At 35.5% G+C, this 72,089-nt stretch overlaps 1 long non-coding RNA gene across 1 annotated transcript; it reads right to left on the reverse strand.

Moving 5' to 3' along the window:
- Positions 1–36,054: 36,054 nt before the first annotated feature.
- LOC135289693 (uncharacterized) lies at positions 36,055–41,750 on the reverse strand. The gene is made up of 3 exons (XR_010352429.1): positions 41,622–41,750; positions 38,455–38,558; positions 36,055–36,082 (listed from the first exon to the last, which is right to left on the reverse strand). It is a non-coding gene; the product is annotated as an uncharacterized LOC135289693 (long non-coding RNA).
- Positions 41,751–72,089: the final 30,339 nt, after the last annotated feature.

Genomic DNA, 72,089 nt, shown 5'->3' on the forward strand with positions numbered 1-72,089 from the left:
TCACTTCTGCTGCCTACTTGGGAATGTTCACATTTGACATTGTGCTAATAGCTGTCAAGTATGGTACATGGACACCAGGCACCAGGAATTTTCTGGTCTTAGCATGGAAAGAATTTTTTTAGAAAAGAGCATTTTTGTCCCTCCTTGACATATTTTAGACCCAACTCAGCACTGTTGCTCCAGCTACACTCCTTTTCTGCCCTGTTCTTCATAAATGGAACACACAAATCTTAATTTTTGGTGGTTTTGCTAGCTATTCAGCTGGTAAAGGTACCACGTGCTCTCTTTCCATGGGGAGCTGGGATTCATCTCAGATTAGTGAGCTTTTTTCAGAATGAAATCTGAAATGAAGCCAATTTATAGTTAGACCTTAAGCTAATTCCTTCAAGATGTGGGTGTAAATTATGTTCTGTTAATCTGGAAAATATTTCATTTTAGCCCCATGTTACAGGCAGCAAATCTTTGTTTCAGCAACGTCATGAGATATAAATGCAATCTCCTGATTTGCTCCAGATAAGAGATATAAATTTTTCTGCTTTCTTCTTCAGAGTTCTTGTGCTTACAGGTTTTAGGGGTTGTTTTGTTTTTTGCCTTTGTAAAAATTCTTTTTATGACTTTTTAATTCTTTACTGCTACTGTTCAAAATATTGCAAGGAGTTGTAGAAACATTTCTTCTATTAAAATGATTTTGCATTGTTTACATGAAAAGCTAAACTTTCACAAGTACTGTATCAGTAGTGTGTTATCCAAGGTAGTGCTGACCTTAATGCAGAGATTGAATATTGGGACCTGAACCCTGAGCCCTGGATTATTTTTTCATATATCTATATTTATCATAATTATATCTGTTGACTGGTTATCATTCCCATAACTGGCTAAAGAATTATACCAATAGCTTTAAGTAGTTACTATCAACAAGCAGCCTTCAAGGCAGGATTTGTTAAAACTGCTTAAGATGATGAGAAAATAATTTTCACCTCCCTGTGCTTCAGTTATCTCCTCTGAAAACATTGGATATAAAAAGACATCTTTTGAAATTCACTGCAGTGCTATGTAAGATTTAGTCAACAGATTTTCTAATTTTGGAAGACTGAAAAGTATATAATGGAAAGGTATAAACAAAACAATTCAGATATTAGTATTCATTTATATATATTTTTTAAACTTGCATTACACCTATATTAGCTACACATTTTTGTGTTCTTGCATGAACTGTACAAATACTGGTATTAAAAGTCTACAGGAACAGATGAGTACTGAAAAACTTCAAAATAGTACAGAATTATGCAGGAGATCTGTATAAAACTCATGTATGTGTGTATATATATGTGTGCATATAGATGTATATATATATGAACGTCTCTTTGAATTAGTAGTGAAGTTCTACATATCACAGCTGGAGCTGTTTTGTGATGAAGCAATATAATAAAAAAACCCAACTTTATAAGTCGGGCTAGAAATGGTAGGAGAGAAACACTCCAGCAGTGTACGGAAACACGAGTGCACTAACAGGCTCGTAGCCTCTTCCCTGCTTTTTTGGGCTTTAATGGATTGGATATGGTGAAACTGTGCAACCTGGGTTGGGTAACCATGGAAAAACATCTTGGAGAAATCTGTGAGAAGTATCATCGGGGGATTTCCCCATTACCCATTTCAAGAATAACATTTTAACCTCTCCTTCTCTTGCTGCTCTTGACACTTCATGAAAAAAACAAATCAAGTATTGTAACTTCATTTTCTGCTCTAGGATGTGTAGCAATGGTTTAATGAATAGATTTCAAAGACAGGCTTATGGTCTCCATCTCTGGCTGTGATCCAGTAAAGACATTTTTAAACTGTATACAGATGTTCAGATATTTTCATACTGGATTTATACATCCAGCCAATCTATTTCCATTACAATGTATCAAAAATGTCTCCATGGATATAATCTCTACATAAACAGGTTTCCAAGGATTTCTGCTAATCTGAGGTGTTGAAAAATCCTCAAGTGACAAATTTAGGTTTCTGAGTAGCATGAAAAATGGTGTTCAGAATTGCTTTCCCTAATCAAAGATTGGATACTGGGACTTCAATTGCAGATAGAATTTATTTTTTTAAAGAACCTAATTTATTTTGTTAAATCTGTTTTTTAATAGATGTTCTCACTGTGCATAAAAGCAAAAGCAGTATTGAAACTATTACAGCTGGGCTTCTAAAGTGCTTTGGCATGGAAAGTAAAGTGGCTAGTTGTTTTCTGCTACATTTAAAATTGCCCAAATTATTTAGGTCAAAAATATTTCCAAATATCAAGGAGCTCTTTTGCTTCTCAGCTGTCTGCCTGAGCCTTCTTCTACTAGGCTGTTTTTAAGCTAGCAAATATGAGAGCCTGAAAGATAAGGAAAAAAACCCCAAACACAAAAATATAAAGACTATTTTAAGATATGGGAAAATATATTTGAAGTCATTATGAACAAAATGTGATGTTCTTCCTTAACTGTAAGTTTTCCAAATTACAAAAGAATAACAGTGAGAATAGACAAATATAAAATAATGCATGGGCTTAAATGTCCAGCTGTTGCAAAGTTTCAGACATTAATATATGTGGCTTATGTTATATAATTGAGGAAAACAGCAGCTATGTGTTGGGGAAAAAAATCCTATTCACAACTGAACCTCTCATATCTCATAAATTTGAATTTGAATTCTTTTCAGTGTAAAGGATGCTGAAGTTTAAGTCTGTTGAAGATAGAAATGTTGTGTTTAAGGTAAAGAAGAAGACAAGAAATTTGCAAAAGGAAAACAGTTGTAACTGCAGAATATGAATTTACACACTTGAAAGTTCAGTACTTTGGTTTCATGGGTAATAGTTTTAAATAGGAACATATTCACAGACTAGAAAAATCATAAAGAGAAGATAAATCCTTTATTAACTTCTTTTCTAATAAAGTAGGACAGTTTGAAGGTCTTTTCTTACCGAAATATCATTGTAAAACTTAAATAGAGTTTGCCTCTAGTCCAGACTCCTGATCAGAGCTGGGGCAGCTCTCAGGTCAGACTCCTTTGTCCAGGGCTTTACTTGGCTGGGACTTGAAAACCTCCAAGGAGCCAACTTCTCTGGGTAACTTCTTCCACTGCCTGGCTCTCCCTGTGGGGAAAAGGGATGCCTTATATCTGGACTGAATCCTCTGTGCTTTTGTTTCTTCTCTCATAGCTTAAACTCCTGCAAAGAGCCTCAATGACCTTGCTGTAAGTGTGGGACAACACTGGTGAGGCTCCCTGAAGCCATCCCTTCCTCCAGGCAGAGCAAGTCCTAGTTTCTCAGCCTCTCCCAGAAGGCTGAGTGTTCCAGCCCCAACCATGGGTGGATTGACTTTGGCTGGATGCCAGATGCCCACCCCTGCTACTCTCTTGCTCCCTTTCCTCAACAGGAAATATGATTAAAAACTACAGATTGAGATATAGACATGAAGATCATTTACCAATTACCATCACAGACAAAACACATTTGCCTTGAAAATTAATTTATCACTAATTAATTAGTTTTGAACCATAAGAAACAAAGACAAAATTGAAAACCCACCTTCCCCTCAGTCCCCTTTTCACCCAGACAACTTCACTGCTCTCGCCCCTCCTCTGCCTTGTCAGCCCTTAACAACACAGGGATGGTGGGGATTGGGGGATTATGGTCAACCCATAACTGTACCTCCTTACATTTGCTCCCTGCTTCAGCAAGGGTTCTCTCCATGGGCTGCAGTTCTTCAGGATGATCCTGTTCCAATCTGGACTCCCATATGAGCTGCAGGAAAATTACTCCTCCACCTTAGTCTCCATGGGCTGTAGGGGCTGTCCCCAGTACCTGAGTATCTCTTTCATCTTCTTTGAAACTTGCACTCGTGGGATTATTTCTCACTTTTTTTCCCCCTGCATTCCTCACTGCCTGTGCAGTTTTCACTCTTCCTTAAATAGATTTCCCAGAGCTGCCAACAGTTTGGCTGGTGGATGCAGTGTGTTCTATCTGGTGTCAGCTGGAACCAGCTGTATCCAGCACGAGGTGGCCACTGGCATCTCCTCACCAGGGTTACCCTGCAGTGCCCTCATTGCCAGCATCTAGATGTGGGTGGACACAGGCACCATGTACATCAGCCTTCCACTATACATGTAAATATCTCATCCCTCACTACTTTCCAGTAATATCTTATTTTGCTTTTCTCTGATTTTTTTTACACATTTTTATTTTTGTGTGGTAATGATCAAACTGAATGAATATGCTGAAAACCAGGCACAGGAACATTTTGGGTAGTAAGTGGGACTTTGGCCAGCCTCTCTAGACCCAGGTGGCTCACGTGCCTGCACCACAGGACATGGTGGCCAACAGGCTGTGGAGCCCTCAGCTGGGTTGGCAGCTGAAGAATACTTGAAATACAAGGAACTATTTTGTCCCCACTGATGAATACAAAATAACTAGAATCTCAACTATCATGTCTGATGTAGTAGATATGTGACAGCCTGTTCAATTAGTCTTGTGTCAGATCTAGAAGTCATACTTCATCTCCATAGCTTGAGCCCCAATTTGATCAAATATTGATACTAATAAAACAACCTACAGTATGCCAGCAAATTGTTCACTTGAATGTGAAACATGCAGGAAGAAATTATCTTAAGCCTTGATTAAACACCCTGTTCATGTTTACAGGTGTTAACCAGGACTGCATGCAAACAATTCTTCTAATATCACGAGCAATCCTATAGCATTTTGACAGTGTTTATTTACCCAGTAAAACAACATCATTTTGACTGCAGTGGAAGTTTTTCTGGGGTGAAGATTAAGGAATGTGAAACTTCATACTATCATGGAAACAGACATACAGTGCCAATTTCTGAGTCTAATGACACAGCAGGGAAGGTCTCAATAATCTTGAATGTATTAATAAACTGCTTTTCAAAAGGCCATTTTCTCACAGGGACCAAAAAGATCATTCTGAGCTATTTTACTGAGATCGAGCTATTTAAAACCACAAGACAAAAATCTATCACCTTCTTTTATTTTATAAAACTGGCAAAAATGCAACATTTCAGCTATGAGCTTATTTTTTCCACCTCGTCATTCTACTTCACAGTGCTGACAATCAAGATGTTTATAGTGCTATTATTACCAAACCTGCATATGTAGAGTGACTTGGGAGTGGTTTTGATCCAAATTCTGCAGAAATAAGTGTGCTGAGGACTGAAAATGAAACTGGAGATAAAATGTAACCTTTATTGCCCTTAGAACGCTATATTAAAGCAAGTAATCTATCCTACAACAGTAGGAACATTTGGTTTAAGAATAAATTTATTTTTAAAAGTAGTTTAAAGATCAGTCATATTATTCAGCTTGATAATGTTCATTTACAAACAAGGACATAATAATTATTTTCACCTCAGAAATTGCCAGGTGAAAATATATGGCTTATGTTATAGTGGTGAGTAGATATAAAAACATTTATTTCTCTCTTCAAGGGGTCAAAGCATTCCACTCCTTTCTGAACAAAGAGCCACCGATAGCTACAATTAAAACAGCTGCAGGTGACTAACTGTAGGTAACTACCAACCTTTTGGTAATGTTAATGAGGACAGCTGGAATGATAAACATGTCTTAATCATATAACTAATTATTGTTACTATTGTTGTTGCTACCTATAATTTGAACCTCTGTGTTGAGCTTTACCCTGTCCTAGACACGGGGAAACAAATAAAGACAAATTCTTTTCCCTTGGGAGTCAATGATCCAAAAATAACACAATCACATAAAATGTTTCTGCCAGGTGCAGGTGCCTGCATTGGTGGGTGGTGGCAAAGAATTATTCTCTGCTAATTCTAAAATGGATCAATAGATAATAAATATATTTCACTCTACCAGATTGATGAGCACATTTCATGAGCATTAAAATCACTTGTGGATACTGCTAATATTAAAAGCAGAAAATCAACTTGGTTTAAAAAATCTATAATGGTCCTTTCTGAAATGTTATTTTGAAAGACTTTTACAATGAAAAATATCAGAAATTTAAAGGACACTGTTATGACTTTTATATTGAGAACGTAAAAAATTAATTCTTTGTCTTTTGCTTTTGACTTTGCGTGCTACACTATTAAAGGATACAAGATTTTTCCTGTGAGATTTTACTTTCCTTTAACATCCTCTTTGTTTTTCTCTTTATTTATTCCCTCAGATTTTACAGATTCACATAGAGATTTTCCGTGGAGTTCTTTTGCAGAAGTTTGTTCTGAAGAGGCAGAGGTATAACCATAGGAGAAATCAAGCAATACAGAGAGAAGGGAAATGTTTTCATAAGAAAACTTGAAATTTCACAAAATAAGAATTTTTATATTTAACTTGGCTGTGGTTTTATTTCTATTTTCTTTATCTTTCTCATTCTACCTAAAACCAAACCTCAGCTAGATGTAAAAAATTAAATACAAATAGCACTTGTTATAGGTCAGAGAGGACTCTAGATGTGTGCACATTTAAATACTGATTTTAAATGATGTAAGATGTCTTGAATTATTTTCAATTATTATTCAACAACTGCTTGCCAGTCACGCAGAAATTTTGGTGTCATTTCTCTCTTAGTAGTAATAAAGAAGGAAAAAAACTTCCAATCATAATATAACCCTCTTTTTTTTTAACAAATAAGCATATCCTATGAGAATTATTCTCTTTGCTTTTATCCCTTATCAAACACAATTATATAATTACACTGTGCAGCAAAAAAATAAAAACTCCTCCAGTTTCATGTGGTATGATTTTTTTCCAGTGAAAGACAAAAAAGATTGGTCTTTATTTTTGTTAGTAATATCCAAGTAACCAAATAGAGGGATTATGATGGTGCTGAGGGAATTACTAGATTTTAGAACCCATTTTTCCTTCTTTGTCCTTCATACTGCTGTCAGAATAAATCAAGAAGACTTTAATATTCAAAAAGCAGGGTAAGAGTCAAAAATTAACATCTTTTTTCAGTTCAATTATTTGTCCATTTACTATAAAGAATGAAAGAGTCCTTGAACAAGTGGTTTTTTCTTTTGAGTAAGTTTTCTATGGAATGAAAGTGGAGTTCTTAATGATGCATTATAGCACAGCAATGTCTTAGAAGCAAGGCAGTATTAGTTTGTAATCTACAGAGTATGGTATATTTAATTGTGCAGCAAAAGACTGCATTCCTAGTGGTCCTTTCTCTTATTATTGTCCCCTTGGCACAAATGTTTAAAGGTTGTTGAGATGAAGTTTGTACAGATCACATGGTGAATTAGGCAGTAATGTAAACAGGGTTTGTGTTGATTTTGTGAGCAACTGTGAAATAAAATGCAGTATCCACTAGCATGAGTATACTGCTATGCATTTCAGTGATGCAAGACCCAAAATTACATGATGGGAAGATTTTCAGAACATGAAATTTTATATAAAGGTGCATTAGCAGATCAGAAGGGAGTCAAAGAAGCCCTAGAATGACCCACAAACATAAAGAAGAACACATCATTGTTACCTGCCTTTCTGCCTTTATTGATGAAATTAGTTCAGACAGTGCTTGACTTTGCTTATAAAAGCCTTTATCCTGAGCTTACAGCACCCTTTACAAAAAGTGAGAAATACAGTAAAATCAGACTGAAATGCAATAATGTCTTTACACAACCAAGCCAAAAAAAGTAATCAGCTGTAAAGAAACCAAATCCAAGAACTATCTCTTTCCTCCACAGACACAAGCTCTAAGCATATTTTTATCATTCACAATGTGTGAGTATTTCAGCATCTCCTGCAGACCAGGAAATATTAGGAAGCAATTTGCTCATATTGGAAGTGAATGCAAATCATTCTGCTCGAGTAAAATGACTTTGTAGAGGTGGGGTGGGACAGGATTTGCCTTTATCTAGGAAAAGAAGCAAGATGTGGATCCTTAATTGTGGGCTGCTTTGCTTCTGACTGCTCGAGTTTGCTGCTCAGAAGGGGTGGCACTGCATCCCACACTGCCTCTCCTGCAATCTGTTCATGCAAGGACCGTCCATCTGCTGGGTTTAAACAGACCCCCAGTTGCTTCTGTGTTTGTTCACAGATGTAGGTAGGAGGTTTGACTGTGGTTTCTAAAACTCGAGTCCAAGATTATGAGACACATTTGCAAACATGCTTGCATATAGCAGAGTCTTATCTCATTGCTGGGAAATGCTCTATTGTTTCCACTTGCAAATCAGTTCCATTTAAATTGAAACGTGGTAGTGATACTTGTGCATATAAAATTAAATTTGCACAATATCACTTCTATTTAGTCAAGAACTGTAAAATGTACAATGACAGGAAATATTGAAGACAGGGCCCATGAAATTATTATACATGAAATAGAAATTATTTGACATGAGAAAAATTTGCAAGGGGAATGTGTTTCCAAGAGAATTAGTTCTCAGACTATGGAAAATGTAGCACTTGAAAATAACTTTATAATTTCAATTGATTCTCAAGGGTCCTCTACAAATAAATAAATTGCTGTATTTTTAACAATGGACTGAATTGGCCACTTTATAGGAAAATTACAGCTTACTGCAAAAGTTTCATTGCATCAGAAAGAGCTTTCTAATCCTTTCAGTCTTTCCTTGGGAATGTCTCCTTCTCCTGGAAGCAAGTTCTTGGTATTGGAAAGTTAGGGTGACATAAGACAAGGGTACAGAAAGGGTACATAAAATGCACTGACACTTCTTTTGACAAGAAGAAAACACTATCCTGTTTTGACAAGAAGAATCTTTGTAGGAAGATGTTACTATAGGTTTGGGTTCACTTGCAAGAGGAATTTTATAGGACAAGGCTAATGCTCTTACTGACTCTGGGTTTTATGGTTCATTATTTGATACCTTCTATGCACATAATTTGGTTTGCAAAAAAACTTGATCAGTGAATCACAGGTGATGTATGGACACACAGATGATTTCACTTTCATCCTAAACATATGTTTCTAGAAATCCCAAAAGGAAAAAATCGTCATTATAGAATGAAAGAGTAGATTCTCAGTTCTCCATGTATTTTCTCAACATATCCAGAGTGATTCAGCTGCTGAGCTGCAGAACAAGTCCAACCTGCCCAACATCCCTAGAACAGTTATGTTCCCAGATTCTGTTTTGCAGGATGATTGAAACACAACTGAGAAAGAATTCTGTCAACTACCTAGGCAAGTTAGACCACATTTGTCAGTCTATTTCATTCCCCAGTGGATAAATGTTAGATTTTGTTATTAGTTTTATAGGTATGTTGGATCTACTTTATATCTTCAATTTTTTACTCATGTCATTTTCTTGATGTGAATGAAATTAAACCAGGATTTAGGTACCAAACTTGCTAGGTACTGAGTGTACTTGAGAAGTGAATAATTTCAGACCTTACCAATATAGTAGGATTTGGCCCATAGGCAGATGGAAGGAACAGTAGAGTAAAAGCAAGATTTCTTTATAGCTAAATGTTGCTGCCCATCAATAAATATCTCTGGGAAAATCCTGGAAGCTGGTAACTGATATTTTATAGAATTAGATAGTGGTTTGGGTTCAAAAGGACTTTTAGAGTTCATATAGTCCAAACCGCTTGCAAAGAGCATGGGCATGAACTACAAGTGGTTGCTCAGAGCCCCATCCAACATGATGATGTTGAATATTTCCAGGGATGGAGCACCTACCACCTCTCTGGAAAACCTGTTCCAGTGTCTCACCACCTCTTCATAAAACAACTCAGCCTAATATCAAGTCTAAACCACAATTTTTCAGTTCAAAACCATTACCCCTTGTCCTATCACAATAGGATATACTAAAAAATCTGTCCCCATCTTTTTTGTAGGCCTTCTTCAGGTACTGGAAGGCTGCAATAAGGTCTCCCTGGAACCTTCTCTTCTCCAACCGTAACAACCCCAACTCTCCCAGTCTTTCCTTGTAGGAGAGGTATCCCAAACTTCAGATCATTTTTGAGACCTTCCTCTGGACTCGCTCCATCAGATCCATGTCCTTCCTGTGCTGGGGATCCCAGAGCTGGGTGCAGCACTCCAGGTGGGGTCTCGCAACAGCAGAGCAGAAGGGAAGGATCACCTCCCTCGACCTGCTGGCCAAGCTGCTTTGGATGCAGCCCAGGATATGGTTTGCTTTCTGGGCTCTGAGTGCACATTGCTGGCTCATGACTATCTCTTCAATCCAACAGAAGCCACAAGCCTTTTCCAGCAGGACTGCTCTCCACCCCTTCATTCCCCATACTGTATTTATATCAGGGGCTGCCCTTACCCCGGTGCAGCACCTTGCATTTTGGTCCTATTAAACCTCATGATATTTACAAGTACAAAACACAAGTGTATTGTCCTTAACAAACTAATAGAAGCTGATTTCAAATACATTTGTGACTTAGATTGCTCTTTGTTACCAATGTAGCGTTACTAATACTTGCTTTGAGAGACCTAAATTTGCTTTTATGAGAAAAACTGACGCAATCAGTACAGAGCAGCTACAGAAATAAAAGTTGCATGCTTCAGACAATAAAATCCTTCAATAAAACCAACATACCTGAGTTATATTCAGCAGGATTATGTGTTTATATTCAGTATTCATATTATATTCATAGACCTGTTTGCAAGTGTACAACTAATCTGTACTGGTTAAGGCAAAAAATGAGTATGTTTAAAGCATTTTTGACCCTGAACATCCCTTGAGGTACCGACTGTGCATGAGCACTGGACAGTTTCCATCCCCTGAAAAAAGATCCTCTGCAAAAACGCTGATGAATATTCTCCTAACTTCCATCTAGCTATCACATAACATAGAATATTTTGTATTTTTTAAAGTATAAAAAAAAGAATTGGTGGAAGGGGGTATAAATTTAATATTTTTATTATTTTAATGATCTAATATTTTGTTGTTGACCAGCTTGAAGAACAGTTAGCATTTTTCAGGAAGCATTGAATGTGAATTGGATGGCTCTGTATTACAGGGGAAGAAAATACCACACAAAAAATCCTATTTAAGATGCAGCTAGGATGCTCACTCTAGAGGAGAACAGCTGTGTAGAACTGTTATTATGCAGTAAATTCCCAGCCTGGCACTCTAACTTCGCTGTGTAGATAACCCCCAAAACCATTCAGGCAGGTCAGGGAAGTGCCTGCTTTTTTGGCCATTACCATGAGTTACAGCTGTTTACAATTGCTGCAGTCTAAATGGAGAAAGCAAACATTAACAACATAAAAGGATGATCCCACTATGAAATGTGTCTCTGCAAAATTTATATTTGAAGTTCAATGTCTGTCATGTATTCTAAGTTCCTAGTTCAAATATGTTTAGCTTAAAATTAAAAAGCTTTTTCCATCTGCTAGCCCTGCATATTCAATTTTAAATTTGTAAAGTGAGGCTGTTTCTTCTTGGTTCCAGCACCATTTATGGTGAAGATTGAACAGAATAAATTCTCCTTATATTTCTGTTCATGACATGTGAATCAGAATTCTACCTCTGTAGGTATGCATGAGTAAAAAAGAAAAATAATATGTCATTGTTTCAGGAAAGAGACATGGCTTTTGTCTCTCACAAAAAGTAATTACATGTCAATAATAGTAATTTTTAAGGACAGAGCTTCTGAGATTCTTAGCTAGTGGCAAGTTATTCTGACAAATAATATTTCAATTCATCTCTGTCAATATCAACCTCTGGATCTGGCTATGAGCTTCTGTTTCACTTGAGTATTATGAGAGAAGTTTCCCAAAAATTAAACGATCCAACTTTTCAGTTTCAAATTCAGACAATTAATATTGATGCTTAGTGTTGCAACTTGTGTTACACAAGATGTAGGACAATTTATAGCTGGTTTTGAAAATCAGAGAAATTAGAGTTATGATTTTTTTCTTCTTTAAGGAAAAATCTTTTTTCCTCATAATAGTGAAGGGGATTAAAGTTTTGAATAAAATATCCTTATTTTTTATCATAAGCTGTCTTAAATGCTTGAAAAACAATGGTCATCTTGCCACAAGGAAGATCTGGAGAAGATGACTGAAGAGCCATAGAAAAAGAAACGTCAACTTGCTGATATCATCCTATTGTATTCTTATTTTTGTTTTGGTTTCAGAGCAACAGAAAAGACCAATTATTCTTAGGGTTTCATATTTCTCCCATCTAGTTGACAACAACAGAAGAGTCTGAAGAAGTGACTAGGAAAATAAATGCTGGAAAAAAAAAAACAAGACAAGTCAAAATTGTCAGAAAGAAAGTACTTTCAGGTACATCACAGGCTTCAAGACGACATATTTTCGATTTCATGGCCAAAGAGTGAAAGTCATGCTACAGTGGAGTAATAAGTAAGTAAGCAAAAGCAGCATTTACAGTGGTGAAACCAGCATTATGTTTTAGCTGAGCAATATGTGCTGACATAGCCATCACCTTTCTCCTGTGCATAGCCAGGAATGAGTGCTGATAACTTGGGAGACAGACTGCGTGAGCAGATTGAGAAAGAAAGGCAGTGCTAAAATGTGCTGCTGACTCATATTAGGTATAAAAGACAAAGCCCTGTGCTGAGTGACAGCCAGGGAAAGTATCACTATCAGACCAGATAAATTGCCAGATTATCTGTGGATTTTCTGTATAGACTTGCATGTCTGCTTGCCAAGACTATTTTACACTTGACAGAGAAGTAGAAAGAACAGAAAACTCTTTGTCTGCATATAAAAGGTGTAAAAGGAGAGAACTTTTTTTTTGTTTTGTTTTGAAACAAGACAGCTAATTGTCCTTTTGTTGTCCTGACTAGAAAAGTGCAACAGGACATTCAATATGGATATTATTTGAAACCAAGGAACAATTCAAAACTCATTGTCTCTTGCTGTACAGCTTTTTGGGTTTTGGGTTTTTTTGCAATTATTTTAAGTGATGAATCATTTAGCTAAGAAGCTTGAAATATTAAATTTAATTATTTTTTCCAGAATTGCCTGGAAAAGAATTTAAAACTTTTGGGACTATGAAATGAAAGAAGAACTCTGAGGAAGTTAGATTCCTGTGTCCTAAAAACCAGAAAATATATGGGCTGTATGGATGCAGCTTGGTTAATTATGACAATCTCTGTTTGAATCTGAGAATCAAATACTTTTAAGTGCTACAATCTACAGCCCAGAGACTCTTTGCTGACATAACTTTTTGTTTAACTTAAAATACATTATATTTGATAAAGACATAAATTTCTCACAGACATTTTAGGAAAGACAGTGCATAGAATTGTCATAATTAAGGATGATGTGATTCAATATGAATTATTAAGTCACAAATGCTAGTCATTGCTAATATAAAGGCTGCATTGTTTGCAACTAAGAACAGTTCGAAACTAGAACTTTGGTGGCTGGAGATGTTTCTTGTCTCTTGACCTATAGCTTGTTAGTTGTTGTCTGAAACAGACTATTATCATCTAATAGACATTCAGAATTTGGGAATGGTACAGGACGTGATATGAACTTTGACATTTTCCAACTGCTTTACTGGAAGTTTGTTGGGAAATGTTGCTGATAATATTGCTGAGTTAAATTTTCCCACTCTGCCCAGAAATGTATTTGTATGAGACTGCATCTAGGGAGAGATAGTATGAAAGATATTCACATTTCTGTGACAACATTTTAATATTTTTATCCTTTTTATGTTTGAGTTATTTCACGGGATAAGGGACAGATTATCGGTTCCTCATTTTCGTGTTTCTTTTGTTACTATTAAGCAGATCTGCAATGGCTTCAGGCAAGAGTTCTGTTGCTGAAATTATTGCTACGTTCAGTTTAAAAATATTATTTTTTTATAAGTGGTTACTTATCTGGGGATAAGTATAAATCATACATTATATTATACATGACAATAACTATTATTTGTAATATATTTCTCTGGTGTGATAAAGAATATCAAGCAAACAATAGAAATTCTTAGATATTAAATAAGTCCATAGAATTGGTGAATAAATGCTGAAACTCATATTCTATGGTAATTGGGTGTGCTTAGCATTTGAAATGTGGTAGTAGAATATACTGGTACTGTTTGGTAAACAGTTGTTCTCAAGGTCTCAAGGAAAAGTAAAATACTTCTATATAAATTGCATATTTTAAAATTACTTTAAATTCAAAATTTTAAAGTAGAAATTTTTAAAAGAGCAGAGTGTAGAGATTTTTTTTGTTACTGAGTTAAAACCAGTTAATTGTGCATGAAAGAAACAGTTGATCTAGTGGTTCTTTAATTTTAAATTTTTTAGTAAATCTTGTTCTCCAATGTCTTTGTTTACTAAAATTTCTCCTTAAAACAATACAGGTAAGAAATTAAGAGATAAGATGTCCATAGATAAAGATAAGAAATCTGAATTTGCCCTTTTAACTCTGATGAGTTCTTAAATTATAGAGGTTAAATATAGACTAGGAAGTCCTAATAAGGACAAGGAGGAGGAGTTACATTTAGCCTGCTGACACCTCATTCTCTTAAACTTCATCTCTTCACTTCATTCTTACAACAAAGAGCCAGCAACAAATGCTGGAACACAAGGCCCATTGCAGATCAGCTATTGTTAAATATTATTAAAATAACCCCATGAAAAAACCTTCTGTTTTGATTCAGAGATTAAAAAAATGCAGCACAGTTTATTTTACAGGCCTTGCTGACAGAAAAAGCCCACTTTTTATCAGCAAGACCTGTAAAATTCAGAGGATGTCTCAACACTGCTGTGAGTGAAAAAAACTGAAAGCAAATGTCACCACTTTTTCCCATGTTATTCTTCCTGCCACTGTTACTCTGTTATTACAAGAAAATGCTTTGTGAAGGTGGTAGAAATCTGGACTCAAAAAAAGACAAACAGAAGCATGGAAATTTCAGAAGTCAGTTCCAAAAGCAGATTTGTAAATCCTCCTCAAAAGGAATTTTATGATTACAATCCACTTCATTGAAAAACTGGAGTAAAGATAGTTGGTTTAATATATTGCAAGTATATCAATATACAAAAATAACATTACAGACATACTTGCTTCAAATCCTGTTTCCCAAAAGATACCTTCTCATTGCATCCTGCTCTTCCCAGCAGCAGAGGTGATGGAGGAGGCAGAGTCCACCCACAGCCCCATCAAGGACATCTCACTGTGCTCAGTAATTCAGCATGTGATGGGACCAAGGGGTTCACAGCAGCAGGTCATGCTGTGTGTGGCAAAAAGAAGGAAAATCAGGCCTGGGAATGCTTTAGAGGTGCCAACAAGCACTGACCATCACAGCAGAAGTGCAGTCACAATGCAGTGACCAGGCACACAGTAGTTTCATTCTTTTCATTGTTGTCAGTCAGAATCTTGGAGTAGAAACTTGGCAATCTTTCTTTCCTGTGTATAATGACAAGTGGAAAAGAAATGCACTGTGCTGGGCTGTTTCTGACCATTGAGTGAGGCGGCTCTGACTCACTCTGTTCTCACACATGTGCAAACACCCATCATGTATTGGCTCAGCACAGCCATAACCTTGTGCTCATGACAGCCCCACCTTTAATCCACTTCTACTACAGTCACTGCCTTGATATTGATAACGTGGACTATTAAAAACTTCATTATCAATTAGACACACTCTATAATCACATAGACCAGACTGTGCTGTTTCTCAGAGTGTGTAGCATGGCACTTTTTGTCTCTCAGAAGTCTTCTCACTACTCACTGGAATTTCAGGGATTGGTTATGTTTCGATCTTCAATTAGTATCTCCTGGGATAAAATATAACTTTATACATGTGTAAATGTGTCAAGTCATGTTCAACACAGCTGACAGATTTTATTTTCATACCATCTTTTAGTGCTTTGTAAACTTAGAATCAAATCATCATCTTAAGTAGTGAAAAACTGGCTTCTTAAATTTATTTAGTAGAAATATGTGTAAACTTCATATTTAAACTGTTTAGTAAAGAAGTGTGATTTTAGAATGCTCCATTACTATGATCACAGAAATATATAAATAGTTTATAAGAATTTTTGGGTCTCTATGCTGTGCATGGATATAATTTCTATGTATATGTGTCACATATAGATGCATATATGTGTGTGCGTGTATAATTATATAAAATGTCATGCATATATATATATATAAATATATATATATATTAAATGGTTATTTTTTCCCATTCTGAAATTGAGTCTTTAAGACTCAAATATCTTAATAGATTAGAATTCCAACAACATATTCATCAACAGAATTAAGATATATATATATATGTGTGTATATATATATATAACGGTTATTTTTTCCCATTCTGAAATTGAGACTTTAAGACTCAAATACCTTAATAGATTGGAATTCCAACAACATATTCATCAACAGAATTAAGATTTGTTAGATTTTAAAAGATAATATTTTTCAGCCTTGAGAATTAAAATGGTCTGTTTATAATTGGGTTTTAAGCAGTGAAAGTCTGTTAAAACATCTGGTAAGTGTATAATTGAACTTTGCTCTCTAAGATCATTCCATCCATGAAGTACTTGAAAGGACTATATTATGTGACCTCGGGTCATAAAATAATTATGGTTGCAGTGTTTTAGCCTTGAATGTAAGATTTCACTTAGCAATGTTGTTTAGGTTCTATTGCTGGGGAGTAAAAATAATTTGAAATTTAATGGGATTGAATTTGCTTCAGATGGGATTTTGTGCTTGTATCTTATAAATAAAATTTTATTTTATTTACAAATAAATATTTATGTTCCAAGCATTGTCCTCTTACAAGCCATGTTTATTTGGTTTAGGGCAAATAAATTTTTACAAGTAGCTCATCTGACCTGAGCTAGATATTCACAAAGTTGGACACTATTTTTTTTGGCACAGATTTTTGTTATGTGACTTGTAGAACAGTGATGGATGATGAATGATGGTCCTTTTATCTTCATAATCTTCCTCTGCAGTCCAGCTTTTCCACTGAATTCTTTCTCCATCCCTCTGAAAAATTTCTTTATCCTGGCTTTCTCTAAGCCTGTCATCTAGACACTTTGCCTAGTTTCTCAGATCCAGGTTGTTTTCATGTCTGGCAGACTTTTGTGCATAATTCATCTAACAGGTAATAACATAGATTTCTTCAGTGAAAATTTTCCCCAAAAAAGTCTATTGACCTTGTATTTAAAAGACTGAAAGGTCTTTTCTATTCATTTTCCTCGATGCCTAAAGATTTTTTAGCTTTTTATAAATTTATCATGTTTTTGTAGCCCTGCAGATTTTTAATATATATTTGTGTAGCTTCTAGTATTTTCCTGCTCTCTCTCATAGTTTAGTAAACTCTTGCTAATGCATTCTTGAAATTCTGTTTATTCTTATTCTTAAGAAGAGAGTTCCTGAAAGGAATCCTGAAGGATATCTTATTTTCTCTGACAACTTAAGAGACATAACAAGAAAATAGGGCAAAAATCCCCTGGACGAGCTCCAAGGGCTGACTCAGGGGTGGGTAACTGGAATAAATTATTTCCTATTGGAGGTACTGGCTAGATATACTAATTAATTAACCTTATATAAATCATAGAAAACCTGTATCACACGTGTGCAATGTCATATTTTGTGCACTGGAAACCTTTCATTAAAGCATTGATTTTATATCTTACCACTTTAACTCTGTTACAAGGTTTTTTTCCTTTTGTTATTAGGCAACCCCCTTACAACATATTTTTTACTGATTTTCCTAGAATGCAGTGTAAAGACTTTTGCTGATCTATTCTCTATACACATGACCCCTCTTCTGAACCTCCTAAAGTTCCCAGTTCTTTCCTAAATCAGAAATTACTTGTCTTTGTTTTCAAGATTTATACAATTTCTCCCCCTTGAGCATTACTACTTCTTCCAGCTTGAGATCCTGAGAGGCTAACTCCTGTGTGTGTAACATCTTCTGTCACTCTTTCCTCTGATTTTCAAACCAAAACTTTCTGGTTTCTCCCACAGTGCCCTTCATGCTTTAAAAGATCTCACACCGGTACCATGTAACCTTCCTCTCCTCCCTGAATTAAATTTACCACGGCTGAGAGTTTTGCAGAAACTCTTGATGACAAAGCTGCTTCAGAGCGCTCTGCCCTGCCGCTTGCCGAGTTGAGTGCTATTGTTTAACGCATCTTTGTCTTCCCTTGGCAGCATCCTTGACTTTCTTCTCATGAACCAGAAGCAGACACTGTCTTTTTGTTTCGTGTGCACCCAGCAGAGATTTCTAATCTTTAACTGAAATTCTGTGATAGCAGAAAAAAATAAATGATATAAAAATAGTTTCTTGAGAGCGACAGGAATATTAACCCCTGACATATGAATAGCAAACAACAGTTTGCTAAGATGCATTATGAATCACACAGCTACTGAGTCTGCTTGTGCATTCTGAGATGCTTTATTCTTTTCAAATTTGCTCCTAAAGATAATTGGGCAGATGCTGGGGTTTGAGCTACAAATAAAAAGTGTCTTTTATGTGCCTGATTTTTCCAGTTCATTGTAAGAGCCTTACAATGGTCTATTTGTCAAATTTACATTTCACAAAGTAATCTGTTAAAAAAGGAACCTCACTAATTTATTTCCTGTAACAGCTTGTCAATTTATTTTTCTAAACATTCATGCATTCCTGCAGCTATAAAAGTGGGTGGTTAGAAGTGGCCATCTCAAATTATAAAGTATTATCATCTTTATGAAATGTTTGTATTATATACAAATCAACCTAAAAACTATACAATTTTCCTTTTAAACTGTACTACTGAGTAAACAAACTAAAGTGTTTCTTATGCCATTGCATTTTTTTCCTTGTTTGTCTACTTTTTTTTTTGCTTATTAGAAGGGCTTTTTAATTTTTGTGAGGTCACATCCTTTGCAGGAATAGTTACAGCATATGCTACAAAAAAGCTGTCTGGTACCTGAACCTTGGCTTTCCTTCCCAGTTCTTTTCCAGAAATCTTAATACTTCTGATTTTTTTTTTTTAATTTATTACTCATGTTTTAATATGTACCTTATCGCATGCTCACTTCATCCTCATTCTGCACATCTAAAAGAGACCCTCGTGTGGTCTCCCTTACTCCTGTTCCATTACTAAAAGTGTGTTTTACCCAGAGATGGGTTGTACTTGCACTGTCTGGAAGTGAGACTGCATGAACTGCACCAAAATGAGAGCTACCGTACCTCCAAATTGCTTCAGTGGTCCTTCCATGCACTAACATGTAGTTAGTATTTTCCAAAATCTGTTGTTCTTCCAAGGTCCAAGAGGTTACAGTGATTTTATAGCTTTAACTGTGGCAGTCTGGAATAGCAAAACAAAACCAGAGTGAGATAATGGCAGGGGCAAGCTTTGTAGAGAGAAGCAAAATAACTTTTACTGTGGCTGTAGCTAGGAATATAAACAAGCTTTCAAGCATCATCTGAAGGAGAAGTACCAAATTACAAGCCAGTAATGAAAGGATGAATTCCAAAGTGCTTTGGCTTTATCAGTGGGTGTAGCACAGATTTTATATTCTAAATGAATCTTTACCCTTTGTTTCTGTCATTAGGGTGTCCCTGAGGCCTGCTTGAAAACTTGTGTGGAAATAAGGCTGTTTAGACCAGAAGCAATGGGGTTTTCTACAATTTCTTCACTCATCTACAATGGCACTTAGTGACTGCTGTGCTGAACAGGATTCATCTTCTTCTCATTACGCCTTCTCAGATCTGGTTTGTGTTCTCTCATTCCATCACAGCTAGGGACAGATAAGGAAAGTAAAGACAACATGAAAGAAATGGTAAAGGCAGTTGCCTGATGCAACAATTTCTCAGCTACAATGGTATGAACAGTATTGATAACAGAGTTTTTTCACAGGGTGGGAGAGAAACGAGAAGGGGAAGGATAAGGCTTGAAACAGGAGGGGTTGCTCTTCAAGGAACACAACAGAATGAGCAAAAAGAAGCTGGTAGAAAAAAATTCCTGGGAGAGAATAAGAGGGGATGTGAAAAATAGTAAAGGATGTTAAGATGACTCAACCTGAAGGGAAGAGAATTTAGCTGAACTTTACAAATAAAATTTGTAAAGAAAATAAGTTGAATAACAGAGCAAAAATAAAGAAGCATATATCTCAGCATTTTTCTTCCTAACTTTAAAAAAAAATTATTTCTGTTGGATATTTTTGCCATATATTTCTTTCTAATGACAGCATTGTTATTTTAAATCAAATGTGTACATTATAAACCTGATAAGAATATCTACTAGTGTTGGAGGTATATATTTGGGGATTTCAGTGTACTTTTTTTAAAAGTAAACAGTCATATAATTAGTAATTGCTTGAGTCTCAAAATATTGACAAGTTTCAATTAGAACCCTTTCCCAATCAAAACATTTCTCTATTTCCTCAGCCAAGTGAGAAGGTAGCTGATGACTGCGGGGTCCCATACGATGCAGTACCAGGAAGGATTGCTCTGATAGTATGGATTTACATGCAAGCAAGGAATCTGATATACCCAAATGAGTGTAATAGAGGTACCTTGAATAGGTAGCCTGCAAGTGGTCTGGATGCATGCCTGTCCCAGGTGCTGAAAATGAAGTATGCATGCTTAAGGACTAACCTGACAATTAACTGTGTTCTTTTCTTGGGGGAGTATAGAAATCAAGAGGTTTTCATAGAGTGCAGCCCAGGATGGTTTATATTTGGAAGTTCAAATGAACTGCTGGTGCCTTTTTATTAGTTTTCTTCAGAATTTCCAGAGTGAACATTCCTAAGTAAACCTGAAGAAATTTGCCTGTATGAAAAACTGTCCAGGGGCACATATTTAGCCATATATGTGGGAATCTGGATTTACAAATATAATAGTAATTGACTGATAGAATTCAGTTTACAGCATTTGTCCATGTGATAACATTTACATTCATTTGAGAGAGACCCTTTGATCCTGCATTTAACATGGAAACACTTCATAGAAGAAGAAAAGAGAACTGTGAGTTAGAAATATTCTGACATATCTCCCTTGCTTCCTGTTTTGTTTCTCTCTTGGTTCCTATAAAACTTTCCCAGTATCCAGCTTAAGTCCAGAAAGTGGAAAGCATATAAAAATAACTGAAATGTGCTGAAGTGGAGCTGTAATTCTGCAGCATACATCTGAGGATTGTCTAAGGGTTTTTTAAATGTTTGTTTCAAATATGCTTTGAGGTTTGCTTAAAGGCATTTAAACAGAAAGATAGTTTTCCACGCCACTGTGATATACTTAGGATGTGCAACAATACACTATCAGTTCATAAGAGCAGACACATAAGATTTTGTGGCTCAAAAAAGAGGTGCATTTAGTATTTTACTTCAACCTAGCAGCAATTCTTTGAGTCTTCTACTCTTAAATTCCTTAGATGGGTTTTTCACTGTGTAAAAGCTACAGATTCAGAAGCTGTAGCTTAACTTTCACCTTTCTGTTTGACTAAACATACCCAATTATTGAAAGAAATCATGTCAAGGACATAAACATCTTGACACAGGAGGGATTTGCTGCAAAATAATCTTCTGGATAAAACACCTGTGAGTACAGCATTTGCAGATCAAGATCTCTCCTTATTTTGTTCTCTTAAATATTTTGCCATAAATGCGGATGCCAATTTTTTCACTATCAGGGCATTTTCCTTCCTATTCCATTTGATATGAATTAAACTGACATATATTTCCATATAACCTTGTGCACCCTGTTTTTTGTATTGTAGCAAATGAAAACTGGGGTGTGGAAAAAACATCAGAAATCATTGGTTTTTCTTCATATCTCTTATCTGCTTTCTACAAAATCTGTGAATTCCTGTTCTGTAAAGGAAAGTGTGGTGACATTAACTCCATCCCCCAATAATGCCAATCAATAAGATTGCACGCTAAAAAAAGTATCTGACTTCCACAGATTTCAGGTTTTAGTTTAATTTCTACACCCACATATTAGTTTCCAAATAACCCATCTTTTTACCTGTTTAATATTTGTTTCTCTGATGCTCTAAGAAGATCCTCAGGAAAAATACTTAAAGCTGAACTTAGAGTCTCTATTTTTCTTGTTGTTTCTAAGTTGTCAAACTAGAATAAATTGTTGTGGGAAATATGCTGATTTAACACAATTTAAATTAAATTAATAATATTAACGGAATGAAAATCGACATCCTTAGGAAACAACTTATCTCTCTGAAGTCCCATTTCCTCATAACCTGACCACCAGGTTTGATAGTCATTTCCAAGTTACACTGACACCAATTTTCCTTCTTTTTAAATCCCAGTAGGGAACTAGATATCTCAAAGCTTCTGTGTACCACACTTACCACCTGACTAATTTTATCAGTTTTCTGCCTGGAGGCTTCTGTGGTTAAATAGAGAACCTGATGACCAATCCTCTTTATTGATGACTCAACAATTTACTGATAAGCCAAGGCTACCAATCAGTGTGAATGCCCATAATCTTATTTTGGTTCAAAATTTCCCTGCTTTTATGAACTCCTTTCCCACAGAAAGTACTGCTTCTCATCCAAAGGAGGTGAGTTATGTGTGAGAAGAAGAAAAGTTGCATTGTTTTACAATTTCAGGATTTAGAAAATAATTTATAAAACTCAAGCTCTATGCAGGCTCAAGTCAGATTGGATTTTTTCAAGGTGTTCTATCTGATGCTATATCCCTTCCTTGTTATGCAGGCATGAATCCTAACTCTTTAATAGCCCATGAAAATAAAAAATTACTCTTTGCAACCATGTGAAGAAAATTATTTCTCTCTGCCTGGCATGATATTGTATTGGGTTTTCACATCAGCTCTTCGTAGAATTTTCAGAAGACAGAGATTAAAGCTGTCATAATAATTTGATGAAATCTCTATGTTTCAAACACATGGTCTGAAGTCCAGAAAATATAAGGAACATGCTTTTCACACCTTTTGGCTAAAAAAGAGGAACCTTGCTGGCTCAGGTGATCCAGGTGGAGACAAGCCTAAGGGGCAGGTGTTTCTGACAATACTTCCAGTCAGCTGAAGGCAAGTCAGTGGAAGTGCCAGACTTTGTGTGCACTTTGCTTAATGTGGTAATGTGCAGATTTTGTAAAAATTCAGTCTAAGTTTGGGTTGTAAATGCTTCAGTATCTTCCTGTGAATTCTCTTGGACAGATGAGTGAGGATGCATGGACAAGCAAAAGGAAAGACACAATACCACAAAAGAGGTATCTTCATGGTTAATTAAGGAACAAAGAGTTCTTTGGAATGTTTCATGACAATAATTTCTCCTCTACCACCACATATGTATTTTGGACAGGGATAAGCAGCAATAAATTGTAATAAATAAAGCTATGAGACTGTGAGCCGAAACATGTCAAGCTGCAGCAGTGAAAGGTGACAGTCTCCTCACGGAGATGATCTCATCTAGATTCTTGTTGATCAGGTGTATTCTGAATTCTGAGTTTAACTCCATAATCTTAAAGCAATTTGAAATAAATGGGCAGGAGATCTTTCTCCTTTTAAATGCCTTTATTAAAAAGAATCGGCTCAGGTGGGGAGAAACTGACGGGTCGCGCCCACGCCGCCACTGCTCCCAGGGGTGGCACGGAGAAGGAGGGTGATGCAGCTTTGTCCGCTGGTCTGCAGGCAGAGCTGGGGATTCCATCCTCACGGGAGATTAGCAGATTCCTACTTTTTTGTCTAACACCCCAGGACGTCTCTCTAATTAACATCTTTTCAGGCTAGGGTGAGAAGCAAAAAGGATCCAAGCAGGTACTGGACTATGTTCCCATCCTTAGACATCACTTAGGTCACTTAGTTCTATGTTGGCTCGTAATTCTTAGGGGCTTTCCTGGAAAACTGCAAAATTCGGGGCACAATGCATTTCTCATCTGCATACTAGCTCTAATGCCACTCCCATTCTCCTTGTACCTGGAGGGTCTGTCCCAGTGTCCCTCCCTGGCAAGCATCAGGGTGACAATGGTTAATCGCCAACCATTAACAGGTAATTGAAGAAGAACTCTTAACAATGAAACTAACTTAACAGGACTGGTTTGACTTGTTTTTAACTCTGCAAGCTAAAAAAAATAGATAACTTTTTATTCATAACACAATTGAGATGATCAGACCTTCTTGGGCTTATTTTGGTGTCCCCTCAGGCTGAGATGCAATGTCTTTTAGTCTGACTGCAAAAAGCACTCAGAAATAACAGCTGAGATGTAATAATGCTAGTAACACCCACCTCTCTGCCAAATCCATGGTTGACTGAGTTAGCACACAACCTCTGCTCTTGGGGGGGGAAAGAAAGCATGATACCACAAACCACTTGTGATTTAAATACTTACACCATAGCTGGCTTTCAAACACTGCTTCGCACCTACTTCAGTGCAAATGAAACTAAATCACTCCCCTCACTCTTCTCCCCACTCTCTAAACTGAAGCTGCCGGGGCAAAGATGTAACAATCATAGACCACTTCTGAGGGCCCATGGCCTGAGAAGTATGTCACACCCCTTTTTGCTATTTATTGGGAGATCTGCCTGGCCAAATATAACTTGAGATATGTTGGAGGACACTGAAGCCTTAGAAACACAGGAGATCAGGTAAATAAGTGTTGAACAGACATCAGTCTCTTTCAGAGATAGAAATTCTGGAAACAAGCCTGCTTAAAGGAAATGATAGATCACAACTTGGCAGTTGGACCTGGACATTTTTTAAGCCAAAACTACTTGGGGAACACAACTTCATGAAATCTTTTTTTGTTCTCTGAAGGCTCAACTTTGAAACCTAGTTAGTTTTTGTCAGCAAAATGACACCATGATGTCTAGAAATAGCCCTGTGACTTTAAAGATCACTTTTGCAAACACAGCACTGATTTTCCATAAGCTGTTTAGCCCATATTTCTATTTGCTAGGGCCAGTTAGAAGTCTATTTTTCCCTGTTAAAATGAATATTTATTGATACAACCCTATATTTCTAAATTTGTTGCTGAAACATCAAAGTATTTCTAATGAGATTTTAAATAACTGCCTTTCATGACATAAACTTTAATGTATATATCAAATTGCCTAAGCATGAAAACAATGTGCTAAGCAAAACCAAGCAATTCCTTCCTCTTCAGTTCCTGAAAGAAGATTGTAATGCAGTGTTACAATGTAATGCAGATGGCCAAAAGTACTTCCAAGACTTTTAAAGTAAGGTGCCTTTACTGTGCAGGAAGAAGTCAGCTCCTTTGTACTTTAGATAAATTAAGAAATGTACGCTTTTCTACATTAAATCAACCCCAGTCTTTGCATATACTTTTAGGAAATTATTAATGCTGCAGTTTCAAGAGTATTTAGGGATATACTTATTACCACAGGGATCTGAAAGGAAGAAAATCCTAATAAATAAAATTAATTCTGTGATTTCAGGGATTGTCATTACAAACAACAAAGGTATTGGCTAACTTAAAGACAAGAGATTGTCTACTTGCAAAATTGTACTGACCTGGATAAATCCTGCATTTCCCACAGAAAATATTCTTCCATTAGGTATGAAACCAGTTTTTCTATAGTAGAATACTGCTGTCTTTGAATTTATAACAGTCTCATCTTTGTCAGAGTTTTCCAAACTCAAGTTTTGTTAGATGAAAATCATCTTTTCCTCAAATGTTTTTGTTCTTCTCTAATGTAATTTAGGATTAGATTGGGCAATTTCAAAGCGAGCTGCTTTTACTAAGCTTTTAAACATTTTGCTTATAATTTCTCATCTTCATCAAACATTGCAGACTAAGTCACTGAGCCTTTTTATTAGATTCCAATAATTCGAATTCCTCCTCTCTGCTTTTCAGGTCTCCCCTCTTCATAATGAAGAGACAACAACCACATTTACCATCTCTTAAATTTTGTCTTTCACTTTAGTAGTACTTGTTATTCCTTTCATTTCTATTAGTTTATTAACATGATTTAATGCATTTTTTACTTCCATTTTCCACTGCTGCATAGTATTCATTTTCAAAGGATCCCTTTTTGTTCTCTTTATAAATGATAATGACTATGAGACCAACAATATATTTCCCTGGAAATGGCAAAAGCTTGGGTTTTGTTACTGAACAACAGGTTTTACGGTAAGAAAGACTCATTGTTCAGTAGTTTGAGATTTTTATTTTTCTTCTTGAATTCTCTGTAGACTTATTATTACGGTGATTTCTTAAATTTAATTCAAAGAAAGGATCATTATTTTAATAGAGTGTACATGCAACTTGAGTTTAGAGAGAAATGGTAAGAAAAGACAATGAGATATGTAGAAATATGAAAAGGAATATAATGGTGAGGTTAAGAGCTAGGTAGCATCCAGAGAATGTAAGGTGCCTTTTTTTTTCCTTCCAAATTTTAGGTAGACCTTAACTGAAATCTGGAAATCACCAGTGATGTGTAAACTAGTAAGGAAAGGAGAGACAGAGTTCATGGGAGTGGACAATTCTCTTTTTCTGTGTTGTCCTGCATGAGAAGTTCAACCCAGTCCAAAAACCACATCACTTGAATCTACATTTATTGATGTGATTGTCCCCAGACAAATTCTGAGGGCTACTGTGCTTGCAATAGCCAATAATTCATTCTACCTGAACAAGTGCTTTTTCTTAATAAAAGGGATGCCCACTTTGAATGCAGGCATGTCAAAAGAGTCCCTTTTCCTACATGATAAGCTCTGTTACACATCTATCCTGCTTTTTCCAGATATCCTTAGGGCATTTGAACTGTTTAGTGATGAAACAAATCTAGGCAGTTGGAGAATCTCTCACTGACTATTTCAGTGAAGGTAATGAAGGTGTGGATGGATGCCTTTTCCTAACTGTACCAAAACATGCAGTGTGACATTTCTCAGTGGACCATTTTAATATGAATTGTTCATAAATTGCAAACTCTTACTGGGTTGTGAAAACTTCACAAAAAAGCACTAATGTCTATCAGTGTCTTCCATTCCATAAGTTTTTTCTCTCAACTCCTCTATAAAGGCAGTATTATGCTTTTCTCTATTCGTCAATAGCAAATAACAGTATTTTTGTAAAGAATTCCAAGTGAAAACTAAACATAAGACTTACCTAATTAATGCATTGTATTATGGCATCCAAATAAGAAGATCTATATTAATTCATTCCATAGAAAAAAAAAAAAATCCTTACATTTTCCATGAAAATCAAAACCAGAGGTTTTTGGGAGAAAAACTGTATGAAAAAACAGAGAAACAGTTTTGATATAAAATATAAATCACTCCAATTTATCCATCATTCATGTGTAATGTTGATTTGGTATTCCTGGAAGAAAAATTGTATCTGAATTTGGTGTCTTTACTAATAAGATTATGTTGCTTTAAACCTTAGTGATCATTAATACTCAGGCTTCTGCTAGGTTTTCACTTCCAAGGATCAGTAGAGACTTCAAGTGTTAGCAAATAAAGTACTCTTAACATATATTCTATTGGATGTGTTGCCCAGTCATTACCTTGAATTCAAATATTTGCCCATACTTCAAAGTAGCTGTCAGTAACAAAATAATTTTAAATACAATGCTAATATAAAACCATTCTGGTAGGAAATTTTCCTTTAACTTCAGAGGATGCAAAAAATGCTTACCTGAACTCATTAAGATTCAGATAAATTATACATATATCATTTTGGGACTATTGGATTTCTGTAGGAAACAATCAAGTTAGGAAATGGTGGAACAAGATTTTGGTTCAATTTTTTTTTTTTTTACAACTATCTTCTGTGTATGTATTGTAGTTCTTTATCATGTAATCACTTGGTAATCTTTCACAGTAGTTGTGCCTCATTCAAGAACAGAGACTGTGGTATGGAATGAATCATAGACTTGCAATAAGTAAGGTCATTAGACAGAGAAATATTGCTTTTTTGTTAAAAATCTGGGGTGTGTAATCCACAAAGCAGGAAGTTTTGCTGTTATAGTTGTATTTTGGGATCTGGATGCAAACTGCAGCATTTTCTCAAGTATTCAATAGGAGTTTTTTATTTTCTTTCAACTGAGCCTCTGAAATACAGGAAAACATTGATAGGGTCTTATAAAAAAATTAATTGAGTGATCTTTGTGGAATATTCCTTTGATTTTATACACAATGGAGAACCCTAGGTGTAAGTGAACAGTTTTGTATTTAGTGCAGAAGCTCAAAGGAGGAGCTGTAAATAATACATGGTAATTCATCTTCTCTGAGGATAGAAATAATTTTTAATGTTGTAATTGCTCATTCCATGCCACTATTTACTGTGTGCCCTGAATGAAGCAGGAGCTCTGTGGAAAGAGCAATATGCAGTCAGAAACTTGAAGTCTGTGTTGGTAAACACAGGGGGAATTAAAGTTGACCAGATCATCTGACTGAAATTGACTCACATCCACCCACCATGCTTTACACGGAGAGCTAACATATGCTTCTTTGAACTCCTGAATATATAAATATCTTTAGTGTTCTCTTATATAATTGGTTCCACAATCTGCCAATGGGCGTGCTAAAATTCTTTACCCCTTTAGCCCATTTAATGAATGAAGCAACAAAGAGTCTCTTCATGGGTGTCCAAAGTTTATATGCAGAATTCTGAATTATTTCAGTGTCCTCTCAAATGCCATTAAATCTTCAATCTGTCTAGCAGAGAGTCACCTTACACATAAGCTTGATTCATTTCAGAATCACACTTAGTTTTGGGGTATTTTTGCAGATTTATGCTATTGACAAGTATGACAGGATTTCCTCTTGTGCCTCTTCCAACAGATGGATTCTGTTTTTAACAGAAGGTCTCAATTACTAAATGCATGTATTTGCAAATTTTGTTATCTGAATTCTTTCCTTCTCCTTTAATTTTCTTGAATAATTTTCTTTCTGCCTTCTATGACATCCTTATTCTCCTTCATGTTATGTTATTCCTGTAGTACTTCTTAATCCTTTATGTACAGATCACTCCTGAAAGACCAATAAGTAGGTTATTTCATAATAAGCAGTTTTAAAAAAAAGCCTCATCTTTTCTATATGAACCAATAATTTCTAATATGGACCCATTCAAATCATCTTAGTGAAATCCAAATTTATCATATTTATTGTAATCCCGATCTAGATTTAAAATCCAATAATTTTGAAAAAAAAAATCCCAGAAAATTATTTGATGTCTACAGCAATCTTTTTTTTTTTTGTAAGTTCAGATTTTATATTATTCTTTAGCTGTCTAATACTGAAAATAACCTCAAACAAACCACAATGTAACAGCACAAAACCCATAAAAAAATCATTCTCACTGTTTTAAACCCTACTAAGAATCTTACTTGAATGCTAATACAATTTATTTGACAGTTTTTCCTGCTACTTTAATGCATGTATTAATGTGTGTCTTTTATGTGCTGGTATGTTCTATGACAGTCACTTCTGTTTACATCTGATTCTCTTTCATGAAATTATAATTTATTCATTGCCTATTTGTATTGCATACATTTCCTTGAAAGTAACCTTGACAAAAAGAAAACAACAGAAAAAAAATACATTATTCTGGTGAGTTCTATGTCTGGCTGCTTTGCTGACTCTAATGTTGGCTTGATTTCATCAACTGCAATGTTTTGGTAGCTGTTGTCTAAGGGTCAATTTGCTGTAGGGCTGTCCTGTCCTTTTAGATGGCATTTAGTTTTCAGTTTTATAAAAATGTTCTGCCTCTTACATGGTGTTCTACAAATGCCTTGTGACATCCATCCTCAATGTCTTTTATGGCAAAGGAATGCCTGGCTCCCCTATGTCTTTATTTATTAGACTGTAAAATATATGCAGTGCATTCAATCCTTTATGTGTGTTTTGCATGTTTATAACTACAGATCAGTTCATTTCATATTTCTCTGCAAGTCAGAATTTAAATCTCGTTCTGTACTTTATACTCTGATAAATATAATTGCAGACACAGGCAGGGCAGATTTCCTCACCCTCTTTTTACTTTACAATTAATGTTATTTATTTTCTTTTTTAGCATATATTTGTAAGATCTAATCATTAGACTACCCTGTCTCATTTAATCACTCTCTATTGTTTTTATATCACATATTAATGGGAATGGCAATGCCTTACTGTGAAAATTATGTATGGATAGGCCCATGGGCTTGAGAGGCTACAATATAAACATATGGTTCTATATACAAAATTCTGTAAACCAGAATGTCTTCTTTTTTTTTTCTTTTTGTAGCAAATCACTATATAGATGGTCAAATTGGTATCTTTGTTGTCATTTCCAGAAATAAAATTATCCAGCCTTTTACCAGCTACTTTAAAGTAGCTGTGTATATTATAAAATAATTTCATGGAGAGGATTTATTTTCCTCTTCACAGAAAAGAAATGATAGAGAATTTTCAATTGTACCTCTAAAATTTTTACTAATTCATTTGCAGATATCTAGAAATCATGCCTTTAGTCTCTTTGTCAAGCCTTGAATCAGATAGAACACCTGCAGATATTTTGCAATGAAATACTAAATCAAGAGGTTAGCTCTGATTCTCTCTTTATTAATAATTTATTATATAGTACTAGAAAAAGATGGATCACTTAGTATCTATTAAAGGTTCAAGTTGATGCAGTGGCTTAAGATACTAGGGGCCTACAAAATTTTATTGCCATGTCTCTTCAAGACCTTACCTGCAATAAAATAAACATGAAGGATTCAGGTTTTCAACATTTCCAGTGCAAAGTCCAGCAGTTTAGGATAGATTTTCCCAGCAGCTGGATACTGCTGTTGAAAACTGTTTGCATACTTCATTCCTCAAGTATGCACACATGGGATCACATAATGACAGCTGGATGTCTGCAATTGCATAAAAGTTCTGTACTTTTAGCTTAAGCCATATCTAAAGTAACAGCACATTGATTTAGATCTCTTTTCTTGAGATTTAAGCAATTATAAGAAAGGCTCAAGAGGGCTCACATTATTACCATATTTCAGCCAATGGACAGTAATTTACTGAGCCACTTCAGCTTGATTCAAGTAGGCGTGAAAGCTCTGCTTCTCTGCCTGAACACCAGAGATAACGTTCCCTCTCAGTTCTCATGAGGACACTGTGAGGATTAAAGTTTGCACACTGCTTCAAAGTGTAAACTACTACATAGAATGAATCCAGCACTAAAATGATACCACCATTTGGAAAAGATAAGTGAACATGTTCAGTCTGCCAAAGAAATAAAGCAGTCATGTGCAACATGAACATTTCCTCTCCAAGATGTGCAAGTGTGGATCTCTAAATGCTAGAAAGTTGACAGAAGGGTCAATTCTCTACAGTGTGAGAAAATAAACTAGAATAGACATTACAGCAATGTCTTTGCATAATTAGGTGTATGTGTCTTTATTTTGCTGGTGTGTGTATATGTAGGCAGTTGTATAAAATTTCTTATTAATTTTTTCTGAAAAATTATCTGACAGTTTGATATGGCTGTGGAAGTGAACTCAACTCCATGGTCATTCTTTGAACAGCAGGATTTATTTGTCATTTATCAAAGTTTAATATATGCAGTCTATCTCATAAAGAGTAATAGTGAGGAAAGGGGAGTGAGGAAAAAAGGGAAGAGTGAAGTATACCACAGATTATGCTTTTGAAACTGTCCCAGGCTTACTCTGCTTGCTCTGTCTAAAAAAAAGATGATCAAAGGACTGGAAGTGCAACATCCTTTGAGAGTTGCCAGGCAAGTGCTCTGTGATGACTGGCTTTTGTGCAGCTCAAGCAGCAGTCTGTTCTGTGCACTATCGGACTCTCATTATCGCTCATCTGTCAAACCTGCAGCTGTGAAAAGTGCTGGGGTGAAGGTCAACTTGTAAAGTAGCAGCAGTAGCAGCAGACAAGCTCTACTCTTTGGTGAGTTAGTTGTCAGTTCTTATTCTCTAATGCAGTTAATCCCCCCCTCCAGGACTTAATTGATGATGAATGTTGTTCCCTTCCTTTGCACTCTGACCTGTCCACAGGAGGTGCAAAAGGAAGCTTTTCATTCCCAATGACTCCAGGAACCTGGAAAACGGTGACTGAGAGATGATAAATGGATGTAATTTGTCCTTTTGGGAAATTCAGAAGAGTCAGGTTGCCCAGCAATTTTTTTTTTTCAAGATTTAAGTGAAAATAAAAAGGTCCAGTGAAGATGTATCTGGTAATTTTGGTAAATTGTGACTGCACTGCTTGTCAAATGGTGGCATTAAAATCAGATTGCGACATTACAGATAGAAAGGACTCAGTATATCAACCAATCAGTTCCCATGTGCAAGGCTGAGATATTTTCCACAGAGCTTATCCCCCTATTGCCTGATCAAAATGCTACTTTGTCCTGGTGCAAGGCACCTCGGAGTAAATCTCCTGCAAGAGAGTGAGTGTCACCTAAATTTTGTCATTAAAGCCCTATTCTTGCCCTCTCACTGAGATTCATAAAGTAAATAAATACCCATTTGAAGTCTCCTGCAAATCCTTAGCCAAAGACTAAAATACCACCAGTAGTTTGGGTCTTGACTTTACCATAACAATTCTTTATAGGTTTGGAGATTTTTGTTGGGGTTTGTTTGTTTGTTTGTTTGTTTTTGATGGGTTGTTTGGTTTGGTTTTGTTTTTTAGGGTTTTTTAATATAAATTATTGAAGTTCAAATATTCATGGAAGATTCTTTTTTAAGTGATGTACATAGTCAGACTGATAATTTCTTTTAAAAGTTTTTCATATATTATGGTTTGTGAAGAAAAAGCATACTACCTATTGACAACTGGGTATTCCTGACAAAAATATTTTAATCACCTTAAAACTGGAAAGCTCTTTAAATTTCTGGAGAAACCCAGAGTAACTTTGATTCTCAAATGCTCCCTTGGGACATTGTAATTTAAGCCGAGAGTTCCCTGTCAGTATTATCTGCTACAGTGAGCTTGTTGCCAGGTTTCTCAAATATTTTTTGCCTGAATTTTTTGTCACAGATGTAATGCTGAATCAGTGATACAAAATTACTTACCAACTTTATTTTGATGATACTACACTGTTCAAGACAATGTTATGAAAATAAAGGGTCTTACTTTATCAGTACTTGAATCTCTCATGGAGGTAGCATCTAGATTGTTCCCTTTCTTTTAGCCATTAATAATTTCAGATTCTGATCATAGGTGAAATTCCAATAGGAAATGGGAATTCCCGTTCTCTGAAGAATAGTGTCTCAGGTTCCTGGCACCATCACCTATCCCTGAAGCCACCTGTGTCAGGCTGGAACTATGTGAGAGATGGGACTCTACCACTATTAGGGCTCAGAATTGGTGTTTGAGGTGAAATACCCTTTAAAAACAAAACAAAACAAAACAAAACAACAGTGTGTTGTAAAAAAACCTATTTCTTCACACTAGCAAATTCCACAAAGTTATCCTGATGTTAATTTAAGTCTGTCTGAAAACATTTCTTGGACCCCAGATAGATTTTGTGAGCAAAAGTCCACAGACAAATTGCTCTGGAGAAAATTGTTGTTAAATGTTTTCATTTAGGATATAGAAAATAAAGCATTAGATCCCTTGTTCCTCAGGCTAGAAATGGATTAGAAACTAAAATTTCATGCATGCTATGAGTATCAGCTCCTCTGAAATTGGCCATCGCTCCCAAAACTCTTGAAAGCCAGTTTTTTTCACATCAGGAACTGAACATAAATGACAGAACTCTAACATTTATCATAAGATGGAAACCTTGTTTTCCATCTAACTATATACTTCAGGGAAAAGACAGCAAGCATTCATCTTTCTTTTTTGTATATAAATTGAGAATGAGATACATTAAAGAACTATTTTATTAGATAGTTCTGTGGGCTTTGGAGTGGTCAAGAGATACAGTAAATGCTGTCTGGAACTGATGTCGTAAAATCATTTTACAATTTATTTTATATAAGCAAAACTTCTGCTATCACAGCTAGCTCTTTCTGAGGAACTGAAGTACATAACACATTCTGGCAAATTATTGAGATAGATAAAGCAACATGGCTCCTTCAGATTTAATGGAGTTGAGCTGCTTTGTACCAAGTCAGCAGCTGTCACCTGTGCCTGGTGAATTTCAGTGGTTTGGCTTGGATATTTGGTCTATCACAAAGTTGAGGTGTGATCTGCTAATACAGAGTTGTTCTTGTCAGCCAAGTTAGACTGAGAAAACAGCCTTGTGTTAGAACTTCAGGAAACAGCTCCATGAATTCCCCAGGATAACCTGGAAAGTAAAGTCCTACAGGTGAACTTGGGTGTTCATGAAACAAAAACATAACACAAATTAATTCAAAACTATCTGATCTTTTCCTCATTCCACTGAAAGAACTGGATGCTTTTTTCATTTCAATATTTTGTCCTGAAGATTCCTCTTGCTGAGGAATAATGAGGAACCATGGGTGTGGTATTTTGAAGTCTAGTACTATCCCTGTCTGTGTATCACAGTTATAGTTAATGTCAGACATCTGCCTCAGCAAATATCTCAAGGACTTGTGGTTTAAAATTACTTTTGCTGTTCTACAGAGTATTTTTTTTAGCAGAATAATTACAGCCATCTTTGTAAAGTCAGTCCAAGTACAAAATGCCCCTATCTGTGCAAAAACCAATCAGTAATTGACAGTTGGCATCATTTTTCTGAGTGAGAGTTTTTTGTGATATTCCTTTGCATTTTCCTTTACAATAAAACCGTGGTAGGAGGAATGTTAATTAAAGACCATAAATTATAATCTAGTTAGAGTGAAAAATCTACTTAAATTCCTATAGTCCTAATTTTAGAAATATTGAATAAATCTGCATTGCTTCTAACTAATAAATTTCTTTTAAAGGCCTTCATTTATTTATCTTCAGTACAGTTTTAATTTCTTCAGGATTTCATGGGAAGATAGAGTGCCATTAAAGTGATCTGATAAAAATTTAACAAAACATAAAACCAAAAATAACTTTGTTTTATTGAAAATAAAAATATATCAAAGGTGATATAGTAATAGTCAAAGTTTAAATATGTAATAAGAAGCAGCTGAACTTCAGCAGTTTACAATCTACATTTTGGGGTTTTTTTTAGCTATATGAATCTCTCATATTGCTACAAAAATGAAGCTACAGCTGTGAATGCAGTGAATTATCCTACCACACAACTGCAATACCACCATGGGTATGCGAAGCCTTGAGGATCTGATAGAAGTTGTTTCTTGATATCAGTTGTTGCACTTTTATTCTGAAGTTTGGTATGCCAAGTGTTAAAAGGTTTAAAGAGATGTTTGTCACCATAAGCAGCTCCTCCAATTGCTAAAATATTAGGTGACAGTCAAGAATTCTTACACATGAAATATGTTATTTTGGTCTTCTATAAAAAAGGGTAGCTGCAGAAGAAAGGATGGCACAGCAGGTTTTGGACAAAATATTATGCAAAATGATTTCAAGTGGCTGGACTTTCAAAACACCAGACTGTAAGCATGTCTGGCGCCTTAAACAGCTGGGTGTGAACACTTATTGGAGCCTCTGATAAACAGCATGTTCTTCACATATATTTCAGCAAGTTTTTCTGCCTTTAAAAGTAAAAGCAGTGGGAGTAAGGTTTCAGGTCTTTAAGTGTTATTTCCCTTTTTCACCATACGTGAAAGTGCCAAAAAGAGAATGGCCACAATAAATATACAATTATAAATTAGTGATGATTGCAGTTAAAAGATGTTTTCAACAAGTTCATGTGCAGCGTCACTGCTGCCAATAAATGAATCATGTGATTCATTACAGAACCCTCTATACAAAAATATTAAAATTGAAGATTACAATGAAATCATGGGCTCTGTGGCAACTGTTGGTAAGCAATTATTTGTAATGATAGAACCATATTTATAGATTTACTGCATCCCACTGATATAAATCAAGTGTGTTATCTCTCTCTTATCTGAATCTTCTCAGAGAGTAGAAAGGTTCTGTATTTATGGAGAAATTATATTTTTTACAATAATGATATTGCAAATTCATTTGGTAATGCCCTTCTGCATATTTTGATTCACCCATAAGCAAAACATAAATACATCTTCAGGCTGTTCATATTTTGGTTGTTTTTGATATTATTAACCAAGCTGTCTGTTCATGGACAAATTCCACCATGTTTCTTGTATGTTAAGAACTGGTACCACATTAAGATAAAAATTATCTTTATCAAATATGAATGAGTCATCAGGGTGTTGAAATTTCTGAGTACAGTGATGAGCCTGAAATAAAGAAGAGAATTGTTGTCATTATTTTAAACCAATTTCAGTAATTTTTTATATTTGTGGTTTTATTGTAAAGAAAAAAATAAATACTGTATTTTCAAAAAAACTAGTATAGTATTTTCTTGATATTGTTATTTGGTAACTGTTAAACTTTTTTAACATGGAACATTTGTGTGATCACTCCTGCAGTTCTAAACCACTGTTTTAGTTTTGCTAAAAGAGTCCGTTTTCCAAGAAGAAACAAAAGCAGTTTTAAGAAAACTGTCCTACAAAACTAAGACAGGAATTTTCCATCTCTACCATGTCATAGATCATCGTTAGATTCATAGCAATCAGAGAAAAAGGGGTTTTTTTTGTTTGTTACCACCACTGTTGCTGAAGATCTCCCCATGACGTCAAAGTTTTTCTCTGGGTGTCATGTGTTACTTTTGTTGAACTATGTGGGCACAAAAGCATGAATCATGCTGACTTCAGGTCATTATTTGCCAAATTAAGCTAGACTTTGCCAGGAATTGTTGATTGGTTCTTGGAGTTATTGCTGCATGAATAAAGCTGATATATTCATAGGCTGACTGACTAATGGGGAATATGCACTATGAAATAAAGGATATTTGATGACAACTGCACACAGAGTTGCGTGAGTAATGATTTTTTTGGTTCTGAGGCAAACCAAAATCATTTGAAAAATGCTGAAGTGAAACAGTAAAAGAAAAATTGAAAGGGTCTTTTCCCTGACCAAAAGTATTTTCCATAGGAAACAAACCTGTGAATTTTTTGGAACCCATTCTTCCTCTCCCTTTTTTTTCAGAACAGTGATTTGCTGGTAGATAAAATTCTGCCTAGCAATGTTCAATGCCGATACAGCAAGAAAAGCCTTTATTTATTCAGAACATTAACTAACCACACACAGTAATTATAGATACTGCTAGATACAGCTCTTTTAGAGTTGGTGAAGAATTGAGATTTTAGAGCCAATTTACTGAGGGTCTTTTGCTAGCTCAATGTCTATATCCAATAGATTCTTCAGCAGCAGTCCCTGGATTCCTCTCTAATGAAATGTACATTCAACTAGATGTTCAATACACAGGGGCTGGTTTTGCTGGCACAGTAGATCTGTTTAGCCACCACAGGAAAATGCATTCACTAAAGTCCCTTTTATTTTTACAATAAATTGACTGTAAATAATTCATTCATCTATCTCTCATGTTTTCCTTCAAGGTGAATATGAAGCCCATAGAGGACACACACGAAGACCAACTGCTTGGATAATGCTGCTTGACTGTCCTCAAGAGGCTCTGATGAGGTTCTCGTTTATGTAGGCCACTCTATTCCATATCTTGATGACCTCTTCTTCCTATGTAGACTATATGAATCTTCCCTTGTTCATACATTCATTCTTTTCAGCACATTTTCAATTTTATTATCCCTGCTTATAATATCTTGCTGTCTAAATCCAAGCCACTGCTACTTCTGTCTCCAACTCTCTAACTCTCATCTTCACTCAGGGAATTGATTTTCTTGCTCTTCCTGTCAAATACTTAGTTCCTTCCTCCTTTCTGATTTTACCTTTAAAACCTCTGTTTTTGTGGTTTATGACACATTCTGGCTAGAATATTGCTATATTTATTTCAATAATATTTAATCAAAATAAGTGGCACAGCAAAAACATAGTTTGAAAGGGGATGTAAATATCTTTTCAGCTTTTAATAAAAATGTACTCCAAGTCAATTAAATTCTTCTTTTTTTTAAATTGCTCAGAATACTGAGAAAATACAGATGGCAGAATATTAATGGCATGTGTGTTTATATTCTTAACTTTAATCCCCTTCATTATTTAAGTTACTTTCAGAACATGAAGTGTAAAATGTAAATAAGCATAAACTAGTTGTCTTGAGATAGTTTTCAGATTTTTTAGCACTCAGTCAGTTTTAAAAGCCTGTTGAAGGTCAAACATGCACATTTTTATGTCATAGAAAGACCTACTTAACATTTAAATTCTGTTCTTTAATTTTTTTTTCAACTATCACATTAACAATGTCATCTAAAATAAAGCCCTGTCTTCAAGTACCACTTAACACATTTTATAAAATGGTTATTTTATCAATAAATTTCTAAAGGCAGAACCAAATTTCTCTAACATGCATTAAAAGGATTTTCATGGGCTGAAGTTCACTGCTGCTGTAGAAGCAGTGGCATGTGATGACTCAATGTGCACAAATAGCTCCATCACATGAGACAGCTCTCCACTCCTTCATGGCCAATCTGATGTCAATGCAGCATTAAGGTGAACTTGAACTCCATCTGTTTTCAAAATTGATGGTTACTTTTATTTACAAGTAGCCAGCTAAATATCTACAAGATAATTATACCACAACGTGCTTTGGAGTTTTATGCAGCCTGGCCTCTCCTTGTGTCACTTTCAAGATCTAGAATTACTTCAGCTGCTGTAAGATACTTCCAGATATGCATCATCCTGGACAGTGAAAAAAGCAGCAATTAATACTGATGCCACTCCTCCAAAAACAGATTGACCAGGGATGAGTTCTCTTAGTGATGGAAACTCTTTTGCCTCCACAGGACCGACCAGTGAGCAACAACCAAATGAATTTTTAGGATTTGGGATCAAACATGATGTTAATGCCTGCAGACCGTGTATGCATGTTTAACTGAGATCTAACACACAATTGTCCCTGCTAGTCCCTTTCAGGACCTAGATGAGAACACCTAGAGTCTGAATTACTTTAGTTCAGGAAGCAGGAAAGATCAATAACCTTAATTATCTTAATTAATCTTAATTAACAGCAATATTCTTAATTGTAAGAATATACTAAAAACCCCATTGTAAATAGTTTTACAGAAATATCAGCATAGGTCTCCCTATTTCATCCTTTACTTCTATGCTCCTTTTCCTCATCTTGGTCGATATGAGGTCCTATTTAGTTTCCAACCCTTTGCAGCTAAAGGGTAGGAAACTAGGTCCTTTGGCCTAAATTATTTCTACATTATCTCTGTGTGTGACTGCTGCTCTTTCCATAAACACAGTGCATTGTGTTTTAGCAGGACAACTGATCTTTCATTGAGATTAAGGAAAATGAGGAAATGAAAGACAAATAGCCAAGCTCCACACAACAGACAATGCAGTGTCACTCATTCTGACAGTCCTGAGCCAGTCTGCCCTAAATAGAAGGAAGGAGAAGATCCCTCCCACTTAAAGAGAAAGAAAAGGAGCAGGGAACAACATGAACATCTCACATATATAATGTATAAAACTGTGAAAATTTAAGTCTGCCAAGTTGTCCTGCTTTAGAGAAGTATCCAAGAGCATAGAATGAAATGCTCAGTGTGCAACCTGTAAATCTGAAATAGCTTCAGATGGGAAACCAGAGGGTGTTGTGGGGTGGGAAAAAAAGAGGGATGCATATAGGTTATTTCAAAGAATGCAAAACTATCATAGATATATCATGGAGTATTCAAATGGTGCAATATATACATAATTTCCTTTTCATGAAGATCATGGGGTAAAAAAGGAGTTTCATCTCTACCCCTTGTTCTCGAATCCTGAGATTAGAGAGTGCCCTGATTGTTGTCAGAACGAACTATGGGAACGAAATCATGGGAAGCATATGCAGACACTGGCTGGTAAACCAGGAGGATTTGACTGACAAAGTGTTACTGTGGATTATGGGACTAGAATTTAGGAGGCTAAAATCCAGTTCCTAACTTGCTAAATTAAAAAAGGTATTCTATAAAGTCAGAAGGACTACAGGTCAAAAATGCATACAAGGCTCAGCAATTATGCAAATAAAAGGTTTAAATCATGCATAATTTTTGTCCTAGCCTTCTAGGAATAGTTTCCATTGCAAACAGGACATCTTGGAAGGACCTTGACACTTATGAGCAAGTAATGTTCTGAAGTTAAAAAATAAAGGGCTGAAGAAAAATGGTCAAAACTTACGCTGATTCAACCTTGAAAGGGAAATGAAAACATGTAAAGCAGAACAAAGAGAAGTGCCATGAAGAATTTATACATTGTTGATGGAATAGGAAGTAAAGAGAGTTAAGTATCATCTAAATCTAAGTCCAAAACTGAATTATTACTTTCCTATAGTTCTCTGTGAGACATTTTAGTACACAGCAGACAGACATCATTAGAGCAGACTTTGCTCTGAGGCACATAGCTGTTTTTCTGGATTAGTGAGGAAATTGCCACTCCACATTACACAAAACTTTAATTTGTCAAATAGACCTCAAAACTGTATGACCTGATAAACAGGAATGTGATGCTTATGCTCAAGAAACAGGAAGATATATTCCAAATAAACTGCAGGCTCAGATCTCTGATTACAGTAATAAAAAAAAGTCTTTGAAACATGTTTTAGAGATGATAATAAAGCTATAGATTTAAAAGAATAAAGGGATAGGGTGAACAACATTTTTTTGAAAGTTGTGTATTATCTTTTCTAGCTTTCTGCTCTTGAAAAGCCAGTGGACTACTGGCTTTTCCTGTTTCTAGAGATTAATGATGAAGCAGAACTAATCTATTTCAGGGAGATTTTTTAAATGATTCTGCATCAGAATTTACGTATTCTAGAGCAGACTGTTAAGGTGGACAAGAAATTGGTTCATGTGAAGAAAAGCATTTGCATACACTGAAAGAGGAATTACCATGTTGAAGAAAGACTAATAAAGCGAGTTCCTCAAAGATCAGCCGTGATACTAGACTGAGCTAATATTTTCATGTGTTATCTTGGCAGATACAAAAAAATTTTGATACCATTTCTTGATGACACAAACTTTTTCAAAGTAAAGGGTAGTTGGAGGAGACACAAAGGAGTTGGATGACCTTGAAAGCTGAAGCAACAATAATGGGATAAAGTACAGTAGTGCAAAGACATGCACTTGCAGACTAATGGAAAAAGATTTCTCTATGAATTGGAGGATTATCAGTTGAAAATAACAAAGGAATAAAAAACATAACTGAGTTAATACAGAACAGAGAGAATATAGGCCGTTACACAATGTATTTGTGGAAAAATGAACATCCTAATCTCAGGAAATAGAGTTTGAGGCATTTCTGAGATAAGGACAACTCTACCTAGAATATAAGGTGTAAATAAACCACTCATGTTCAAGAAAGCACAGTTTAAACTTCTTTAAAAAGGGGAGATCTGTGGGTAGATAGCAAGCCTATCTTAAGTGACCAAAAGAATTTAAGTTCACTTTAGTAAGTGAAAGGTAAAAAGGAATGTGACTCCTCTCCCGGAACAAAAAAGCATTACATGTGTATAAGACAGTCAATATTTGATGGAAGCCTAAAATTAGAGCCATCAAAGCAATAATTTTCCAAAATGTTCTTACTGTATTAGAAAATTTATTAACTTAAAAATACATAATACACATAAATAATTGAAAAGTCTTCATATCATAGAGATACTTATAAGAGCAGGGGACTGGATGCAGTGAGCAGAACTTTGGTTTTGTGTTGGTTGGATATCAAGGAAAGGTTGGGAAATCATGTTACTAAGGTGAAACTCACTTTGAAAGAAACTGGAGCTGTTGAAATCCTGCACAGACAGATCATTTGTAAATTTATGTTGAAGAATGTGCCTTTAAATTTACTGGAAAGTTCTTACCTTCCAGTATAAAATCAATAGGTCTTGGTTACTTACTCTAGTTCCCTGTGTCGGAGTGTTTTAAGTTTCTGAGAGCATGATATCATAGAGTCATGAATCTACAGGACCATTTGGGTTGTGAGGAATCTGTAAAGATCATCTAGTTCAATGCCTTTGCCACTGGCAGGGATTTATTTTTTACTAGATCAAGTCCCTTCATTTCAATAAAGTCATTCCAATAAGAGGAGGATCACAAGACATTGATGACCAAATAAAAGAATTTAATTTAGCTGTTCCAGAAAACAAAATACTGGCAAGAATCTAGCAAGTTTTCTTGAGATACAGAAAGAAGGGGGGAAATATCTGTTCTCCATTTTCCATGTTGGATTGCTTATGATGATGCCATTTTAAGTATTTCTTACTGGAGTTTAAAATGTAATTTCTAATGGTAAAAGGAGTTGAATACTGGAAGTAATTAACCTAGAGCTTTGCAGACTCTCCATTACTGTACATCTTTAAGAAGGGCAAAACCAACATCTGTCAGAAACAAGACAGCTACAAAAAATCCTGGATTTAGATAAGGAAATAGAAGGAAGCACAAAATTGAGCTTTTATGACTCTTCAGAGCCAATATTACTTTCTTTACCTCTACTTTCAGACTTTGAGATGTATATTTTAAAAATCATTTTAATGTTCAAATTCTGCAGAGCAGATATTCCCAAATAAGATTAAAAGAGATTTTCTGAAAATTATCATTTTCCATTGTGAAACATTATTTGTCCTGTATTATGACAAGAACCAAACTACAAATTAAATAAATGTAAGTTTATTATGTCATCTCATTTTACATAAGATTATTTTGTCTGGATGATACAATTTAAAATGGAAAACCTTAAATTTGTAGAATGATCACAAAGAGATATCAACAGCAGGCTGTCCTTGTTCATTGAAATTGTCCATCTCATTTAATCTCAGTGTCTCCCATCCTTCCTTCTGCTCAATAACAAAAGTTATTGTTAACTTTTTTCACTTATATCCCAAATGTTGAAAATGTATGAAAGGTACAAATACTGAAGAGGTATTTGTAAATTACATGAGATTCAAGTTTTTTACAGAGATATTAATAGAGAAAATTTTACTGGAATAACAGTAGTTGCCTGTATTCCCTTTCAAGTGTCTCAGAATAAACGCTGAATACATTAATTATTTTGTCTCTAGAGATAAAGTAATTTTCATCTTGCTTAACAAGAAATAAAAATATTTGGTTATTATTCAATGTACTCCTACTTTGCACTACAATTATCCAAGCTTTTTTAAAAAAAGAAATAACAGCTGAAGAATTAAGGGCAGCAATTATCAATGTACATGACACTTGTTAGATTTTCAGGCATGGTTTATTTTGTCTCTAAAAGTGTATGACAAAAATCCTTCAATCAGTCAATCAGTGCACTTAATTAATTGTCCTTGAACTTCACTGGAAGAGTAAAATGCAATCATGGAAGTTACAGTATGTGTCTGATGGTCTCAGCCTAGACTAAATCATTATTTCTTTTTAATTTCTGTGGCGCTTCATACCTGAAATATAGAACTTGGCATCTTTGGATCATTATTCTTTATTATTCTAGTCCTCTGACTCCAGACAGTAGCATCCATTTTCATATCTCTAAAAGGCTAATTTGTCCATGTGTGCTTTTGGCAAAATACTCCTAAACAGATGAACACATTTTTGAAAGTGAGTTGTTAATTTACATTGTAAAAATGGGGATATTGCTTATTGGACAAAAAGTCTGAAATGGCTTGTCTGTTTGATATGCTAAGATCAAACTGTACCAAAAGTGCTTACAGCTAATTAAAGTAAAGTAGCACTTTTCCATTACAGAGATTTCTCTGCTTCTCAATTTTTTTTCAAAGTTCAATGCATTGAAATGAATAGAATGACTCCCATTGTTAGGAGGAAGATTGTTCACAGCCTTGTCAATAGATATAATCTTTTTCTTTCTCTTTCATCTTTTGAAGTGTCAGTCCATGCAGACTATTTAGCTAGAGTATTTCACTTTTCAAAATTTAATCTTTCTATTTTTTTATCCTTCTTAGAATTTTTCTTTTACTTCTTGAATTCAAAGCTTCATTCATGTTAAAAAGCAGCCTTGGACTGCACCATACATATTTTTTAACTTCCAGGCCAGCTTTCTAAATCTGTTTGTTGTATTTGGCTCCCAGTTCCAAGTCTCCTAGCTATCATCATATAATTTTTGGTGGGGTTTTTTTCTGTTTTTGTTTGTTTGTTTGTTTTTGTTTTGTTTGTTGTTGTTGTTGTTGGGTTTTCATTTAGTTTTTTGCTTGGTTTTGTTTGTTTGTTTTTTTTTTTTAACTAAGGTTTTCTAACAGTCTAAATTAGACTGCAAAATCCCAATGTTGAAATCTTTCCTTCTTTGAAATATACTCTGCTTACCTGATGCTTGGTGCTGCATGAGGATTTTAAGAGCCAGCCATTAGTGTTATTATATAACATTAAATTGGATACTTATTTTCTGTGAATGAAATTCATGTCATGGGGTGAGCATCTCCAGAACAATTCATGAGCAACAGAAAACTCTCTGAAGCCCTCACAAAGCAGCTGATGGGATAGGTAAGCACTTACACAGCTGTGTTTCTGTGGCATAAATCTCCTTTTTACTTGCACAAAATTCTAAAAATTATGTTTTTACTTTACCCTCAGCATAGATACTAATATAAATAATTACAACTACATCTATTTCAGTGTCAAAGATAAATATGCATCACAAAATTCCCTAAGATGTAGCACGGAGAATTCATTTAAACTTCAATTACCTGTCAGATATTTTGGTGCAGATTATGACTAGAGCATATACCAACTGTTTGTGCAGCACTCTGAGTCACAGTTTACCAAAGAATTTCCAGTATAAATGGTTCTAAAGGCAGTAGTTAAAATTTGTCAGTAAATAAGTTATGGGTCAGTGAATAAATTATAAGGTCATAATTCTGTTATCATATTTTATCTTTTTTTTTTTTTGCTTTCTGCCTCATTTCAATAAATTACATTTACAACTTACCTTCAAGATATGTCTTTGAGTTAAACCTTACCCTGTGATAGATGATGCATGATGGAAACCTGTTGGGAGGTTTAGTTTACTCAGTCATGGAGCTAATGCAGAATGTGAGGTGTTTTTTTAGTTACAAGTGTGTTACACTGCCCTCATATGCATAGGTGCTCTGTAATTTGCACAGAAAACCAGCAGCTTGGTCTGTACAATTCAGGACATTGTTTTTAACTTCAGTAACTCTTAATCATTCCAACATGGAAGATAAGGATAATACCATCAACTCTTTTTTTTTTTTCTCTGGGAAGGTGATCTGAATCATGAATTAATCACAGAATCAAGGCACTTGGCCTTGATGAACTTCATGAAGTTCACACAGTCTCAACTCTCAAGCCTGTCAAGGTTGCTCTGGATGCATTGCTTCCCTGTGCTGTGAACAACAGCACACAGCTTGGTGTCAAATATAAACTTGCTGAGGGTGAGCTTAATCCCACAGTCCATGTCAACAACAAATATGTAAAAAAGCATTTTTCCCAACATTGGTCCCTGAGGAATGCCACTTGTCACTGATCCCACATGGGCGTCAGGGCTGCAGCCCTCTGAGTGTGAGCATCCAGCCCATTCCTTAGCCATCAAGTGATCTGTCCAACAAGTTGGTGTCTCTCCAGTTTAGAAGCAAAACCAGCATTTGGGACATACTCAAATACCTCAAATACACAACTCCAGGTAGATAATGTTAGTCACTCTTCCTGATTCATGGCTTCTGTAATCACATCAGAAAAGGCCACTGAATTTTTCAGGGATAGTTCTCCCTTAGTGCAGCCATGTTGGCTATCATCAGTCACCTCCTGGTTTTCCATGTGCCTTGGTACAGCTCCCAAGAAGATCTGATTCATGATGTTGTTAGGCACCAAGTGAGACTGATATGATGGATAGTGGCTTAGCCACTTCTACCAGTTCCCTCTGGACCTGTGGATGAATCCTATTAGGTTCCTCGGAACTGTGCACATTCAGTTAGGCGGCCTTGGTCATCTCCTTCTGCCACAGGTCCAGAATTAAACAAGTAGAGTTCGGTCCTACTAAGCCAAGTTGACATTTGTGCTAACGTTGGTCAAAGGATTTCCAATCGGCTCAGAGCAAGACTGTGCATGCCCACAGGCTGTTATTTACTATGTTGCACCAATACCATATTACCTGTGGGATGACAGGTTCATTGGCAGTCAGCCATTTCAGCCACAAGAAAAGAAAAGAGGTGGGTTTTTTTCTATTTCTTTTACTAAACACAAAGCCGTACAGTGGAAACACTTCAGTTTGCTGAAGGAGAGGGAGTGTTACTGACCCTTCCTGTGGTAGGCAAATTTCTGGTTCTCTCTGTGGGCATTAGTACCTGAAGCAAAGTTCATTTTGTCGATATTTAAAGGCTGGCAAGTGCTGTGTTAAATGTATAAGGGCTTTCACAGTATCTTTAGGCTTGTTAAAAACAAGACTGCATTGTTAACCCAGAACTGAAAGCATGTCTTGAACTGACTAGGGCTCTGACTGTGGCTTACTTATATGAAAAATTACTGCACAGGAAGCACATTCCTCTGTAGCAGGGTGGAGTGTGTGGGATGTAATTTGGAAAATCTATATTACATTCCTTCTTTACATGATTCCCCTGAAAATGTTATCAGTCTCCACTAGCTATAGAGTCCTGAGGAGGCTGAACTGGTACAGCTGAATACTGTTTTGTGAACAATCCATCTGTGCATATCTTCAGCAGGGCAACCCTACTGGAGCAGGGGATACCAACCCGTGCTAAATCTGAGCAGCCAAACTAGCACAAGACTATGTCCAGACTCCCTGGGCCACAGTCAAAACAGAGCCCCACACTGGCATGGCTGTACAGTGTAGGAGTCAGAGCTGGCTGGAGCCTTGCTGGGGATGTGTGAGGGTGGCTGAACTCCTGGGCTGTCTGTCCATCACGCTACAGCCATGCCCTTCTTGCATGTCAGAAGTGTCTTCTTACAAAGCCTTCCATGGCAGGAACTTCATCACACAGTCAAATACAATTAACAAGAGATGGGAAAAGTGGATACTGATCGTATCCTGGTAGCTGCTTTCTCTTTAGAAACTGTGTGAGGGCAAAGGAGAAGAGAAAGGACTACTTGTTTGAATGATATTCACATTTGCATCTTGTCTAAAGTGTGTCATTAAATCACAGATTGACCGAATGGGCCAGGTTGGAAGGGACCACAGTCGTCACCTGGTTCAGCCTTCCTGCCCAAGCAGGGTCATCCCTGAGCACACAGCATAGGACTGTGTGCAGACACAAATGAATATTGACAGTAAGGGCATACAACCCTACAACCTCATTATTTTTTTCAAAATATTTTCTTCTTTAAACTTAATTGATAAAGTATTAGTGCAGTACTTCTGCAAGTTCAGAAGTAATGAATTTGGAATGCAACAATAATACCAATAATACTAAAAAGCTTTACAAAACCATTTTTATTAATGCACGCATAATGCACACCATTTATAGTACTCAGATGGACTGCGTCAGCATTAATTAAACAATATGCTGCAATACTGAGAAAAGGTTGTTGTATTAACTGTTCTATTTCTTAGACGTATGTATAGTAAAGGTGTAAGGGAGCAATTTGAAACTAATTTTTTTTTTTTTCTTTGATGCTTACTGAATACACAGGATTTTGAACGCCAGTTGTTGTCTGATCCAGTATCACTTTCAATTTTTTTTTCCTGCTATGCATTTGTCTTCCAGGAACCACATCAGCTTGGTGGTAATTGATCACTGTTTTCCTTCTTTTAAAACATATCTAAATTTTTAATAACAAGTTCTTTTCCATTTTACAAAATCTGGTTACAACATGCAAAATTAATGCCAAAGGCCAACATTTAATTATGATGTGCTGTTAGCAGCATCTCTGGTGTGGTACTGGAATCTAGTAATATTTTTTATGGTTTAGTTTCTTGTGGGTTTTTAGAATCAACTTTATCTGTCAAAAAGTAGTTTAAGTGTTGTCGCTAATATTTATGAGCTTCTGGCTAAAAAAATTCTATTTTATTTAGTGCTTTGTAAGGAGTTGAATGTTGCATCTAGAAAATGTGGAACATCTGTAGCTTTGAGGATTTATTACTGCATATTATAATATTTCCTACTTTTCTAAAATCTCACCTACACAAACAGCATTCTGCAAGTGAAACACAACTGTCTTCACAACTTTCATTCCTGGATGCAATCCTTATCAAACAGTGAGGTAGATATGCTAAAAATGGGTTAGTCATCACAGTTTCAGAGAAAAGCTTGGTAAAATAATATCCATAAGAACATGGAATAGCATTAAAAGTAGCATTAATGTATTTAATGAAAAAAAAAGACATTTAAATTTTAATCTAATACTTTTGGCCATGTGGTTAACAACGTAGTATCTTTTGAAAGGTATATAAATTGTAGAAATTTCCTTCCAAATATTATTTCTGTTCAAATGGATCTTTGCTGGCGTTAAATTCTTATCTCTTCCAGAGCTGAAGGGAAAAAGTCAGGACATTTTATATCATTGGAATCTGCACTCTCATCTTGTCAGAGAGGCTCAGAACGCTCTGCTTCCTGAAGAGACCAAGATTTTAAAAGGTTAGTCATGAGTTATTATTTTTCAGTGAAAAAAACCTAAAAATTCCCATGTATAAAACACTTGAAAGGTATGTGTTCTGCATGCATAGAAACAAGTGCAAAGTTATAAAATTTTTATCTACACTTTTTTGGGGAAGATTTGCATAGATTGTAGCTCATCTACCTCAAAACTTCTGTTTGTAATCTTTTACTATATGCAGTGCTATCTTGTATTCTGTAGTCATGAATCCTAAAAAGCATTGAGATAGAAGTGACAAATTTCTAAGTCACATGGAAACTATAGTCCTCATTTCTCTTGCTCACCTCATTTTCACTCTCCTAGTATATCTGTCTCAGGGTAAACTCTGAACATTTCACAGCTCTCAAAAGCTTCAACCAGCTCCCACTTTTGACTCTGAGAGCAAGATGTTGTAAAGAAACAACATTCCTCTTGAACAAATGTGGAATATTTTTACTTACCAGTTAGTTCCAAACTTGAGCTTTCCCAAAATCTAAGGTATAGAGACCTTGTTCCAGGAACACTTTCCTTTGCAACTAACATTAAAACAGTTGATACGTGCCATAGAAAATATCTGAAAGTTACCCATTTCTATGTTTTCCTTGTTAGTATTTATGCAAACACAAAATACATGTGCATGAAGGTAGAAATATTAATTTAACTATGGCACTCAATTAATTTCTGTGTATCACACTTTGCATTGTGGCACAGCTGTTAGACTTGGTGTGAAAGAGTTATATTATGATGCTGCATTGCAAGAAACCCTCCAATGACTTATTCAGTCCTCCATTTTCCAGTCATGGATTTTATGAAGATGTAGGATCCAGAATGACTGATTTTACTACCTAAAGGTAGAGATTGGATTCTTTTTATAGCAGAAAAGCATTGAAAATGAGATGTTTTACATATCTCTTGTTCTGTTGGTGTTGGAAACTGAGCTATTTGTTGTTTGTTCAAACTGTTTTGCCTTTTAACTAGCACAGTGTCATCATTGAAACATGAGGATTTAAATATATCTTAGCTCATAAATGGTTCCTCACATTTATTTCAGAGCAAGCTATCAAGTTTTCAGAGAAATGACTTGTGTTCATCTTGAGAACCTTAGTACAGATAAGATGATAAAATTTCAGTTAGTACTGCCACATTGAACCTTATAAATGACACTTAGGTACATAAACTTGTTCTAAATCTTGTATGCAATAAAAGAGAAATTCAGCTTGGAAAAAAAAAAGTAATTTTTCTCCTGTGTAATCTTGTTTTCTTTATGAAAAAGATGTTACTGTATTTGGAAGATCGACATAAAACTAGTAGATTTATATGGGCTTTAGATTTTATATAGACCTCTAACTTTCTATGCAGAAGTGAATTTCCCTCTGTGGTAAATAAATAATATCTCCCATGTCAGCTTGATATGTGCCTAGCACAGCAGGGACTTGATTCTGATTAATGACTGCAATATTGTTTGTTTCATTTTGCTTTTGCTTCTAATCAAATAATATAAATATATTTTACTGTTCTCTTCTGAATCATAGAAGATGATCCACATCAAATGAAATATGTTTAATTTTCATAACCATTAAGTCACATGGAATTGTAAAATTGTAAGCATTGTTGGTTAACAGGTGCTCTCAGACTATTAATTTAAACAAATAATATTTAGCTTAATATCTGAAATGTAATGATATACTTTATCATCTAGTGAATGAAATTGAGTAGTTCAGGAATGTTTCTCTCTTTTCTAGGATATGCAGACATGCTCTCATGACTGTTTTTCTAGTATTCTTCCATCTTTGTGATATATAGAGTGTGATCCTTCCAACAATCCTGCCTCGAAGAAAAAAGCCCATATGAAAAGTGCTAAGGCAGATGTGACACAGTGACTTCCACATTTTCACCTCTAACACTAGTGCTGTTCTCCCTCTTCTCAGTGAGGATATGATCTTGGCACAGAGCTCCTGGCTGATCCATTATGTCAATGGTGAGCCTGTAGGCACCAGGCTGTGCTAACATAGTGCGTCCACACTATCTGGATAATTCCAAGAAATGAATGTTCAGGTTTTTTCTCTTCTGATATCAGCCTTTCTGTAAAGACAAAGGAGAAGGTGAGATGGATCATAAGCATGTCTGAGGGAGAGGTTTCCAGTCTGCAGGATACAGAGGGGAAAAGAAAACAAGGTGATCAGAGTGAGAGTCTCTGAATCTTCAGCTCAAACAGAGAGGGGAAGAAAAAAGGTAGAAAGAAACAAGAATCAGGTGCTCTGACCATAGGGGCAGCAGAAGACAGCAGAGAAATAAACTAAATTTGCTGTAGTCCAAGATGCCTCTGAACTAGTTCAGACCAAGACTACATGCAAGGACATTCTTTTAAGGAAGAACTCAATAAACTTTCTAATGCTAGGCAAAAAATAATTCTAATTTTTGTCTCCTTTAAAGTTTATTCTCCAATGAAACCTACCTTTTCCAGTTTAAGAGCCTATATTAGAGCTTTTCTAGAGGAGATCACATAAAGGACAAGTTCTAGACATATCCAATTCAAAGTTTTGTCCAAATCAATGTTCTATCACATTCAACTAGCTTTGACCATTCATACATATTAAGATATCAGGAACTGCCCAGTGTCATTAATGTACTGCACCACTGAAGTTAATGAGGGGAACATGCATATGGTTATAAAGAGAATTTAGCAAAACTAGGACTGTTTTCTTTTTTAATACAGGCTAAGTTTGGTGTGGTTGGCTTGGATGTCTCTGTGTAGTTTTTTCACTCCTATGTACAATCATGGGCTTACTAAATGGACAAATTGTACAGTATATACAATCAGAAGGGCCAAACAGGAAATCAAAGAACACTGTGAAGTATAACATAAGATATTATGTCTTTACTGGTAGTATTATTATGTGTATAAGCAGTTTTGCTTTGTTGCCTTAAGATCATTTATAGAATCTCTGTCCAGAAGTATTAAGTCAGGCTAAAAACCTGACTTAATTTGAGAGTAAAAGAATGCCAGTCATTAAATAAAATCATTGGACTTAATATAGAGATGAAACCAGTGCAGCTGTGTAAGAACATTCCCCCATTGCCTATACCTGTATCTCTCTTTGAAAACAACCTTCATCTCCTTCAGTCTGGAGCACAGGAACTCACTCACCATCCTATTTCTAACCCTATTTCTAGCCCAAGAGAATTGAAACTCAAGGGCAAACAGAGTCCTATTGGAATGATCACTATAAGTTCCTAATGAATGGTTACCAAAGCACTCAGTTTTTGCCATCTCCAGACAATTTTATGTTTTGTATACAGATATCAGGTTTTTCTTTCTTGGTTTGTTTGTTCCTATTTTCCAACTTCTTTAATTAGAATTTAAAACTATTGGTGTTTCCAAGTACTCTCATCAGGGTCATGATACCAGTAACATTGGATATAAGGGAAAAATAAGTTTACTTATCAGAAAAGCTTTTAGGTAGAGATAAGAATTCAGTACAGTTGAAGGAAAGAGGGAGATAACTGGATTCTGAAGTGTTTTGGATTTGAAACAGATGCATACGCACACATGCATAAAGATTTGAATGAGTGGAATTCTATCAGGCTGTTTGACCTTGTCTCAAAATAAAAGGCATATAAAGCATCCTTCCCTCACAGAGGTGAGACAAGGAAAAGCTCTGGGAGTCCACCAGGCAGGGCCCATCTGCCTTGAGTCTGTTAACTGATGCAGAGGTGCCTATCACTGGGAGAGCTCCTAGGAAAAGTCTGGCACTCTACCAAGAGGCTGCCAGTGTGGCTTTCCCAATATGGGACACTATGGATATCCAGAAGGACTTCCAGTCTTCTTTTTCCCCTTATCATGCAATTTCTACTTCTAAGATTTAAATTTTCTACTGTTTATTCTTGTCTCATCCTTTATATATCTTCCAAAATATTAATAACCTCTAAGTTACTCAACAGCCTTCTGTTTTCAGGCAGTCTAACAAATACCTTATGAAAAATAGAATAGTGATTCTTCCTTTTCCTGTAATTTATTCTTTCTCCTAAACCATATGCAAAAGTGTCAAAAGGAATGTAAATATTAATTGCATAGATTCTGTTGACGCTGAATGAAATGTAAACAATCCCCAGATTCACCAATTTCTGACATGGAATTTCAGCTTCAAAACCATGTAGCTGTTTTTGAAAATGTTACCTTTTTTCTTTATAATATTTTTATCTGTGATTATGTTCTTTATTTTTTCTAAGAAGATATATTTAAGTCTGATTGAATTAGTGGAATCAAGACATTAAAATTACAGGTTTTTATGTTTTTTAATTACACATAAAAAAACCTGGATAATATAACAAAATTAATTGAAAAATATAAATATAAATTTGATTTAAGGATAAATTTCAATCTTCTACTTAGAAAATCCAAATGTAATCTGTAACAAATAATGTTCTTTGAGTTTAAAAAGATAAAATTTGTTATTCCTGGATATAATTGAAAATATTTTAAATGAAAAGTTTTTTTGTGGGGTTAAGCAAAACTCGAAATGAACTAATGCTCATGACTGGTAAAGTATCAAACTTTATGTTCTTTTATGCTTAATGTCTTCCTGATGGCGGCACTGGCATATTCTGCCTTGCATGCATTCACAGCAGTTTTGAAGATCAAGATGAAAGGCATGAACAGAAATCCCAGCTACCACATTGTTTTTGAGAAACGTATCTTAGAGTCAAGCTTTTCCACGCATTTCATTAAATCTTAATAAATAGTGTTACTTGCTGCTTCACACTTTTCTGGAAAAAAACTCTTCTCAGTAATTCCACAAAGAAATCTAATTCTCAGTTCAGTAGGAGTAATTCTTGCCCTTCAAAAACTTTTCATATTTTATTATTTTTATCTTAGAACATAGGGCTAATCGTTTTTCACAGAAGGTTAGTGCTCATCCAATTTCATGGGGTTATTGGTTCATATCACAGATGTAAAAAATGCAAGTGTTGGTTATTTCATCTTTTCTAAAAATACAGACTGCTGCAGGACAGAATAATGGCATTTGGCTTATCTCTGAAGCACAAATATAACTTGGAGACCACTGGTGCATTTTAGGAAAGTAGTACCAATTCCTCATGTAAAACGCCAATCTCATTCCAACATTCTCTCAACTGCAGTCCTCCTAAATAGAGTATTAGTAGCAACTGCTAATATTCCTTCCTCTCAATAAATAGAATGTGTATGCAACATTACTGAAGTTTTTCTAGTAGGTCACCTGAGGCCAGCTCTGAGTCTCTGAGCCCTGAGGTGATAATGTTGAGCACAAAAACAATTCTTAGATTTGATAGATAGGAGCAATTTGAGGTAAAGTTTATCATGTCAAAGAGGCATTTTGGTGTTCTACATCAGGTGCACAGATGGGGACTGAGGGACAGGATTATTTTTCTTTAATTTAATGGTTTAAAAATGTGGTGCAAAGTCTGAACAAATCAATTGCCTTGGTTTCTTCTAACCATTGGAGAGGGAGGTGTGGGAATTTCAGTACAGTTTTATGATGGAGTTCATTTTAACATGAGTCTAATTTTTCAATGTTTAAGTTTCACTGATACTTCAGTGATTATAACACACATTTATAGAGCCATGTATTTAAAGATATCTAGAAATGAGTGCAGAGAATTTGGGTTTTGCTGCTGGGAAATAGCCTTGGAAAAGCAACAGGGACTATAAAATAATTCAATAAATCTTTACAAAATATTACTGTGACATATGATATGTATGAATTACTTTATGAGTGACAGGCATACAGCGCATGTTTCTCTCAGTACACTGGCCTCAACAAAAAAAAAATCTTATCTATATGAATTACAGAGTAGTTCTTCCGAGTCAGACTATAATGAGGCCAGTGCATAACAGCAGACATTATCCAGAGTAATGCTTTCTGCCGGTCCTTGACAGGCTGTAGGGCAGGCTAAAGACAAGGGCATGAACAAATATACGTCCCTGGATGCTGCTCCTGCCTAAGCAAGCTTAAAGCAGCATTAGCAGGAGGTTAAAAAATAATCCCCCAATGCATTAGTCTGATACTTATCAGAAATTCCAAATTAATTTAGAAATTTGGTTTATTTGCAAAAGTCTACACTTTGTAAAAGTAACCCAATTATTCCTAGGCTGTAGATTCACACCCACAGGGCATGTGAATCCATTTCCATGGCTTTAGTTGCTGCTAACATTTCATTCAGATATTATGAGCAAAAGTGTCAATCCTGTCTCTCACTGGTAGGAAGTCATTACAGATAAGTTTTTGTTTAGAGGTATTTCTTTCCTTAGCAAAAAGACTCCTTTTACCTTTCCTGTTGCACTGCGGCCCTAAATATTATTGATCATTATTAAATTATTTTGCTTAATGATTATGCACATATTACACTTCTTTCTTATCTGCCATGTGATATATTACTGGCAGTGAAGCAAAATCAAGTTGTGTCAGTAAGTCATTTAGCTAAATATCACCTTCCACTCAGGTAATACACAATGATACCAAAGAGACAAGATGACAACAGCACTCTGAACTCTGTAGGATGGTGTCACAGTTCAAAGGAACAAGGATATACAATTCTTTCAAACTGAATGGTTAGTCAAAATCCATGGTCCTGTGAGTTATTTTGGTTAGGAGGAAAAGATGATGATGAAACAAGGTTATTTTGATAGAATCCTGTTCATACATGTGAGGTATGAGAAACACTGCTTTACCCTGCTCTTGAGGAAATCAAGCACTATAAAATCATCATCACTAACCTCAAAATTCTTTCATTAGTTTGGTTTTAGTTTTTGGTGGGTTTTTTTTTGTTTTTGTTTTTGTGGGGTTTTTTTGTTGTTTTTGTTGTTGTTGGGGTTTTTTGGGGGGGGGGGGGGGGCTTTTTCTGTATTTTTCCCCCACTTTTCTGTATCTTTTGCTGTCATATGTCTCTCTGATTTTCTCTTTTGTATATTTATCTGCACTAAAATATACCCTACCTCTAAAAGAGCATCAGTCCTGATTCTTAGATTAGCCAGGTGCTTTATGAAAGGAACCTCACTTTATTCTGCAAGGCACTAGTCAAATCACCTTGTAAGTGTAATTACACTGCATTAACAGCATTGCACTGAAATGCATATAAATATGCATACTCATATACATTTTATATGAAATTTAACACAGAGATCAGTAGCTGTAAGTACTTTGAGCCGTCTTAAAAGGGAAGACTTCTAATTTTCATTGGATGCTCATATGAAGTAGGCCAAACATAGTCTATACAATCAGGACATCAGCACAAAATTGAAGTATTCACTCTAAATGCACTGGTACAATGAATACCTCATGACTTTCAATAAAACTAGTGCTTGTAATAATATGATGTTGATAAATAATTCCAAATTGGGTGCAAATAGATAAAAATGCAATCAGCACAACAGTATAACATAAAAATAAAAATATAGTAGTGTCATTCCATTGGTCCATTCATACTGCCAAAAATTTAAAAGTATGTGAAGTCAGAAGGAAGTGCTGCAATAAATATTACAGCAGCAGGTGCAAATACATTTCTGCCATGTGAAAAACTGATTCAGCAATGCTAGTTAAAGGTGTTGTTTTGATTTGATTTGATTTGATTTGATTTGATTTGATTTGATTTGATTTGATTTGATTTGATTGATCTAGCGCTCATCCTGTTAGACATGTATTCATTTTCACAGTACCCAGCAAGTGAGAGAAGTATAACACAGAGAAATTTGTCAGCCTAATATTAATAATAATTTAATGCTTATATGGAGCATGTTATATATTCAAAGAACTGTACAAATAGTAACCAACTAATAAAAACTAATGTTATTCCTTCTCTATCTCATGATATTAATGAAGCCTATTACTTATTCTTCATCTACTGTTTCATGTTTTTAGCTCTTTGCACTTGAGCATTTTATGGCAAACTCTAGAGATCAATTTGTACAGCTAAGAAAGATGCATACATGCATAATACATTTTACAAACTGCTGCTTAAATAGTGTCTTCTGCAGAATGTGAACAACAAGTCTTAAAATGAGGTATCCCAGAAAGACACTGGCTTTGTGATATTGTGAATTAGTTATTGGTAAAACTTAAGTGAGCTCAGGTAAAATTAGAGTTGGTCAGAATTTTTCTGAGACAAATTTACTCTCAGAGAATGATGGTGTCTCAAAGTCCTTGAATGCATAGTCCAGCTTGTGTGTGGAAAGAAAGCCCTGGGACAGGGGTAAAGGACATCCAGCTCTGAGTAGCCCTGTAAATTTATGGGTCCAGTGTAACAAATTCTCTCTGCACCCAGTGCTGGACCTGGAAATGTGCCTTTCCAACTTTCTCAGTATTGACCTGGAGTCTTTTGATTCCTTGCAAGTCTGAGCATTTATACTTTATTTTAGGCTCCAAGTGTGCTCATGAGCCACTGTCCCTGATTGCTCACATTTCCTGCATGCTGAATCATGATCAGGGTTCTGAATCCAGGATAAGACAGCTATATTTGCTGATGGGGAAGACTGGAGATAAAAGAGCTGATAGAGAGTCCCTTGTGCCCCAGCACTACCCTGTAATCAGAGACAGCAGCCTGTGAGCATTTGAAACTGAGCTGAGTTTCACCACAGTTACTAACAGTACCAGTGAGGTTTTTTGACATCTGGACTTTGCTCTCAATGGGGACAACCAAAATTTTTTTCATCCCTACATCTCATAAGTCCTGGAGAAAAGGGACTGAAACATGAACTTTGGAAAATGTCCTCTTAGATGTAATTCCAGGTCTAAATGAAGCATTTTATGTTAGAAATTTGGAAGAATTATTTTTTTGGTTTGAGGGGTTAAGTTTGTCTGGAGATTTGAGATTTGAAATGTTTTTCATCTGAAGCACATAATTTGTGTTTAAAATTTCAGATTACTGAAAAAGAACTCTAATTTCCAAGATTAAAGTAAAATCTTGTAAACTTTGTGACAAAGATTTTCCCTTCTTTGTTTCAGCCTTGAGCCAATTTTTGAGGACAATGATGGGAAGAAAAGTGGGTGTTTGAAGCGATATTATAGAACAGTTGGGTAAATCATTGTGTTGAACAGTTGTGGAAAATTAATAATGGCTTGTTCATTGCCTTTGTGTTTTGAAGATGAAAATATGACAGGAATACTAAGTATGATTACTCCTAAGCTTAATCTTTTATGTCAGGTTTCCGTAGTTTGCATATTGGCTTCAGTGTCCTGGACACTTCCCAGTTTGCCTAAAAAATTGCATTTTGCTCACTGGCATTTTTGCCTACAATTTCAACTGCTTATGTTATTTATCATTTCCTGTTATGCTGCAATACCATGGCCTACAAATTCTTTCATTTTGATTCAAAGTTCAAGTCATCCCTAGTGAGTATCTGAGAGCAGAAGGAAAAAAAATGTTATTCTCTTTTGGAATTGCTAATAAAATAAATTCAGATGAGGAATAATAAAAGAAGTTGGAAGATGTGGGAGGATGGACATTCACTGTAATATGTTTAAATGGTTACTCAACTAAAAGCAGATTGTGTTGAAGAATTTCATGGCTTATTTTAAAAATAAAACAAACAAATAGAAACATTTACACTTTCATCTCTTAAGAGTTCCTACCAGTTTTAGGAAGCATGTGGAAGTATATGAATAATGGAAGTTTTACCTGACAAGCTAGCTCAAGCATAGTGATAGAAAATAGGGAAATTCAGGCACAGTCTTGACCAAAACAGGATTTCAGTTTTTACTGATATGGGCAGATATGAAAGTCTGGGAATGAAATATAAATATGACAAGGTAACAGGGCAAATACATGCATGTTTCTATGAAAAAAAGATGAAAATATATTTATATATATTTTCAAGTTTTGTCAAGACTTGAAAGTATTCTATGCCAATTTTTCCCATAAAATACGACTGTCTATTGAAATATATTATGTTTTTCAAACTGCTTACTCAAAAATACAATTTGGATTTAAGAATATTTAATATTATGTCACAGTAAGAATAAATTGATGCTGATGGAACAGGGAAAATCAACTACATAACTGATGGGTGTAACATATATCCATATAAAGGAGAGTAAGTATTTGCTGAGAGCAGTCATCAGTAAAAAAATCTGGAGACAAGAAGGCACTTTCAAGAGAAGAGGAGAAAAAATCTGAAGAGGAGAAGTTAGAGGGGGAAAAAAACTTTTATGACTTTGCTTCCTTTCCTAGGAAACTAAGGATTTTAGCATTGTTATTTAACCATGTGAATCTTTCCTAGTTACTGCTTTGCCACTTTCTGCTGTAGTTATGGTAGCAAAAAATTCTCTCATCTAAAAAAACTCAGAAGTTTATTCTAGAAGAGTATGACTTCCTGCTTAGTAGGAGCAGTACAGGGCACATGGTTACTATGCTCAAAGGTTTACATAGGCTACCAGATCATTTCCCAAGGCAATTGGAGAAATCAGCTCTGCTTTGAAAAGTCATTTAGGGTTTGGACTTGCTCTAGGCTATCAGTCAAGTGCCTCTGGAACATGAGTGAAAATGTCCCTGCAAAATTTGTACCTCATGGTGAGATAACATCATGTTGAATCTTTCTGTTCTCCACTTAGTCCAATAGAAATCCAGATTCAATAACACTGAGAACACATTAGAAATCCTTCCTCTTCACACTTGCTTTTACCTAAATAGTGAGTTGAACAGGTTCTTAAAGAAGAACATTCTTTAAGAACTTTATGGTCTGTCTTGGAAGATAGGGATGCCCTGTAACTGGCGCACAGACACATATCTAAACCTGTTCCTCTTATAGTGTAAAATACTGTCTTGAACATTATGCACTTCTGAGTCTTTTACTTGCATTGTTTGCAAAACAGCATCTAAATTATACCTCTACTATCATGAGCAAATCAGCCTGCATTGTCAAAAATGGAAAATATATCAATGAATCCATATGTCTGCATTAATTCTCTGGCTATTATAGGCTTTCTAAGGGGACATTTGCATGCTTTCATCAAGATAGTTGATCCTCTGAAGAGGGGCAGCAAGTGACAGCTGACTGTTATCTAGACAAAATCTTGCTCTCCCTAAATCAGGACAGCAGAGAAGACCCAGTGAGAGTAATCAGGGCTGGTGAGACCCTAGGCATCCCCAGACAATTTTTTTAATAGCCAGCTACATCCAAGGAGAAGGCAGGAAGATAATCCAGTGCAGTCAGGTCAGGGCCAGGACTGGACACAGGCACACCTGGATGGCTCAGGGAGCATCTGGGACAGGGACTGAGCTGGGGTGAGCTCCCAAGCCAAAGGGCTGAGGGTGCTTAGGTGAGCCCCAAACAAGGCTCCTCATAGCCCACCTTTGCAAGGCTCTTTGCACAGCTCTCCTCTAGGCTGTGCTGTCCTTTCAGCAGCAGCTCCAGAAGCAAGGAGACCTCCTGTCTTAGTGCCTTGACAGATACACGGCAGTCTGTTGTGTGACTACTGAGGTTCGTCTTACATGTGCTCTGCCTTGGTAGTTAGTTACTGTTGAAAAATGAATTAATTTCTTAATAATTCCCAGAATACTCAAAAAAAAAAAAAAACAAATAAACAGCAAAAAGACCCCAGAAGGAAAAAAAAAAAAAAAAAAAAAAAACCAAACAAACAAAAAACAACCAAACAACCAAAAACAAAAAGAAAAGCAACAAAACCCTCAAAACCTCACAAAGTTCCTTAATGTATTTGGAGGAAAGGTAGTTAAATATGTAATTATTCCAAACACTGAGGTAGTGGTGGTTCACTGCAGCAACTGAGGCCATAATGGAGCAGATGATTGTATTGCAAAGTTCATAACAGTGTTTTGTCCCATTTATTAACTTTTACAGAACAAAAAGCCTTTAGAAGAAATTTATTTCAAGTAGACTGCATCCATTTAGTTTTTTGGCCTCTTCTTTCACTTCGTGACTACCCCAGTATCTATCATTATCGTCTCCAGCTTCACAGCTCTGATCCTCTGTTCTTGGCTCCGTCAGATGCTTTAAACCATGCTTCTGTCTCTACTTCAATCATCCCCTAGGCCCATAACAACAATTTAACCCACTCCATATTGAATGTGATTTCTAGCTCATTCTTCACTTGTTCTTGCTCCCTTGCTGCATCACTAAGGGATCAGAAGGATCAAAGCAAAAATCCTAGTTTTTTACAGTGGTTGGCAAGTCTACATGTATTTGAGAGACTTAGTTCTGAGCTAGGTGGTAAAGTTCATGCTCATTTGATCTCAAATTTCTTATCAGCTGCCTTAGGAAACCTTACTTCACAAGGTAAAATGGAAAGGAGAAAATTATGCAGAGGAAGGGAACAGCTGGTGCACTCCTACACATGTGCAAGAGCCCAGATGCACAAACATTTGGACCTGTAATTATAGAAGCTTGGCAGCTTTAGCTCCTTGCAAGATTTAGTGTGAGTGAAGGCTGGTGAACCATGTTGTCCTCAGAAACTCATGTGCATTGCTTGTACCACCTTTAAAAATACTGAAGATGCGTGGACAGGGGTGTAAATATTTTCATTGAAAATAAAAACATGCATATATAGGTCAGTAAGCCAACAGTAGCTTCAAGCACTTGGATCTAATGATAATTTCTCAGTCTGTCTTTCGATTAACATAAGAAATTACAGGAAGCAAGAGGAACCAGGAAATCACAGCTGCTATTTCTGATCTTGTGTTCAGCTACCTCTCAGAAGTATTCCAGCATCTTCAAATGACATACAATTTATACTGTTGTCTCTAAACTTTTAAATTGTTGGGGACTTGGACTTTCTTAACAAGACTTCTTATTGTCATCACAACAGATACTGAGAAATATGTATTTGTATTGGTTTAGGTGTTAAGGCTAAATAGGTATTTACAGTGTAGTATTGTGTCCTGGATCTGTACTGGTGTATTTAAGCCATCCTTTGATGGTGGGAAATGAGTAAATTATTACAGGATGAATGAAAATATTCTCTTTATTATCCCTCATCCGGACCAGGTACAGTGACTTTACAAATGTGCAGTTAAGCTAAATCACATACTACCCTCAACTTAAACTCTTTTTTCTTCATTGTGTCCATAAAGGTTAAAAGTTCCTACTTTAACAAACCAACAAAATATGTTAATGGTATGAATATATCCCAAATCAGAAAGACTCTTTTGTCAGAGTTTTTTGATAACTATTCACTTGAAGGATTTGGCACTTTTTAGTTCAACTGATTTTTCTTTCTTAATCTCTTTTTTCGGCTTGGTTTCACTTATTTTTTATTATTTATTGTACAGGAAGTAGACTTGATGAGAATTCCAGAAACTTGAAGTTCTTAATTAGATTTATTGATTTTCAAGTTTTAACTGTCTAGAAAAGACAGGTCTTTGATAGCATATACAGCATTAATGCATTAGATGCCAAAAATTGCAATTTTAAAAGTAACAATGGAAGCAGCTGCAATTTTTCCAGATACACCATGAAAATATCAGATAGCTTTTGGATATTATGCCAGAAGTTTCTTCTACTAATTTAATCTAAATGTACAATCATTAAGGAATCTTAGAAGTCTTCTGTAGTGAATTTAAGTTGTAGAAGAGTTTAAAATATATAAAAATTATATTAAAACAAAAACATGATATTTCTTAGAAACCAGTCACCACATCTGCTTTAATAATTTATTTTTATGTGAATACTATATTTTCTTCCAGGGAATCTAAAAATTTCTGTTTGACAATTTAATATATAAAAATCCTTTTAACAGTAAGAATATTTAAAATGTAGACAGTCAACATCCAGATTTTCTCCCTGTTTAACTGTCTTTCTAAAGCTGGATCTTACCATGCTAAGCCCCATTTGATTTCTTGCAGCCTTGGCATTTCTTCTGCATATGTTGATACCATCAGCCTGTTACACACAGAAGAAGGAAGTTCTTTTTCCAGCTCCAGGGAAGAGTGATCATGAATTCAGTATGCCAGCAGAGAAATTCAAACACAGGTCAAGTATCCTGTATCCTATTAGTGTTGTTGGATTGCTGTAAGTCATCTGGGGCTTTTTTTGAGTCGTCTCAGTTCAACTTGAGGAGAGCTTTCAGACACATCTGTTTTTTGGTTTAAACTTTTAAAAAGACAATTTAAAGAAAAGATATGATTTTACAAATTACACACAGTAATAGCCAGTTTTGAGGGAAACCGGGCTAGCAAAATTTTATCCATACAGAGATAAGATATAAATCTCAGATATTTTCAGAGGAGCATAAGTTTTCCCAGATAAATCCAGTAACAAATGTTAGATTGGAACAGGACAAAATATTCCAACCTGGAAATCACTAAGTACTCTTTCATAAATATTGAAATCCATGGCAAAATGAATTAATTATAGTGGAATCAAGGTATCATCTTTGCTCTTTGCAATAGTCTTTGTTAAAGAAAGAGGTTACATCAAAATATGAGAGGAACAGAGAACTGAGAATCATCTATATAGTAACCACATGAATTTCCCAAGGAGTTGAATGTTTTATGTCTGAATTTCTGACATGAGCTAGCCTATTTCTCTGTACAGCAAGTCCTCAAGTATATTGCCATAATAAATGAAAGAATCGGTCCTACTGTTTAGATTCACATTGCAAAACCATATAAATAATGTCAAATTTTGAAAAAAAAATTGATTTTGTTTTCAAATTAACCAATGTGCCCTTTTTTTTTCCTGAATTAGCTGCATAGTCTGTACACTTGCTATAAAGTTGGACTGTATTGTTTAAAATGTGTTGTCTGTAGAATTGCTAGGATGGAACACAACAGTCTTCTCTTTCTATTTAAAGCAACAATAGCATTCTTTGCATAACCTAAAACCATCACATTAGATATAGGTTTCTTTCAGTGGATCCCTACTGAAAAAGACATTTTCTAGAAAGATTTTAATGCTGAAAGAAACATTTCACAATTTGCTTCAAAGTCAATATACCTTTCTTTGTTTTTTTGTGAAACTACAGGTTTCATTGGAAATTTGAAGAATAAAGAAGGTGGAGGCTGAATAAAATTTATTACTGGTCTTTTTCCTACAATGTGCTGCATTTTACTTCCAATTACACTGAAATTCTTATAAACTAATCACCCATTGGGCCCTAGTAGGGGGACAACAAAGGCAAGGAATAGGCAACACGTCCCCTGATATGTGGACTAGTGATTGATCTTCTAATTGTGCACCCCAAACACATTCTATGCTTAGATGGAAATAAACATTATTGATAGGCCTTGATATCTGTGTTCCATATGACTATCCTTCCTGTGCTTGATAAATAATAGAGAGCATTTCAACCTTGAAAGGGGTTGGGAAAACTTCAGAAAGATAAACCTCCATCAGTGAACAGTGTCTATTAGGTTCTCTGTACTACGACAATGATTGATTTCTAGATGAATGACCTTGAAATTTACTTTTCAAATTTATTTGCCTGATAGAAATCTTGGTGACCTCAGAAAGGTTTTTTTTCTTATGTATATTTACGTATTATCATTTGCATCCTCTTTACTTACAGCTCAACTATCACTTCACTTGGAGCATTTTAATATTTTAACCTGTAACTGTATGTAGCTCTTATGAAAAATTACTAGTATTTATGTTAAAGAAAGTTGTTTGTGCATGGTTGTAAATATGACTTGACATGATAACCCTAGGAAAGAAATAAATTTATTTAACTTTCATAAAGACATCAGGATATACCATTTCTGACTTAGCCCTATAGAGACCAAAATGCAGCAGCTTTACTTCAGAAAATGCTGACATAGATGAAATTATATTTTACATTTTAAATTTTCTTCAAATCCCCTCTCTACACACTGAAATTTTACAATAGAGCTGTTTTATCTGTGAATCAAAATGAGACTATTGTAGAATATGTCATGCATTACCAGTATTACTTCCCATGCTAATGAACGTTTTCTGTTTTTTCATCAACATAGGCAATAAACCACAGAAAAGAAAAAAAAAACTACAAAAGCAACCCAACAGGAATATAATAAACTCTTTGACAATGTCAACTTGAATGAACAATCAGAACTTTCCCTATAATTCATATTTTCTGTGAAAGCAGTGGATTTGATAAATTTGTCACGTATAAAAGACATTGTTAAATCAAGTTCTGTTCAAATAAATTGTTTTTCATATAAAGACAATGAGATTGCAGAATTACAGGCAAATTGTCTCATAGGCACATAAAGTCAGTTCACACTCTGAATATGTTACAAGAGATTTCTGTTTAAATCTGTTTTCCTAAAAGAAAAATATTGCTGGTATGTAATGGAAAGCACCATTTCAAGGTTGTGCACAAGCAGGAGTTAATTATCTGCCACATGAATAACCTGTCCAAATTTCAGATCTTGAAGATCTTCTTTCAGTTACATCCAAGTCCTGAAGGAAATATCAAAGCTTTTGACATTATCTTCCTCTAGAAAGCTCCACTTCTGTTCAGGGCCTCCCAAGAAAGAATCTTTACTGCCTTTACTGCACCAAGCAGGCCAGCATTTTGTTGTGCTTCATTTTCTGTGCTTCACACACTTTGCCTGGGAAGTTTGAGCTGCTAAACCAATATTAATTAACTTGTGCAGTCTGCATATGTGACACTCATGACATGGAGGAGGGTGCCCTGGTGAAGGGCTGTAATGCCATCCCCCCAAAAGGAAGAGTTAGATAATATCCTGACTCTGTAAACAAAACAAATAAAGGCAGTAGGTACTTGCCTTTAAATAATGTGACAAAGAAAAAAATCTATTAATAAAACTTTATATTTTAATCTTAAGATTATTAGAATACCTTCATTGCCACAATGTTAGTTGCCTTTCATTTAGTGTAAATATAAGCCATAAGCTTTAAAGGAATACAAACTATAGTTTTCCTTGAAGCCAAACTAGCTGCTCCTTAGTGTTTTAATTTCACAAAGGCCACAAATTCAAAGCAACACCACAAAAACTTCTACTAGCTCTAAAAGCTTCATAAGTATTAGTATTGCCATCCAGTGCATTCCAGATTAATTGTTTCAGTCTTTGTTATGTTTTACCTTAAGACACAGATTTTTCTTTTAGTGAGTTAATTAGTCAATTTCAGAGATTAGCTAGTGTCTGATTTTATTGGACCATGGAATTAAATGTTTCCTTTTTTTTTTTAACAGATCATTACAGCATTTAAAAAACTGTCTTTAATCGGAAATGTCTATGTTTGACAAAAATTTGTGGTAGGAGGGGTTGAAGTTATCATCATACTACAATAAAAATTATATGATTTTCTGAAATGTTAAACTAAAAGCATGTCTTATCTCTCTGGAAGGCAGTCAATGGATTAAGGAACTAAGAAGGAAACTAGGGATTTTTTTCATCAAATATAATTGCCTCCTCTTCTTACTATAAATAACTTTTCTCCTGTTTTATATTTAAAATAAATCTTCACAGTTTTGACTTGTCAATTTAAATCAATATATAAAAGCACACACTGATTTAATAGGATAGGGATCAGTTCCAGAATACTTAATTCTTCATTAGCTTTCACTGGATGTAGCTTGAACATTTATAACTCTGTCCTAAACTATTTTTATGTCTAGCTTTCTGCTTCAAGACACATGAAAAAAAATCCACACCAAAGCCATTTTAAATTAGTTGATAAATACAAATTAGGAAGAAAGTTGCCAAAATTGGGGGTGCACAGGATGTAAAGTAAGTTGCATTGAACCACCTACATGTAATAAAAATTACTTACTTGCCTTAGACACATAGGGGTGTAGTTTCTTTTCAGGCCTGCAAACTGAATTTCAGTGTCTGGAAGGTCACTTCTGCAAATGGTTTTTTCTCTGGGAAGAGGTTTTCAAAAGGATTTTAACAATTTTGAAGTTGCATAATGAGGGGGGCATACTCCTTCTCCAGAGTTATGCTATATTTTCATGGATTATGGCCAAATGCCAAAGGGCTTGGAAGTCATTATTCTAAGTCTCCAAATGATTTCAAGGGATTAAGTGCAAAATAATTGCTTTGAACAGATCATTTCACCCTACAGTTAATTTTCCCATGAGACATGAAACAGGACACTAAGTCTTCCTTTCTCATTCTGGGGAAATATAATTGCAATACTTCAAGTACTGTTTGACAGGGTTTTTGGATACTATGATGTTTCCCTGAAATCCCCATGATAATTCATACTTTATATTTTTATTATTGTTTAGAACCAATCGAATCCTTTCCTTTACTATGGTATTTTGCTGCACAAAGAGATTGTTAAAGCTCTCCCTTTGGGGTCAGGGTTCTGGGTGAGCTGGACACAGTCCAGCAACTATTTTGGGGAGGAACTCATCAGTCTATCATCACCCTGGGACTGAATTTCTCTGGCAATGTAGCCATCTACAGTAATGTGGGTGTGGCAGTCACCACTCATAGGCAAATGGTGGTGTAGAGATCTTAGGAGACCTTTTTTCTCAAGGTTACAAAATGTAGAGGGTGAGGTCATGGGCTTGATGGTCAGCATCACCTTTATTGTTCAAGTGTTGACATACACCTTTAGCATTTTGGCATAGACCAGCTGGTAGGATCCCAGACAACAAGGGAGCTTTGTCTGGGGACAGAATGGCCCTCAGATTGGTCTGACTATGCCATCCTCTTTGGGAAGGAAGTAAACATCTGTATGAGAAGTGCCAGCTGTTCGAGAGAGTGGGTTTGGAGGCAAAGTGGGTTTAGATTTCTCATTATCCTACTTTCATTAGCTGATAATAATTTATTTTCGCCAAGTCAAGTTTGTTTTGTCTGTAATTGTAACTGGGTGATTTCAGCCTGTCCTTGTCATTTTTTCTCTCCCTATCCTGTTGATAAGGGGAAATGATAGAGCAGCTTGGTGGGCACCTGACAGCCAAACAGGGCTGACTACCACAAGTGTTTATAGGTAGATATTTGAAGCATTACGAGAAGACAATATTTATTAATGCATATCTAAAGAAAGTAATAGTAGAAGGTAATGATCACAGCTTTTGCCCATAGTCATCATCTTCTTTTGAGCTATTATTCTTGAACAGTGCAGTGGGTTGCAGTCCTCGATTGTCAAGCAAATTGCATTCTATTTGCCATCAGTTGTCTTCTGTTCAGTGGGCAGTTTTCCTTATCTCTTCCACACCCTCTCCTCCCTCCAGAGAGACTTCTGCTGATAACAGGCTATTGAATGTCACTGCATGACTGGCAAGAACTACAGCATCCCATTGTGAGACGTTCTGCCCAGAGGGAGGAGCCAAGCATTCCTACCCAGGTATAATCTGGAGATTCTGGAACACCAGCACAGCTTCTCCACTGGATTTCCCAGAGGAACAGCTGCCTCTTCCACTGGATCTTCAGAGGAAGACTACACCCTTCTACAAGATCCCAACAAAACCACACCTGACACTCCAGGAGGACTGCAGCCACAATTCCAATTGGAGTGCTACCAACACCCTGACCAACAGGGTGTCAGCTTGTGTTCTGACTCTGTCAGCGTTGTTTTGGTTTACTGCATTGTTTATTTTATCTCTTTATTTGCTTCCCTATTAAAGAACTGTTATTTTCGGTTCACATATTTTTTGCCTGAGGGCCCCTTAATTTAAAATTTATAGCAATTCAGAGGGAGGGGTTTACATTTTCCATTTCAGGGGAGTCTCCTGCCTTCCTCAGCAGACACCTGTCTTTCCAAACTGAGACAGTTGCATGTCCCTTTAACAATTTTTCTTGTCTTTGGATTCTTGTTTTTGAAAGCTTGATGATACCAGCAGCTGTTATGTTATTGAATACCTACTCATGCACAGTTGGACAACAGGTAATAGAGTTGATTTAGACCTGTAATTTTGAATTCTAGAAGCTATCTGGAACTCCAGATTGGCATATAAACTGCTCAGAAATTAAACTTTATAAAATTGTTTATGGACAATCTACTGTAACAAAACAAACAAACAAGTTAACATTAGCTTCTTTCTTTCTTCATGTAGTGGTTTTGGTATACAGTGGAACTTGTAAAATATGCTTTTAGCCTTTAGGAAAACCAGACCAAAAAATTGTTTTCTAGAGAAAATTTTAAAGTTTCTGCAAAGTATTCTAATTCATTTCCTGAAGTTCAGAAATAAATTTACACAAAATTAATTCCTTTCTTAGCGGGCAATTTGCCATATTTTCTAGATCCCCTTGGGGATCAGTATGATAGTAAATGGTGACCTACACAATGATTTTAAAGCTTTTATTAAAAAAATACAAACAAATGGTAAACTAGCAATCCAAACAGGCTGGCAAAGAGGGAAGGCAAATTATAAAACGGAAAATAATTAATGAAGAGCAATAAACTGGTTGTAAATGAATGTATGGGACTGTGGTAATACTCTAAAAAGCAAAAAGGTTAAGTGACCCTTAAATTTAAAAAGATTGAGAAACAATTCTCTAAGATGGACTGTTGAGAGTACAAAGACCCTTTCCCAGTGATTAATGGCTCTCTTTCAAAGTGTAAGTAGCTGATTCAGAAACTGCATTTTACAGAGATTTCAAGTTCTGTTTCCTTTCAGCCTTATTTTGATTCCTTTCAAGCAATTTTTACGTTTTTCAGTCATTAGCTAATGGCTGATCTCTACATCTTCTGTCACTCAGATGTACAAGGAAGAGTGAAAAGAGTAAGATTATTCGAAAACAATTACATGGAATAAGTTTTCTGAAAGAGTGATTTGAGTATCTATTTCTAGACCTTAGTCAGATTTGAGAAAAAAATGACTTTTTTTGAGCGAGGGAACAAGTGGTGAGGCAAGCCAAAAAAGCATAAAAGACTTTGGCAGCTTGTGGTTAACGGATCCTAAGAGAAGCTAAAGTCCAAATTCAGTCAGATGCACAGATTCAGCAGAGAGCTTTAAAAAGGATTGACTCCAAAGGGGCATATTCAGCAGCTTATTTGCTCTGAATTGCAAGCTGGAAAAGATTTAACTTCTTCTTCTTTTTTTTTTTTAATCTACAATTTGTTATATGGTTTAAATTGTTTATTCTAATAGCTATTTGCATTTTCGGAAGAAGGCAGAATTATACTGATTTCTGTAAAAAAGTCAGCTGTTGGAAAAGTTATTAAATCATGATATTTGTGATAAAATGTTTCTCAGTCCTTAGTGTATGAAATAACAAACACTGTGATACAGTAATTGTTGGCAAATTATGATTTATTTTTTATTTTTGTGATAGTAACCACAATGGCCACTAATTATAAAATAATAGAGCTGCCATACTGACTGTTTCATGTGCTTTGGGAAAAACTTAATTATATACAATCATTTACTCTATATGAAGCTATATGAACTACCCTGCTATCACTGGCTGATAAGTCTCAAAAATGAGCTTATTTCCAGTCCTTTTCTTCTGAAGAACTGAAAGCAAATATGGTTGAAACCATTTTTTCTCAGTATATGGTGAACTCCAAAAAGTTTTTAATTTTAATTATTCATTTCTCAAGAGACAGCCTGTTGCATTTTGCACTGTGTGACTGGGCAGGACCTTCTCAGCCCTGCAGCTTGTAGCAGGATCTGCCTTTAAAAGCATCTTCCTTGGCTCCTCACTGATTTTTTATGTATGATGATGAACTTGAATAACCATTTTAATCACAAATGTCTGACCCTGAACATTTCTGGGACTTTGGCAGCACCTTATCAGAGCTACATTAATGCAAGATGTCTGCTATTAGTTTTACTAATGCTTTTGTAAAACCTTTACCCTTAAAAGCAACACTCTCCAGACATCTTTCTTGTCCTTCCATTAAGTTATTCTGAAATAAAATTGCAGTAAGATGAAGGCTTATGGTATTTGTTACTGGTATTGGATAGTAATGTAACTATACTGTGCTACTCCCTTCATTATCTGTAATCCAAATCATTCAAAAGAAAATTTGTTTTAAATTTTTATTTATCTTGAAAGAAATTGATAAGGGAACAGTATTACCAATTTTAGGGGTAACAGTAAACTAGGGAAGTAAGAATTTGTAACCTGATTTTAAGGATATTAAAGAAATAAAATTTAAAATAGTTTGCAATTTAATTTGCTTCACTCAAGGCAGCTGGCTTATAGCAAATGATCATATACATATCAATATTTTTATTCTTCAAAAAATAAAAAAATTTGTGTTACAAAGGAAGCTTTCCATGATACACTTTTTTTCTGTAAATGATTTTCAATTCTTTCTTAATTGTACAGGACCTATTTGGAAGTGCTGCCCTGAGCAAAATCTGGCTGTGGGACAAGTGGAGCAAAGGCTCAGAGAGAAGCTCTGTGTCTGAATAATCTTTTTGAAGAACTGTAATCTTTTTGAAGCTGTAAGAACAAGATCTATTCATTGAATACTTGGGTACAGTATACCAGGCTACCAATTACCTTTCCTAGTATACTTATTTATAAGTTTGGCTCAAACAAGACAGACTATGGTATAATCAGCTGTACAAACAACAAAGTGGAACATAAATGGAACCCGTACACCTTGATGTAAACCATTATTGCTCTCACAGTATTGTATTGACTTAATATGTTGGGCCTTATGGACATAGTGTGAATTTGTGGTCATTCAGTGGAGCAGTTTTAGTGCAATGTAGAGTGTGAACTCAGGTCTCAGTAGACATGAATGATTTTTATTCACAGTTCTCTCACAGACAGCTTTAAGAGACTGCTCCTCTTGTTAAGTGATACAATTGGATAGAAGCAACAAGACAAGTAGCCATAACCCTCCACAGCATTCAAATTTTTAACCTCACCTGAGACTCAGGGGAGTTCTGTTACATAAGAGTTTTTTTATGTTCTGTTAGATACTTTATCCTTTTGGCTAGGAAATATCAAAATATATTATTTAAAAAAAAAATTACTCTTACCTGTTTATTTCCCACAGCAGTGATAATATAACCTCCTTTTCACCTACCTCATCTTGAACAAATTTCATTCTGGCCATCGAGGCACACATGTAAGCATGCTTATTCTTGAAGACTTTTTATAGTTGGAGCATTTCTGCAAGATTTCTCTCTGCCTTTGGCCTTGTCATTGCCCATTTATAGTATATGGAAAGTCAGTTATCTCTCTGCCACCCCCAGAAAACTCTTCAGATATATGTTCTACTTTTACTGAATTTGAGAGCCCATTTGTCACCATTGCAGTATAATGCCACTATAAAATTATATTTAGCAAGGTCTGTCAAATAAAAATAGCTGATGTTATATTTATTGAAATATGGTTTGGATCAAGTACGTTTTGCTACTGACTCAGAAAATAATCTACCAATAATTGTGCATAGAAGATTATTTTCTAACAGCAAGTTATTAGTATTAATAACATAACTTGAAGAAAGAGGGAGGTTTGCTGTAGATGTTAACAAAATAAAGTTTTGCACAGGTTTGAGTGTGACACAGGCAAAAAAAAATCTCTTTTGCTTCAGTTCTCCATTTGTCATGGCATGGCAAGACCAGCAATCATAGTTTCTCTCCATTTCACCCTCCCACAATTCTCTTCCCACACCACTGCCTCAGAATGGAGGTGAAAGTAAAAGGCCTTCATTGATGGCTCTCCAGACAGAAAGAGATTTTGTAAAGGGCTCAGTTCCACTGGACATGAAGCACCATGAACTGAGGTTAAATATCTTCCTGTATAATAATACTTGAGTGTTTTTTAAACTGGAAGAGATTAGAATTGTCCTCATTAAATTATTCTCCAGTGATTTTTCATACCTGTATTGACAAGGCACAGAAAT

The sequence above is a fragment of the Passer domesticus genome, chromosome 1 (assembly GCF_036417665.1).
Source record: "Passer domesticus isolate bPasDom1 chromosome 1, bPasDom1.hap1, whole genome shotgun sequence".
Taxonomy (NCBI): Eukaryota; Metazoa; Chordata; class Aves; order Passeriformes; family Passeridae; genus Passer; species Passer domesticus.